This window comes from Siniperca chuatsi, linkage group LG9 (genome assembly GCF_020085105.1).
Source record: "Siniperca chuatsi isolate FFG_IHB_CAS linkage group LG9, ASM2008510v1, whole genome shotgun sequence".
Lineage (NCBI taxonomy): Eukaryota > Metazoa > Chordata > Actinopteri > Centrarchiformes > Sinipercidae > Siniperca > Siniperca chuatsi.
Genome location: NC_058050.1, coordinates 14,435,770 through 14,499,351, shown reverse-complemented (window position 1 = coordinate 14,499,351; position 63,582 = coordinate 14,435,770). Strand labels below are relative to the sequence as shown.

General features: G+C 40.9%; 3 protein-coding genes across 9 annotated transcripts; 1 reads left to right on the top strand and 2 right to left on the bottom strand.

Moving 5' to 3' along the window:
• Positions 1-4,308: 4,308 nt before the first annotated feature.
• ino80c (INO80 complex subunit C) lies at positions 4,309-8,252 on the bottom strand. Its single transcript, XM_044207331.1, has 5 exons — positions 7,952-8,252; positions 6,769-6,885; positions 6,568-6,679; positions 6,052-6,119; positions 4,309-5,942 (listed from the first exon to the last, which is right to left on the bottom strand). The coding sequence occupies exons 1-5, from the start codon at positions 8,129-8,131 to the stop codon at positions 5,811-5,813; spliced, it is 609 nt and encodes a 202-aa protein (XP_044063266.1). The 5' UTR covers positions 8,132-8,252; the 3' UTR covers positions 4,309-5,810.
• A 3,241-nt stretch (positions 8,253-11,493) lies between these two features.
• LOC122881303 (SUN domain-containing protein 1-like) lies at positions 11,494-14,930 on the bottom strand. 3 transcript variants are annotated; one of them, XM_044207327.1, is made up of 9 exons: positions 14,733-14,930; positions 14,099-14,189; positions 13,709-13,965; positions 13,509-13,597; positions 13,224-13,359; positions 13,002-13,117; positions 12,728-12,901; positions 12,516-12,605; positions 11,494-12,311 (listed from the first exon to the last, which is right to left on the bottom strand). In XM_044207327.1, the coding sequence occupies exons 2-9, from the start codon at positions 14,185-14,187 to the stop codon at positions 12,198-12,200; spliced, it is 1,065 nt and encodes a 354-aa protein (XP_044063262.1). In that variant the 5' UTR covers positions 14,188-14,189; positions 14,733-14,930; the 3' UTR covers positions 11,494-12,197. The 3 variants fall into 3 exon arrangements, with proteins under 3 accessions (XP_044063262.1, XP_044063264.1, XP_044063263.1); XM_044207329.1 differs by lacking the exon at positions 14,099-14,189 and having other exon boundaries at positions 14,733-14,929; XM_044207328.1 differs by lacking the exon at positions 14,733-14,930 and having other exon boundaries at positions 14,099-14,726.
• Positions 14,931-20,803: 5,873 nt separating this feature from the next.
• Positions 20,804-62,211, top strand: galnt1 (UDP-N-acetyl-alpha-D-galactosamine:polypeptide N-acetylgalactosaminyltransferase 1). 5 transcript variants are annotated; one of them, XM_044207322.1, is made up of 14 exons: positions 20,804-21,247; positions 36,473-36,584; positions 44,013-44,152; positions 44,246-44,414; positions 50,045-50,211; positions 50,916-51,043; positions 51,153-51,232; positions 51,602-51,772; positions 53,834-53,951; positions 54,302-54,482; positions 56,125-56,264; positions 56,456-56,554; positions 58,582-58,716; positions 59,529-62,211. In XM_044207322.1, exons 3-14 carry the CDS (start codon positions 44,014-44,016, stop codon positions 59,673-59,675), a joined length of 1,674 nt encoding a protein of 557 aa, XP_044063257.1. In that variant the 5' UTR covers positions 20,804-21,247; positions 36,473-36,584; position 44,013; the 3' UTR covers positions 59,676-62,211. The 5 variants fall into 5 exon arrangements, with proteins under 5 accessions (XP_044063257.1, XP_044063254.1, XP_044063253.1 ...); XM_044207319.1 differs by having other exon boundaries at positions 20,805-21,247; positions 36,476-36,584; positions 44,243-44,414; XM_044207318.1 differs by having other exon boundaries at positions 20,805-21,247; positions 44,243-44,414.
• Positions 62,212-63,582: the final 1,371 nt, after the last annotated feature.

Sequence of the window (63,582 nt, the reverse complement as noted above, 5' to 3'; positions counted from 1 at the left end):
AATAAAACAACTGTAAAACCATAAAAATTGTGAAAATGGCTATCCACTGCATGCACTACATTTTGAGTAGACTGTCAACTTAAACTTTAACTCTATTATCCCTGAGGGGTTAGCTTAGTCTTACAGCCAAGTAAAACACACAACACACACAGACCTGAACACAAAATACACAAAATATAATGAAATACATAAAAGATGTGATATAAATGAGTTAAAAAATATATGCTAAAACCCACCACACAAAATACGATGTATGAAAAATGATAGCATATTATAGTACATAGTATAGTATTAGAGTACATCAAGCCATCACCATCATCATACAGCCCCATCATTACCCACTAGTTGTTACATGGAAGACTCATTATCAGCTGATAAATGTGCATTTAACATTATGATGGCATGAGAGATTAAGAAATTGTTCACCTGTTAGAACAGCCTTTAGTATTCTAAATCTCCGTCCAGAGATTTGCTGTCTTTGCTGCGTGAAACATAGGGTCTACAATATAATAATAAAGTAGATATAGCCTGAACAAGTTCAAACAAAGTGACTACAAAAATTTAAATATTGCATTTATAGGTATAGTCCACTGGTAGCCAGATTTCCTGGTGTGTGTTGAATACCAGCTGTGCCACTGTGGTTCAAAAACATGGAGAGTCCATCTGTCACGGCTGTTGTTCAGAACTTGATTTAGATTTCAGCTGCACTCCTCCCATCTCTAACACAGAGGTTATGTGAGGATTGTGGAGACTAGAATTTGAGAGCACTCACATCTACCTGCACATTGCCATTCGCTGCAAAAAGTGAATGTGACAGTTGGTTTCAGGAAGTTACAAAGACGTTGTGAGAAGGTTCTTTATTCCGCTTTCTAAATGACCAAACAGCATTTCAGTGGAAGTATTCTGCTTTAGTTCTACTAGATGTCTTTAACTGGACATCAACTTCTGTGAGCTTGGTCCTTGTTTGTATACAGCCATGGGGAAGATTATTGTCAAATAAAGTTAAAAATCTGATCATGTGTCTATAGATGACAGCTGTCTTCGCCTAGGTGTTCAGTGTCATGTTGAAGCTACTGCAGAACTGAAGTCCACCATAAACACTGTGCCTCAATTGCTGTAGCAAAATAATTTATATGGTGAAGTAGCATCTAACACATTCAGACTGGTATGGCTTTGTTAACAGGGAGTAAAGAAGTTCACTATGCTACTTCTGCTGTTCCAATAGGTCAAACACATAAATATGAAAGTTCCCCTGCTGGCTCAGCAGGCACTGGAGTTGGTCTATCGATCAGCTTACCAGAGCGGTGCAGTCCATTTATCTGACTCTGACATTTGAGGATAGTTCTCATGAATTCTTCTCATATATTTTAAGAAATAAAACGTGTCAGATGAGTAATGCAATATAGCTTCTATCAACAGCTTTTTCCCCAACTTGTTGTGAAAGGCTTGTCCTTATGTCCATACGGTCGTGACAGCTTCTCCTAGGATGTGACGGCATACTGAGCCATGTTGGACAATGAAGTCATGGATCTGATCTGGTCATTTAACAATAACCAGCTAAATAAGATGTGCTTATTTGTCCACCAAATACCCCTGAAGTTAAATTTGTCAAATGATGATTGTTTCTCTATGTGTATAATCAATATGTCCAATGATACAGGTGCAAAAGCAGTCCTGGAAAAACTGCCTGTCCTGGGAAGTCAAAGAAACTATATAATTACTGTCTGTAGTCATTATACAGCACAGATGCCATCTCCATCATCTCTAAAATGTGACCATGGCAAAAACCTGAGGGCAGACAGGACCTAAATGAGCACCGAGATGACATCAGTTCAGAGTGTATCTCCCCAGTGTCGGGGAAACTCACCTGCAGAAGTTCAGCAAAGTATACATTGGAGAACAAAATTGACAGAGGAATGACTCGTTGATTTCAGCTAAATTGGTGTGTGTGTTCTCTGAAAACACATCCTGTGAAATGCAGCAGGTGCCAAATCCTCTATCAAAGGAAGATGAGCCATTTTATGCACACCACAATCAATGTCTTAATGATGGTTATTATATGATTGAACTGTAGTCCTAAATTGCTTACATCCATTTCTGTGCCCTTGATAGAATTAGTAATAATTGTGTGCTATTATACATATAGTATATGTCACTTTTATGAAGGTGTGTTTGATAGCTAAACTATGACAGTAGTATTTATGATATTTATGATGTCAATTATATTCATCATATTATTATTTAGCCTGTTCGCTTCATTTATGGTGCACCTTTCTCCATGGGGGGCTATACCAAACATCCAGCAGCATGTAGGCTAATAAGGTATCACACCAGCGTATTTAAGCAAAGCCTAATCAAGTAGTGTTGGTGCCTAAACCTAACCAAACTGTGACCGTTTCACAACGTTAACCACGTGTTAGAAAGCCTTTGGTTGGGTTTAGGAAAAGATCATTGTTTGGGTTAAAATAATAAAATCAACATTAATTTTTGGTTTCACACAGGACATGAACAGCTGTCTCCTCGGTGAAAGTCCTGTGTTTGACCCATTCAACCCCAACCTGCTCCCTGTGTGGACTTTGTCGCACTTTATATTACATCACCCGACTTCCTAAAGCCTTTCTGGCAGAAAGTCTTAAAGAAAGCCTTTGGATTGTTGTTGAATTATGTCAGGCTGATCACGTCCAGGCTCTTTGACTCTGAGCTTCTGTTGCAATGTTCTTCTCTCAAAAGGCGTTATTTTTATTGACTTAAAGGTGCAATGTGTAAGAATTTAAGAAATTTAAGAGTTTAAAACATTCAAAAATTAACTAAAATTATCAACAGAATGTGAAAAAATAACAGTTTTGACGTTATGTCAAAGACGTCTATGTATTGTGTTGCAGAGATATCTACTGAAGTTAGCATGCTAACCAGCTAGCCCTGGCCCGTCCTGTCTCATAATACCACTTAATACCTCAAGAGGTGATAGTCTTATGGTATAGATAAATAAAACTCACCAAAACCGTCTTGGTTTGTCTTTCCACTGTTCCAACAATCACCAACTCTGGTTTGGTCCGAATAAATCCTTAATTCACCGCATTAGATGTGAAAAATATTCTAGCTCTACACGCTGTCGCCACCTCCCTGATGCCAGACCTTCCTCTCGCTCTTCTCCTGCTTGATGCCTCTCCTGTCCCCGCCTGAACGCGCCATGTATTCGTTGTCCCCAGAGTCAGCAACAGTGTTAGCTCTTGTACTGAAGAGGAGCAAACTGTGCATGTACCAGGCCAGAAATATGTGACCTATCAGGATTTTTTAGACAACGTAGAACATTTTTAATCTACAATTTATTGCAGATTATACATTTTACTCACTAACTATATAATAGTTACATTATTAAAATAAATAATAAAAAAAAAATTAATTAAGTCTTATTCAATGAAGGTCTAGGATGTGGGGAGTGGTAAGGTGGCGTCCTCTATTGGCCAGCTGCCACTGTTTAGGACAACCTTTTACTAGTTGGTAGTATTTATCAATCACCTGCTGATGTGTAAAACTGTGATTGAATAAATCTCCTGCATCAGTACAAGTGGATAAATCCCAAACTTTGCTCAGAAATGGACACATTCATGAGACCTGACTGACTCACTGTGGCACTGAGACACCAAACACTCAGCAAGGATGGATGGCAAAATGAGCAAAGCTCTGGCACACCCAGGTGGTGACAAAGTGGGACTGCAAAGAACAGGTATACCTGCAGCATTTGCTGGCTGCATAATAAGTGAAAAACGGCTCATATACTGCATGTTACTCTATATTTCCACTTATTTTGGAGTAGGTAGACTAAGCAGACATATGTGATAAATATTCATATGTAGACACTCATACAAGGCATGTATACTACAGGTTTATGTCACAATGCTTTTGAGGACTTTTAATAGTAACATTAATCTCTGAAATCCTAACCCTAACCTGTTCCTGACTTTAAACATAGCCCTAAACACAAACAGACAAACTGATACTACCCCTGTATACTTTCTTCAGTGGACACACTGCAAAGATGCCCCAAAACGTAAAAGAGCAGACATACTCTAGTGGGTTGTGTGCTTGGGTAGCAAAAAGCCCTGGCACTGTTCATTAATCACTACGTTGAGGTTTTGATGCCACAGCAGGAATGGAAATGCTGGTCTGACTCTCATAGATATACTATACTGCCTTCATCAGCTTCGCCAGAGTCCAAAGCTGGGAGAAGTTAGGCATGAGCAAGACTCATTTGCAGAAATACTATGTTTGTATTTCTGGAACATGACACCCAGTGCAACATTGTCACTCATTTATGTGTTTTTAATAGTTTGGGCAACAATGGGATCTTATCCTTCAATGGTAACACATTACCTTATTATTCTTTATTGGTAAAACACACAGCTGACTTATTGTGAACAAAGACAACTGTTCAATGTGTATTCACAGGGCCTGTGTAAACAAAGCATCAAGAAAGAATTGCAGAAGCTTAAGAATTATTATTTAAAATCTCCCCATCTCAACAGGTAAGGACGCATACTGTATAGAGGTCGCAGGATTGATTTTTAAACAGGGCTTTTGTAATTTTCACAAGCTCCTGGTCTGTTTTTGCATAATAGGGATCATTACCATGAGAAATATTCTGGTCCTCATTCATCACGTTTGTGAAAAATAGCATAAAATATACCATGGAAATGATCCTGGATGCCTGCCATGTGTGATTAATGAGACATCCTCACTCTACCAGTCAGAGAGCAAATCATACATCAAATGCAGCTGTGGAATTAGAACCATGTGGAACCAATTCTACATTTACATATGACACAAGTGAAATTAGGCCTGCTTGGTGACTCTTGGCCCAGTGACATTTGCATAGCTTACATACATGCAGGCTACTGCATATAAGAAAAGATCCCAGAAACAGCTAAGTACAGTAGCAGGTGTGCATGTTTCAGTTAAGGCCCACATTACCAAAAGGAGTGTTTTATATCAAAATCCAACAAGTGTGATTAAAGGTTGTCATATAAGGAACATTGAGATTGAAACTAATCAGCCAGCAATTATGTCTGTCTCCATTTTCAACTGAGAAAATGTTTATTTATACAAAGCATTTAAAAAAAGCCCATATGAAAAAGAACTTTAACACCAAATAAATTCAAGTTAGCTTTAATGGGCTCCTTATAAAAAAGTAACTGACAGTCAATCTGAAATGGACAAACTCCTTCCAACAGCTTTTCTACAACCTTTCTCTACCCCAACCTGACTGAATTTACACCACTGGAAACAGATGTTCTTCCACAAAGGGGCATACAGCATCCTAGCCAGTAATGCTTGTATTCAGTACTTGAGAAACAACTGTATGTTCCCCAAGGATTAAGCAGGAGCAAATCCATGCCAAGCTCCAAAACTTGCCCCACGGTTTATACAAACACTTAATGGGAAAATATCATCAAAGATAGTGGGAAATGTATTTTAACAAATAAGCAAAAGAATATCTTATTTCTGACTTTTTAATTAACTTGTAAACACTTTCTGATATTATGTCCATGTTTTTCTAAATGGGAAAAAAACCCCAGAAATTTCACATTTGTTGCATTTATTTTGTCACAGATTTATGACTCAGATTGCCTTCTTGAAGACAGCAGTGCAAATATCCAGCAGTAGCCAGCTTGTGAGCTCCAGCAGTTGTCCTTTCAGTGGTGTTCACAACTTCTCTCTCAGAGTCTCCTGGCTGGCCCAACAGCTTCCTACACTAACATAAGTTCAGTTCTGGTTTGAACCTGTTTCAGGTTTCAAGCCTTGTTCAGCTGTCAGGGTACGATGCAAGTTGCCTTTCGAAGGGCCAGGTAGCCAGTAACAACATCAGTAGGGAGCAGGCGGATGTAGGAGAACTCTTCAGAGGATGTGAAGCGTAGCTTCGTCTGAGGGTCTGTGTAGTTTGCCTGAGGAGTGACGAGAGTTTTCACTGTGTGCTTTATACAAGACTTGAAAGCAATTGTATTAAATTTTGTATTATTGTACAATGAGGATTTTAGCAATGTGATTACTCACTGGGAGTCCAGAGATGTCAGAGTATTTCTTGCTTGGCTTCAAGGAGGGAGGGGCATCAATGTTGTAGTCTATGAACAAAACAAAGAAAAAATCTACCATTAAGGACATTTCTTGTAAAAGTGACGCTGACTCATCACTGCAGTCTTATATTTAATGTAATAATATTATACAGCTTTGACATGCAGTATACTGTAAAGAACAGCAAAGAGAAAGATTTAGGATGAGACTGTTAAAGCCTCTTTTTGCCTAAAACATTACACAACATTAACCTAAAAATTAGTTTCTTGACACAACTTGCTATTAGTGAGATTGCGTTTCAAACTGGACATCAGTAGAAAGAAGTCACTTTATGAAATAGTCATGTGTACTTTTGCTTTAAAACTTTAAAAAAACAAAAAACATTTTTTTTGCATTAATATATGCATAAATGTGGTTGAATTTTGAATATAGAAACAGGGCCTAGTAGTTTAGAGGTATACAACATGTACCAGGTAAAAATAAGATTCAAAAACTCACAGTTGGGATCATTGAGCTTCCAGGGTAAAGTCCGCTCCAAAACCAGAATCTGTTTGAGATTCTTCCAGGTCCTGTTCTTTTTACCTGCTGCTGCTCCACCAATCCCAGAGTGCTGCCAGGATTAAGAGAGAAAAATGGGGGGGGTGATGAAAAGGCAACAGAGGCAGATAAACTTAAACCCAGATGGACACAGTCACTCACCATAAATGCAGGGTCTTTGAATGGTGGAGGCTTTGCTGTGGACTCTGTGGTGGGAGTTGGACCGCTGTCAACTGTTGCCCCTGCCTTCACCTCAGCCACCGACTCCACTGCTGTTATCTAATGAAAGATGAAAGACAACGCCTCTTCAGACAAACAGTAGTCACATTTGATTTTAAGCTATTTGTTTTACATGTGTTTCGAATGTACGTCTACAGTTGGCCAAACACAGAGTAACTTAAAGATGCAATTTAATGACTGTCTATGTAGCTGTTAAGACATGCATAATACTTTGAAATCATATGTAGGGGTCCCAACTGGAAAAAAGATTTATTTATATTCAAAAGAGTTACGGTCATCAGTCCCTATTGTCACACCTTGTTTTAGATTTTACTCTGAGCTCATGTGGACTCAATCTGTGAGACAGAATACAAATGAAGAACAATAATACCTTGACGTCAGTGGGGCTCTGGTATTTATGCTTGTTGTCAAATATGGCCTCATGTACAAGACCAGGATGTTAACATTTTGTTTGTTTCTGCGCTAAAAATGCATACTTGTACTACACAGCATATTTATACATATCAGATATTTGTACTTGGTTTTGTATACTGTCTATTTGTGATGAACTGTTTATTCATGCTTTTTGGGTGTCTTTAGATCAGAAACAGTTAGTTAATCGAATAGTAACTGAAATTAATCTGCATCTGTCATTTTAGACAGTTTTCAAGCAACAATGCCAAACATTCTCTGCTTTCAGCTTCTCAAATGTGAGGATTTGCTGATAGTATACTGAATATCTGTGGGATTTTGTGGGACTGGCTAGATAAAACAAGGAATTTGATTTTCCCCATTCCCTGACATTCCTAATTAATCAAGAAAATAATCTGCAGATAGTTCAATAATGAAAACAATATTTGCAATCCTAGTTTTCTTGCATTGCATATCAGCTGCTTTGCATGTTTCTTGCACATTTCTAGTGCCTGTCTAGTACAACTGAACAAACGCAACCCCTGTGGGTATATTTTACTGTCAGCGTTATTCTGAGCTCTGAGTAATGTTCAGTAATTACACTACATTACAGGAACAGCGTAACCAGTAACATTACTGTTCATTGAATAACAATAGCCCATATAATAAAAACGTGTGAATGATCTAGATACTAATGGACAGATAAATCGATTACCTGTGTCTGTGTTGTTGGTGTCGCTGTCAGCTGTCCTTTCTTCTTCTTGCTGCTGGTGCTCCCGGTGACCTGCGGAGCGGCAGAAACCGCCGGACTACCCGGACGTTTCTTCCCCCGGAGAGCGGCAGAGCTGGCGGCTGCCGGCTGGGCCCTGACGGTTATGGGGATCTGAGATGCCATTTGTGGTGAGCAAAGTGGCTGTAATAGGCGATGCAAATGCTGCTTTCTCTCTCGATACTTAGCATTAGCCGTCTACCATCCGTATCGTAAACATCGCTTCACCCGGATATGGAATTGTTTCACTTCCGGTGACAGCCTTGTATGAAATTTTGAAATCGTTCAAATAATATTTATTAATTATGATAACATATTATCTAAATTTAAAAATGCACACATACATGTATATAGATATATACACACACATATATATATATATATATATATATATATATATATATATATATATATATATATATATATATATATATATATATATACACATATACATACATATATATATATATGTGTGTGTATATATATATATATATATATATATATATATATATATATATATATATATATATATATATATATATATATATACACACACCACATACCCAAATCAGAAGGCATGGATGAACAAGGAGGTGCGCCTCCTGTTGAAGGCAGGCAACACTTCCTGCAGATCAGGTGACGCACAAGCCTACAGCACTTCCAGGGCAAATCTGAGGGGGGGGGGCATCAAAAAGGCCAAGCACTGCTAATTGTCCAACTCCGACCCTCAACGCAAGTGGCAGGGCATCCAGGCCATCAGCAAGTACAAACCCAGACACTCCACCCCTATAGTCACAGATGTCTCCTTCCTGAACGAGCTTAACGACTTTTATGCTCGCTTTGAGAGAGACAATAGGGAAACTAAGCTCACACCCTCAGCTCACCACCCGACCATCACACTCACCTCCACAGATGTCTACACTGCACTGAGTCGGATCAACACGCGCAAGGCTGCTGGACCAGACAGCATCCCCGGTCGCATACTCAAGGCATGTGCTGAGCAGCTTGCTGGGGTCTTTACGGATATTTTCAACCTGTCCCTTGCCCAAGCAGCTGTGCCAACATGCTTTAAATTCACCTCCATTGTGCCAGTGCCGAAACACTCTAGTCCAACGTGCCTGAACGACTACCTTATGAAGTGCTTTGAGCGGCTGGTCCTGGCACACCTAAAGGACATCCTCCCATTCACACTGGACCCATACCAGTTTGCCTACCGCGGCAACAGGAGCAGTAGGATGCAGTCTCCATGGCTCTGCACTCTGTACTCACACATTTGGTCAATAAGGACACTTATGCACAAATGCTTCTTTGTTCACTTCAGCTCTGCCTTCAACACTGTCATTCCTTCCAAGTTAATCACCAAACTTGGAAACCTGGGCATTAACACCTCCATTTGCAATTGGATTATGGACTTCCTGACAAACAGCTTGTTAGTCAGACAACAACTGCTCCACCACCATCACACTCAACACTGGCATACCACAGGGCTGGGTGCTGAGCCCCTTCCTCTACTCCCTCTTCACACTCGACTGCAGGCCTAAGCATGGATCTAACGCCATCATCAAGTTTGCAGTCAATACTATGGTGATTGGTCTCATCAGCAACAACGATGAGACTGCCTACAGGGAGGAGGTCCAGCACCTGGCCACATGGTGCTCAGACAATAACTTGCTCCTTAACACCTCCAAGACAAAGGAGCTCATCGTGGACTTCAGGAAGGAGAGAGGAGGCACACATCACCCCATCCACATTAACGGGATGGCTGCGTGTCTCCAGCTTCAAGTTCCTGGAGACCCATATTTCAGAGAGCCTGTCCTGGACCACCAACACCTCCTGCCTGGTCAAGAAGGCTCACCAGCACCAGAGACTGTTTTCTCCCCTGCCTTCCAGCAGGCGCCGCAGCTGCCTCCAGACAAGGACCAGCAGACTGAGAAACAGCTTTTTTCCCCAGAGCTGTCTTTCTACTGAACTCTGCCCCCCGCTGATTCCACTGTCCCCTCATATACCTCAACTTTAAATGCTGCTATATTGTTTTTGCTGCTGCTTTATTGTTTTTGCTACATGTACATGTATGTTCATTTGCACTACCGGACTATTTATTTATACATATACTGCATCATTTGCACTCCAGTACTATGTACTGAATACTGCATAACTCATCTACTGCACTGTTAACTATTTCTGTCCATAATTTGCACTCCTTAATATTCATTGCACTACTGTTCTGCCCAGTCCAATTCATTATTGTACATATCCATCAGTATACTTCTGTTTATAGTAATGCCATTTGCATATAATGTCCATAGTACCACTTGTAAAATATTTTCATTATACTGCTCTATCATACATTTATGAACATACTTTATATCCTGCACTTGCTTATTGCACTTCTGGTTAGATCTAAACTGCATTTCGTTGCCTTGTACTTGTACATGTGTGATGACAATAAAGTTGAATCTAATCAAACAAAATTGTGCACTTGCTTTAGCTTAAAGTGCTTCCATGAATATCACAGAGACTAATCTTTATCACCCAGCATGCATGTTAGAATAGTTTGAATGCCTACAGTTACAGAGGATAATTAGCTAAACAACATACATCTGTGTGAGCTGACAAGTCTTATAAAAGCAGAGAGTTTCAGATCAATCAACATCAGTTATTCAGGACACTGCTTTGGTGAGGGGTGATAGTGGGAGCTAAAGATGTAACGTAGACTCAACCACCTTGTACACCTAATTGTAAAACATTTTTGGTCAAAGTGAACAGTGTGATATGGTAGATTTTTCAAAATTTAAAATGTTTATTGTGACACCGTAAACTGTACCGTCTGTAGCTCCAGTCAACACTGTAAACCACTCTGTGTAAACCTGTCAGCCAGGTTTTAAGAGCAGAAATGCCTTAAAACAACTGAAAATGAAATAATGTCTTTGTTTTGTTTCATCAACAGAGCAGCAGGAGATGAAGATCAGTCCTGCAGTTTTCTTCAATGTCACCCTCGTTTTCACCAAGCAGCAAAATGAATGCCTTCACTTTCGAGATTTTAAGAGACACTTTCATTCAGTAAAGCAGTCACAGTATTTGTTTGCAGCATCTTTGTATGTTTTACTCAAACACAAATGCTGCAATTGTTCAAGTTTGTTACCTCAAATAACTCAGCTTCTTTTCCAAAAAGAAATGTTAAAGTTTTTCCAAAAATGTTGATACAAAATGTATGAAAAATGTTGGACCATGTCTCACTGAGGGTAATTTTCTTCATTAAAGTGAAAAACCATAACCAAAACCTTTAACAAAAACCTCCCTATATTTTTTAATTAAGCATATTACACATACAGTATGTCTTGTGGTTTGATGTGTCAACCACTGGACTTTTTACCTCTGAATCAAAGGTTGAAAGTTATTGGTGACCAGGAAATTTTCAATGAAAAGCATGAGCTCTGAAATCAGAGCTTTTTATCAAATAAATGATGAAACAAGCAGAAACAAATAAATATAGTAAGTAAATAAAGTCTTTATTGTCTTTACAGAGTGGCCAATTGTCCATGTCTTAGCATGTCTTTGGAGTGTGGGAGGAAACCGGAGCACCCGGAGAAAACCCATACAGACACAGAGAGAATAGACTCTACACAGAGAGAGAAGTGGAGCCAGAAAATGAACACCAGTCCTTCCTCTGTGCGGCTACAGTGCTAACCACTGCACCACTGTGCCGCCTACGGTGAAGGTGAATCAGACTAAAAACATCTGGGAACACATAGAAGAGATTATATCTTGTGTTGTTGAATTTGGAGTGACAGAAAATTCCCCACACTGCGGTGTAGACAGCCACGTATCTCCTCCGATCCACATGGAGCCTCCAGCAGCTTCTTTTCACCTGGCAGGGCGGGAGGAAGTGTGGTGTACCGAGGTTCACCACACTCCCCCCCAACTCCCACCCACCCCGTCCTCCTCTGCACAGGTGCCCCACCCAACTAGTAAGAGCGGATATCATACCTCACTGGCTTCCCACCCACTAACCCACTAACACTATATATAATGTATTACTATATTAAAATATCTAAAATATTTTCATGCCTGCAAATTCCAAGATTAAACTCAGTCTATTTATTCACAGATGTTTTGAGTCTGATTCACCTTCACATATACTCACCTCTATATTTACCTATATTTACTTCTGTCTTCTCCTTTATTTCCATCTTCAGTCTGCCAGCTTCCCATGGACCCTGAAGCTGTACAGACAGGAGTAGTCAGGATGGCCCCAGTTGCTCTCGACTTGCAGCTTCACGTAGTTGAAGACACCTTTTTTATGATCCTGAGAGACAAAAGCAAAGAGCAGAGAGAGTTACTTGGGCGGGTCAAAAAATGAGAGGATGGCAAATAACGGGATATAATGAATATAATAAGGACAGATACACAGAGATAGAAGAGAAAGCAAAGTGTAGCACTTATAATATATTAGCTTGTGGATGAAATAAAAGAAATGTGCAGGATTTTAATTACATGGTGTAATACTCACAGGCAGTTTGAAAGTCTGTACTGAGTCCCCGTCCTGATCATAAAGAAAGGTTCCTAAGTGGCTTCCTTCATCGTTTAAAGTCTCCATTCCCTGTGAGAGAGAAAGAGAGACATCCAGTTGAACACCTTGTTTTCACTATGTAGTGTATATACAGTATGTATGAGTGGTACACAGGATGTCTGCAATGTAACAATGTTAAATTTGTGACTTACATAGACAGAAAACTCCTTTGGGGCGCTGGAAATGCTGCCAGTTGGGGACAAGTTCTTTGAAATGTGACCCAGTGTCACATGGCTGATGGTGACTGGGTAGGACAAGGCAATGACTAAATGTCCACGCCCACCTGCAAAGGCCCAGCAGCATCCTGGAACCAGAGGAGAGTGTCCCTGAGGAAAGAATAAAGTGAAAAAAAGAGTTTAGGATGGTATGTTGAATGCATAAAAAGAATAGGTAGTAAAACATCTGTTTTGTGTGTGTAGTTCCTACCTGAATAACAATCCTTGGGGTCACAGGTGGTCGCCAGATACGTATCCCAAAAAACGTCAGTCCTGCCTCTTGTGTCGTGTATGTTTTTGATGACAGCTGGAATAAAACACTGGCCCCTGCACACAAAAACACACACAAAGAAAGTGAGAAATCAATCTCAAAACACACGTGTGAATTACAGTCTGACAGATGAAATTGACAAGGATGATTTAGATGTCTCACCGAGTGATTCCAGAGCAAAGTTGGGCAAAGTGTCCGCGGCCGGAAGCAGGTAGTTTGTCATCTTCTTTAACCTCAGCAGCTCGTCTTGCTGCTCTCTATGGTGCTTCACCATGTCTGTAAATCCTGCATTCAAGTCCTGTAAGTGAGAAGAGATTCATTTAATGCTGATTGTTCACAACTTTAGGATATTAATTTGCTGACATCAATGTTTGTTTCACATGTAGGGGAGAACATCTTTGGGCGATTGTGTTTGTAGGTGCACAGGAAGAATAAAAAGAAGTTTACCATGGTCGCGATGATTGATGAGACTGGTGACTCTGGGGATCCTGAATCCAGAAAGTTGCTGCTCAGAGTTAGACTCAAGTATGCAAATCCTGATGGATGGAGAGAAACAAGGTCATGGATGTTTTACTCAAAAGACAGAAACTCTACAAAACTCACAAGCTGATGTGCTAGATATGATTGTGGAAGGAGAGATCACTTACCGAAACACAGGGGGAGAATGAAGAACAGAAAGCCAAAAATCTTAAGGCTGGACATACTGGGGCCCCTGCTGTTTCTTTTTCTGTTGCTGTCACAGTCGTTTCTGTTGTCGTTTCTGTTGTCATTTCTGTTGTCATTTCTGTTGTCATTTGTGGTGCTGTTTTTGTTTCTGTTGCTGTTTTTATTTCTGTTTCTGTTTTTGTTTCTGGTGGTCTCTCCTCTACCGGACCGAGGATGGGTCCGTCGTGTTCTGAAAATCCTGAATGTAATGAAAATGAGAAAAGAGTGAGAGCTTTGAAGGTGTATAATGAAGAACAGATGACTGTGTTAAACACATACATACCATGTGTACACATACAGCATGACTGTGGCACACACAAACTCCAGCTTACCTGTACAGGGTCTCCCTGTAGGAAATGGACGGTTCTCCCTCACTGTCATAGTATCCTGTGGATTCCAATCGAGAGCTTCTTCGTGACATGACTGCAAATCAAACGAGAGAGCAAAGGAGGGATTCAGTCACTCTCTGACACATGGCATGTCAGACACTTTTAACTGTTACTTTTCTCATTATTAGACTATGTCCAGTCAACTATGTGCTACATTACTGCCTTCAAATTTAAAAGTATAAAGTTCAAACAAGGATTGCCCTTAAGTACAGTTACCCATTTAAATATGGGCTTTCAGTAACTTTCTACTGTGCATGAAAGTAACCAAAATAATTTAAACTAAAATCAAGTCTAAAAATATTGTTTTTGGATTGGATTTTAGGGAATTCATGGCCATGACTGGATTGCATTTTCTTGAAAGGTATTTCTAATATTTTGTCAAGCCCCATTTACATACACTGGACAACAATATTAGAAAGACCTTTCTCACACAGTCTGAATATAAATGTCCCAAAGCTGGGATTTATCATATGCATGCATGTATGAATATTATATAAAACAGAAACCATACAGAGTTATTGTTGCTCTGCTTGCTGGGTGTGTTTTCTATAGATCTGTGATAGAAACAATGACTTACCTTCACGGTATAAGGACAGAAATCAGTCTGTAGCGTCGTAGATCAAAAAGTCGATCGATGTGCTCGTTTTAAGTCTTGCTTCTTCAGTAGCTTTAGTAGTTTTGCTTTGAGTTCACTGTGTGATCAGGGAATGAAATGAGAGATGAAAGGCAAACCCCAAAACTCCACACACTAACTGTTGCGTTAACGTTCTGTTTGCGTCATAAAGGTCTACTGCGACAGGCCGAACGTAGCACGCACATACGCTCGCACATGCGCGCGCACACGCACGCATGCACACGCACGCATACACACGCACACACACGCCTGTCTGAATTCAAATTTGCCTGGTTTATTGCACTGGGTTATGTAGTTGGTCAGATAATGTGTTTAGGCAAATTCAAAGAGCTTTACATAAGGCAGACATGCATTAAAGCAAAAACTCAATGAAAAAGAATACAAAATCAAGTAGCCTAGAGTAGGAAATTAGATTTAGTATTACGAAAACCAGTACTAATATAGATATTACAGTAACCTGGAGGCTCAGCAGCTGACTCCTATTAGTGGAGTGCTGCTGCCACCATGTGATTTATGAGTGGTTCTGCATGCAGAAAGCTGGAGGTGATCTGTGCTATTAGACTCTCACTGATAGAAACAGGAGGATCACAAAATGGATGAACACTCACTGTGAAGACAAGTACCTCTGTAGCTCCTTAATGCACCCAAATGATAAAGTTGCTAACCTTTCTGTGAAGGTTCACAGTGATACTCAGCAGTGAGTTTTTAGTGACCTGGTTGCATTTTTACTTTGCAGTCTTTTATTGATCTCCTATCTGACTTATCATCTTAAAGAAATAACCAAAGAGCCAATTTTCTTCTACACTCTCTTTTAATATACTTTTCCTTCTTCTTCGGTCCAATTTTGATTGTAAATATATAGTAAAATATAGCAATAACAAGCCCTTAGCTGCATCTGCAACCTTATTGGATTGATGGTATTTTTGTAGGTGGTGACCCATAAAAACAGGCTAAAGTTATGGCCCTCTGTCGTACTGACCTACAAGGGCTTCCACCCAGTTCCAGCCGTGCATTGAGCTTTATACATATTCCAACATTCAACAATATTTCCCATTATCTCAATTAAACAACTTGTAACTAATTGCTTGTCACTAACCACAACCATGTACACAAAAATTAGTGTATTTTCAGAAATACACGTTTCTTTGTTCTGCTTGTATGATAAACTTTTCCTACCTGCAAATATTTCTGTCAAATAAAAGATGCATAATCTAGACTATGTTTCCCCTGTTGCTGAAGTCACAGTAGAAAAATAACATAAAAACGAAAAAATCTAAAGCAAACACACAGGTATAATACTGACCTGTCTATATGCACAGGGCATTTGTCTTCACTGCCAACTGTGTTTCAGCGTGATCGTCTTTGACAAATGATGAGTGATCCTGACAATAGTCAGGAAGGTTCAAACTATTCACTCACTAATGTAAGAAACTGACAAGCCTGTTAAGTTGACTTGCATTTTGACTCAGGAGCAGGTCAGTTATTGTAAATAATGAATGTAATCTCCATTCAGAGTACAATGAAAAAGACCAATAGTTTGCAACCTGTTGTCCTGAGATTATCAGTCCTGTGCTGCTATTTGCTCTCACAATAAAAACTGTACACTAGTTTTTTATGCTGTAATGTTCTTGGTTAAATAGGATGAATGTGACTTAAGCTGATGTAATTAATGTTTTTGACCAACTGCCATTGTCCCAACCTTATTGGCTGAAAATCCCTAAAATGAAACAGTATCTGCTTGTTACCCCTCTTCACAGGTTAAATGTGTCCATGAGTTGTGAGCAGTTTTAACCAAAGACTAATTTTCCCCTTTTAACCTCTTAGATTGTAAAACTATCCAGTATTTCACAAGAAAAAAGCAAGGATCAGAGAAATGTCAGGAAAAAAAAGGAATCTAAAATTGAGTTCATTCTTTTTCTTCTTTCCTGTACCATTAATCATTTTGTGACCCCTCACATTCATCTTGCAACAACTTGCAGGAGTGCTGACCCCCGTCAGCAGGAGTGCTGATTGGGAAGCGCTGCAGTAGAACACTTTTGCCTATATGTAAGCAGTCCTATTTGAATAAAGCTATAACAGCAACCAAATACACTTCCTTTGACCTGACCTGCCAAAGAGTGGAAGTGAGAAAAACTTTCCCTCCCTACCTGTCAGGATAACTCTGCAAGCTGAGGTGGCCTCTGGTAATTTACTGGTTGATTAGAGCACGATGCTATGCCTTGGGAGGTACACGGTTATTCTCTTGTCGTTCAGTCACAGTGTTTGAGGAGAAAATGCCTCTAGCATATCCATCAGTCTGTGCTGGCCCACCAGGGAAGGACCTGTCAGCATCCAGACATCTCCACACAACAAAGATCTACCGCATCCAAATTCAACACAGTACCGTGAGCTGCTGCAGAGACCTTGATGAACTGAGGGATGCTGGTATAGTACTGTATATGTGGGGGTATATTTGGGACACACACACAGAAGCCTTTGCTATCCTTGTCCGGTCTTACGGAGACTAGAGGACCACACTCGCAGGGGAAATGTTGATTCAGAGTAAGGTCTTTCCAAATGTCTCATTCATTTTTCAGCACTGGCACATGGCTGCTGCCAGCTACATGAATAAAGTATATCTAGAGACTCTGCTCGAGCTCACTTGCAAACAGATATGAATGTTTCATGGGTGAAGTTAAACTATGAGCTGTAACTGTGGGGCATTAGACCCACACACCTTTTTCCTTATAAATACATCATCTACTGTATGAGGCAGACCGTAGGCTGGAGCAGCATGCTGGAACCAGTGACATCAAAGTCAAAGATTTTGCACCAGCTGTACTCAAGTTTACAGTCTAAACACACCTGGGTGCCACACAGAGCTCTTCTGTCAAACAAGGGAAGCTGTTTTGTGTTGTTCTAAGTTGTCTGCGATCCTCTCGAAACTGTCCTGTTGCTACAAAAAGCCATAGAAAAAGCAGTGAAGTTGATTTTCAAGTTAACACACACACGCATATATATACATGCTGCTAGGGATGTAATTTAAACGCAGATTATGTAAGTGTGTTGGTGGAGTTTTCTGCTCTAGTGACTCTGGATGGTATGCAACCCAAACATGTAAGCCACAGCCTGAAGCACAACTTATTGATCTGTGTCAGCAGGCCATTGACTGGTGCTGGATATGTGTATATGTTTGTAATGGGGATGGATAGCTCTCACGTGTGTGTGTTTCATGTTCTTATATCCCAGTGGGGACTTTAACCTGAATGCACACTAACCCATGGGGACTTGTGTCACTGTGGGGACAACAATTGAGGTCCCCAAGGGTAGAAACTTCTTTTTGAGGGCTAAGACTTGGTTTTAGGGTACAGGTTACAATTAGGTTAAGGTTAGGGTTAGGGTTAGGGTTAGGGTTAAGGTTAGGGTAAGGTGCTAGGGAAAGCACTATGTCAATGACTGTCTCCCACTGGGATAGTGAAACAAACATGTGTGTGTCCTTATTTCCTACCTGGTCTGTGTTTGAACTTTTCAATCCCAAGGCTGCTCCTTTAACCTATTCACCTGCTGTACAAAGGATGTGTGAATATTTATTTCTAAAGAATAACAGAAATTAAATTGCTTTATCAAATTAAAGCCTTCGCATCTTTAAAGTGGATTTGGTGCATCCCAAAAGCCACCGACAGTAGGTTTTCTCTTCCAAATGTAAGATTATAAATATAGACGACAACAAAAAACCCAAGGATGTGAGAACCTTTTGCAGATGTATAATGACTAATACAAGATGGCAAGCTTGTCAGGAGAGAATGCAAATAGGCTGTGTGTAGCACATATTTAATCATTTACTGTGCTGAATCTCGCTTCCTGAATACATTCTGCATGACCTGACCTAGAAGTGCAGCAGTTTTGCGATTCGCATCTCATCAAGTCCGGGCAGAGTGTTTTCTGTCTGTGCAGGTAGAGCGTTGAGTCATAAAATGAGACACAGCTCCTCACTGACTTCATTATGTGCAACAGGAGTTTGGCAGTGTTTGCATGTGTAAAAAAAGTGGGCTTACCTTACACATCATATGTTGGCCACCTTGAATCTTTCACAGAATTACACAACGCGAATGTATTGCCAATCAGACAACAGAGTTTACCATCCATTTGAATGAGTGGTCAATAAAATGGTATCAACTGAAGGAAACCGACTCACTGAGTCAGGCAGCTAGCTCTGCCTGGCACTGGAAACGGTCTGAGCACTCCCATGTGCTTCTCTTATTCTGGTAATAAATTGTGACGAAAAAAAGGTTATGCCTGCAGTCAAGACGTTTAAACACTCCCCTGATGGAACAGGTAATAGTAAGCAATACGGCTGACATCTTATTTATAGCTTCTTGTAACTGAGCGTATCCCATTTGCCATAAACAGACCTCCTCTTTCTTGTGGTTGAAAAGAGGAGACAATTTTTTCCCCACTCTATTTTCTCTACTTTTTCAGTCCAATTTTTATCCTCAATATATAGCAATATATGACAATCCCTTAGCTGCATCTGAGGCCTTATTGGATTGATGGTATGTTTGTAAGTATTGGCCAAAAAAACAGGCTAAAGTTATGGCCCTCTGTCATACTGGCCTGTTAGAGCTTCCAGTTCCAGCAGTGCTTCAAGGGTTTATGTGTACAAATTCCACCACACAGGTATATTTCATACAAATTAAAACAAAAAGACATGTGTGCATCTTCCTGCTGGAAGTTTTTTGAATCAGTGTTGAAGTTTCCCCAATTAATTCAGATATGAAACTTCCCTGCACCATCAAGATCTAATAAGACTTTGGGAACATGAAGCAACTTTGATTAATACAGACTGATAAGAGAGAAAAAGATGGATGGATCACTAAGAATAGAACAAATACGGCAAGGATGTCAGATACATGAGCCACCTTCATATCCTGTGTTTTTGCAGGCAGTGAAATATTCCCACAATGTCTACAAAACTCTAGTTTAAAAAAGGAGGGATAGAGAAAGCTTCAGATGTATTTCTTGTTTGATTTGGTTTGAATGTGTGTTTTCAGTGCCTTCAAGTTAAAAAAAAAACTTAATTTGCATGGCTTGTTAAAAAAAAACATTTAACACATACAGGAGAAGATTGAGGTACTTGTACCTCACACAATTTGGTGTGCTACCACTTGATAAAAGCTAGAACGCTGTCAGAAGGCCTGTTTTAATGATGTTTAGTCTTAATAGTCTGTCTTTTTCCTCTTCTGAAACAAACAGCATTTTGGAGAGTGTGTGTTGGATATTCCTGCTTTCTGCATGAAAAGCAGCAGCTTCCCTGAGGGTCAAAGTGTTGCTGTTTAAGATTCTTTTTCTTAGGATAAACTAAGCCTTTTAGCCAGTGATATACAAATACTTACTGCCTATTCATGCAAAAAAAAGTGGATTATGTGGATCTGTATTTTTACTTGGATGTAGATATGATTTACTGAATGATTGGTCTTAAATTATTTCATTAAGAGGTTACCCATGTGCTTCATCTTACTCTTTAACATCACTCTCATTTTAAATAGTTATCATATCTAGGTTTTCTTTCTTTTTTCTCATATAAAACAATCGGTTATAGAGGGGTGCCAGTTGAAATTCCTGTCTCGTAAATGTGCTTCAAACAAGATTTGTCTGCAAGGTTTACCCTCTAGTGATTTATAATGTGTGCCTTACAATGATAATGCAAATACTATCTGTCTGTTTGCTGTTTGACTTTTAAATTCTGACTTCATTGGTATGAGTTTGTTACTCATGCAGTTAAGCTTACTTTTAAACAATGCTCAGGCAACATCTTTCAAATTTTGTATAGCTTTTTTGTCACATAGGTTTTAATGAACCAAACATTGCATAAATGAGTATATTTGTTGTTGAATCCAAATTAATCTAGCCAATATCACTGGCAAAGACTAGGTCCACTTTGATGGACAGCACAGCATTTTGGATGCAGTTGTAACAATTTTGGACAATCTAAAAGAGGATGGGATCAGTTATAGTATTTCTTCCGGGTTGAGGTAATGAAGGGAGGGATGAGCAATGATGCTGACTCTGTTTGCGCCGCACATCAGCAGCCAAGCTCCTCTCTCTCTCCGTCTCTCAGTCAGACAGACCCAGGCCAGGCAGTGGCAGCGCGTCCGCCCGGAGAGAGAGACCGCACCGCATAGCGCTACTGCCGACTGAACCGTAATCATATTCACGGTCTTTTCAAATTGACGTCTCCTCTGACACCGCATTCACAGCAAGAAACACCTCACCCCGGGCTTGGTTTTTTTTTTTAGGTAACTGGTTTGTCTCGACGACACAGAGAGGACCACACTCCCCCCATCGTTAGCTCGCTAAGCTAGCTAGCCCGCTAACTTAGCTGTGATACTTTGTACCGTATCGGCGTCTGTTTTCTGCCTCGTCGCTGGCCTGCGGTCTGTTGTGCCACAGCGGTGGATTGAGGTGCCCTGTCACTCTAGGTAAGCGAACAATTATGTGAAAAACACTGCATTATAACTATTTTTTTTCAGCCACACTGTCAACCGCGGGCTTGTTTCTGAGCAGTGAGCCAGTAACGTTATCTAGTAGCAGCAGACTGGCGATATGGCAGGCAGAGGGGTTCTTGTTGACAGAAGCAGCCAAGCAACGGGGATGTGATGGGACTCACACACAATTGTCAATGCCAAGTTAACAATATCTCACACTTGCCGCATTTGACTGCAGCGAATTTGCCTAACGGTCTGTTCACATAACTATTGAGACAGTTAGCAAATATTCTGCCTAAACGACCAGGAAAATATTCATACAAAGCAGCCCATGAGCATAATGGTTAATAAATGTATATGTACTCTTCCTGGTAGACGTTTTCTTATTTATCGCTGAACATTTTAGAGCTTCAGTGTTGCATCACAACCTGGAAAGATGAGCTGTTCACTCGGAATTTAACCCCTAGTTGGTGCTTGTTGTGTCTCCTGTATCCTGATAGAGGTCAGATGATTTAGCTTAGCTTGATGCATATAAGAGGAAAATAACTAGTGGCTAATTGAACCTCTTTCCTTCCCTGTTGGGCTGCAGATATTGAGGGCCCTCCCCCTCTGTTGAACAGCGGTAAATTGCATTTCGTGTAATTCAATCAGTAAGTTACCTTTTATAAGGTTTGGTTAAAGTATGTGGGGTCTGACCTGTGTGTGTGCGTGTGTGTGAGAAAGGGACTCATTGAGTGAGTGTGCATGAGTGAGCAATGCTGTAATTATCTCAAGAGATAAGAAAATGGATTCACTATCAATCCTGCAAGAGTCTGCAGTTGCGCAGCAGAGCAGATGAAGATGTAGGATTGACGGGGAACCAATTCAATTAATCTGTCATGTTCCTTAAAGGGAGAGAAAAGAGGAGCATGTATTATTTATCCCCTGTGTGTGTGTGTGTGTGCGTGTGTGTGTTTGGCATTGCCTGTATGTGTGCAGTAGGAGAATATGCTGTGTAGCTGGAGGGAAGCTGCTGTACATGTACTTGTGCTACCTGTAGCGTGGGTCACATGGTGCCTGAACATGAGCTGATGGCTTTGATCATGTTTTGAACAGTTCTGTGGTACAGAACTACATAAAAGAAGCACTGACTTGACCGTGCAGGTCAGTATTGTAAAAATATAGTTGTTGTTGCCTTGAAATGTATACAGTACATGTGACTTATGGGTTGTATGTGTGTCAAGTTCAGGACCTTGCCTCAGAGCTGTAATATCTTAACTCAGCCCTGTGGTAAGGCATGACTGCCCAGCATTGAAAGGAAATGAATCATGTTCCTCATTTCAAGGCCGTGGAGTCGGCATGATGCGTTTCCTGCTCTGTGTGTGTTAACTGTGTGTTCAGGCGTCAGCAGATGTGCCTGCTTTTGTGTATGTGTCCTACTGCTCCCATGTTTCTGAGGGCTGATTTGAGATTTTTGCAAATTGGCCGCTCTTTTGTAGATTTAGTTAGAGGCAAGTATTTGGATTATGATGAAATACGGTTCTGTGTCTACGAAGTGAATGACATCAATGAGAGTCACTGTGGTTTTAGCTCATATATGTGTAAGTAATAGGTTGTGTGTGTTTCCACTGTGTAATGGTAATACAGGTGGTAATAATCATGATAATAGCATGCTTTGGAATGTAATTTGTTTAATCTTTACAAAACTCCAAATTAAAAAGCATGTGCGCAAATGCAACCAAGATGTTTTATCTTTTTCTGTGTTTTTAATTATGGTCAGAAATTAGTAAACTTTAGTTTTTTCAAGATGTAAAGGTGAAAATCTCTGATACCCACTCTGTTAGTGTGTATTGGTATTTGTGAGTGTATGTGTTTGTCATAGAGGGTGGCTGTGGTGCATTTATTGCTCCGAGCTGGTCTGGAACAATAGCTCTATTCTGGCCCATGTCTCCGGAGGGAGGCAGCAGCATTCGGCGTTCCCGGCACTCTGTGTGCCAGCAAGGCTCGGTTTGGGATTGGGTTTCCACAGCCACCTGGAGCTCAGAGCACAGGAATGCCATTGTTCCTCCTTCCAGACTATGGCCGGATCAGACGCACATGCAAACACACACATACACATAAACAGACACATGTATATACACACACTTAGTACATAGTATGCAAGAGGAGCTTGTACCAGCTTGCCTGTCCCCCAAAACTTAGGTCACCCCGATTTGTTACGTTGTCACTGCTTACATAAATAGACCGTGAAACATCAAGCCTCTGCCTGCACAGCCACTGAAACCTGACATTAGCAGCAGAGCAATATGCTTGTCTGTTAGTATTTTTAGCTGTAAAGCAAATCTGTGTATATCTGTAAGCTGAACCTGCTTAAGACTTATGACAGGCATGTGAAGAGAATGAGAAGTGCTGAAATAATTGCTCAATCAATCAACAGCAAAGTTGAGAAGCAGTTAATTGTTTTAGTCATTTATCAAGCAAAAATGGCAAACTATGGTGCCAGTTTCTCCAATGTGAGGAATTTTCTGCCTTTCAGGACATCACTCTGGGCTAAGGGGAAATTATAATGAGAAGTTTTCACTATTGTCAGTCATTTTCTAAACCAAACAATTAATCGATGAATCAAAAAAAATAACTGATACATTAATTGATCATGAAAATAATACTTGCAGACCAAAATGTAACCAAACTTGAAAAACCTAAAATTTAATTTCAATAAAATTCATTAATATGTATAGCTACGTATTGTCATAGAGAGACTAGAGCAAGTGTAGCGACACCTCTTCTGTTATCTGTTCTAGCTGGCGAAATGTCAGTTTGACTTTGTTTACTTGAAAGATGTCTTTTTAATCAAATCCTCTCACAAGGAAGCATTGCACAAACGTCAGCTGTCGGTAAGACATCTGATTGCTGACTACTTTTCAGCCAGCTACTTCTCTAAAGTGGCTTTTCTTTTTAATAATGTTGTCTGATCACATCACACATCAGACAGACTTATGGCAGTGTAGCAGAAAGCAGATTTGCTTCTCACAGATCCACCTATTTTTTGTGTAGCATGGCATCATTTAAAAGTATTTTTGGAGCATTTTTTAGCTTTTATTAGAGAGGAGATAGTTGAGAGTAACAGGAAATGTGGGGAGAGATCAGGGATGACATGTAAGAAAGGTCCCTGGTCAAACTCAAACCGAGGGTGCTGTGATTAGGCCTACTTACATTCGTAGGCCCCATTCATCATCATTTCTTTACTGAAAAACTGAGGTTGGATGTGTTTATCCCGCCTTTAGTATTATTAGATTGACTTTTCTACTTGAAACTGACAGCCTAGAGTGTAGTGTAGAGCTCACAAAAACTCACTGCAGATGTTGATAGTTTAGCTAGATCAGATAGCAGAGACTTAATTGGTTGATCTTCAGACAAAGTAAGAGAAACAGAAAACGGAGAGAGATGAGACGGAGAGAGATAGCCTTCTGCAGCATTTAGGGTGTGTGTGTTTGCCTATGCGTGTGTGTCCTCTGGCTTTCCAGCAGGTCACATTAGGGATAGAGTTGCATAGAAGTGGGTCAGCCAGTGCCACCAGGGAGTCTTGCCAGCTCCCTGCTCCCTATCAGGCTGGAACCAACGGCCAACACCAGCACATAAACCTTAGTTGTGTGCATGTGTGTTCAGTATACATGTATGCATTGTTGACAATTGTTGGTGTGCATGTTTATGCGTAGACACAGAGTGTGTGATCTTTGAGGTTTGTCATTCATTAAGAAGATAACATGGCCCTGCGTTGTTCACTGTACTTTGACTTTTCATAAACAGCTTTGCTGGAAACTGAAATACTGTAAAGGCAAAAAGAGCAGCAAGCATTAACTATGGCGCAGTATGCTTGGACTGCATATAGGGCCTCTACAGATGATTCAGAGCTTGTCAAACTCAGTGTGTCTCAGCTGGATGGACACACTGTTTCTGCTGCCTTAATGATAAGGAAATAGGATTTAGCCCAGTATTCAGCAGAGGTTTATTTCGTCTCCTAGCTGCAGTCTCTTGTTTTCTGCATTGGTTCTCCTCTGAGAAGGAATTAATGGTCTATTTCTGTTCTCAGTTTTCTTGCCTAAGTCCCTGCATTGTTGAATTGAGATGACATCATGAGGTAAGTAGACAGTAATATAAGTATAGTACACGACTGAATTATAGCACAATATGGCAGAGATCACACTTCCATCCAATACAAATAAAATCTGCTGCTCCAAATGAAGTGATTCTCTGACTGTCGGATAATGTCAGAAAGCACTTTTCTAAGAATGAGGAGGTCTTGTAGGCATAGTCTACTTTATTAGGGCTGCACGATATGGTAAAAAAATCATATTGCGATTATTTTGACAGATATTATGATTTGATATTATTTCACTCTGTTCAGGTGTTCAAGGTGACGTGGTTGACATAAACAGATCCTGTGCTTGGATAGTATGAAGCTTTAGGAGTCACCTTGAACACCTGAATAGAGTGAAATAATATCCAATCATAATATCTGTCAAAATAATCGCAATATGATTATTTTACCATATCGTGCAGCCCTAGAGAAGTAGATATACTAATAGTAGATATGAAGATATAAAGTAGATATAATAATAGGTACTGCAACAGCTGAGCCTGGTAGCATTGAGTAACCCTATACACTGTGTTCAGCTTAGCTCCAACAATTCCCTTCTTTGTAAGAGTGTGCTGTTCATGCGTCCGTATGTTGCTCACAGCATCTGTTTCAGTCTGAGATATGACCCGACAGGAAAAGACATAGTTTCCATGGCGACAGCCCTGCTCCTTGCCCGACCCCCTCCCCACACCCGCCATAGGAGGAAGTGGAGTATGTCCAATTTCTGCTGACTGGTGGAGAAACAATTGTGTGACACACACAGATGTCTCTCCTCACGCTGGCCTGGAATGATTGTTTGTGTGCCTTTCTAATGTGTATGACACTGTTTGTTTGAGAGTGTATGTTGGCTTCTCCATCCAGCTCGTCGGCCTGTTTGTTTTGTAAGACTTGAATGTCATGGAAATTTAAATCTCAAACAGAATAGTACTTTATGTAGTAACTGTCAATTCAAGGAAGGATATTTCGTGTGTGCATGGTGGCCTTGCTAAGTTACACATTATTGATCTGGGGATATTTGTCCTGCATTTGACCCAACCTTATTGTTTTACTGTTTAGGAGCGGCAGGTAGCCACAGTGCAGTGGAAGGTGGAATAACTCCAGTTCTGAGGCCAGTGCCTTGGTCAAGGACGGTGGCAGGAGTACTACCGACTATAGCATGCCTGTCACTGCCAGTCAGCCCTAGTAGTAGGGTTCAAACCCAGGACCTTCTTGCTGTGAGGCGATACTGCTAAACACTGAGCTACTGTACCACCATATCCACTAGGGGTGTAAGCGGTACGTGTATTCATCCCGAACCATTTGGTACAGTGCGTTCAGTTCGGTATGCGACTTCCACGGATCGGTACGCCCTGTGACCCAAACTATTACTGTCAAAATAGTCTCTTTATGTCTACTACTCGCACTCGCGGAACAGAAATTCTAGAGCACGGGTTTTACACAGAATGTTTTGGCAAGGCACTAGTAGCTGTCTATCAGCTGTAGCATGCTAGTCGGCTTAGCCCGGTTAGCCAGGTTAGTCAAGCTCCTGTAGTGTCGCTGCCTCTGAATGGTAAACACAAATGACAGACCAGAGATGGAGGACCCTCCCGTGACATTTAGATCCACTGTATGGGAGCATTATGGTTTCCCGGTTAATTACGATGGGAAACTATGAGTGTGAAACTGTATGCCGACATTGTTCAACTGAAGTTGGGTATGTCTGGAAACACTTCAAACATGTCATTTTCAACGGCATCACCTGAATGTGTTGATTAGTGGAACAAGATAAAAACAGAAGGCGAGTCCTTCTCCTCACAGTGTTCAGGCAGCCTGTCACTGCAGATTCGGACTGTGCTAAATCAATAACTAATGCTATAAGAGAATTTATCGCTGTAGATATGCGACCATACTCTATATATACAGTCTATGGGTCGTAGAGAATACAGAATTTAAGCATATGTTCGAAGTGCTTGACCCCCGCTACAATGTGCCTTCACGTGTGCATTTCAGTCAGTCCGTTGTGCCTGCCCTGTATAAACCAGCGCAAGCTGCAGTTGTTCAGGAATTATCAACAGTCTTACGATGGAGCATTACTGACATTTGTGTTGTTTATTTTTTATTATTGACAATATGACAGTATTTGAGTGCAATAACGGTTACAGTAAGAATCAGGGCCAATGAGCCACTGTTGAATGTTTACATTTTTCAAATTAATTACAAAATACATTTTTTTTGTTTTCCCTGCTTTGCTGAAAACGTACCAAACCGTGACCCTAAAACCGAGGTACATAGTGTGAAAGTGAGGCTTTCCCTCTACGTTACTACGTTGCTCCAGACTGTTAATACCTAGCTACTTAGCAGCTTCGAATCAGGCTAACTAAAAATTAAAATAGCCTAAAACTGGAGGTCTTCCAAATACATTTTGGAGCTGCGGTGCTGGAACCGTGGGTAGAGTAATCAGAGCGATCAGAGGATTGATCGCATTTTCTCCCACAGTGAAAAAAAATCACTCATAAAGTTAGCTGCTAACTAGCTAGCTGTTCACAGTCTGGATCAACTACTGCGAAGAGCAGAAGACGCCGTAGTAACGTTACATAAAGAGGGACTTTTATTTATTTTTTGTGCTAGCAAACACAACACACAGCCTTTCACTAACCATTATATTGCAACCTGATCCCACGTGATCTCATGGGCAAGGAGATGAAAACAAAACAGTGACTGACGTGGTGCAACAACTTGCTGTAGTAATGCTTTGCAGTGAAAAAAAAAAACAAAAGCAGAAGGCACAAGTCTTGATGAGAAAATGAGACACAGTCAACATGGGTTGTCTATTCTTCACCGAGAACTGGAGGTGAGATTTTAAGTTTTAATATCTTTCAACAGTAGTGTACTAGCTAATGTTAACCTCAAGGGCTAGAATGTTTACCATTGCTTGGCAACACCGTCAGCTGCTCCGACTTGTCTCTCTCATTGGCTATTGTGGTCCTGCTCCTGTACTAAATACTTACGTCATCATCCAGATTTTAAATCCTAAATATCAAACATGTTTGATATTATGGGTCCTGCGAACAGTTCGGGAGGTTCAAGACTGGATCTGTAAACCCCTCACATTACCAGATAATCTGGGCCAAACATTGGTACCGACCACAGTCCCAGACCAGATTTTCTGTGGGAGTGGTGAATCGGGGATGGATTCGCCTTATACTCCTGTATTGTGTGTGAATGTGTCTGTGTCTGTGTGAGGGAAAGTTTGAAAATCAAAAATAAACTTTATCCGCTCAGCTCATCTGTCCTATGCGGCTGGGGGCCGATGTAGCAATTTGTGCTGGTTTTTTGACATGGTGTCAATTAGTTTGGAGCCGAGTAAATGTTCAGTAAGTTATTAACAGTCTCCATTAGGCTGGGCAAGTTCAAAGTTGTTGAATTTCTGTCTTACTCTGTCTCACTCTCAACACAGTCAAGAATTTAAGTGGTTCAGAAATGTAATGGGCATTGTAAATAATTTGTAATGCAGCACAGTAGGGTTTTTTTTATGGATTTCAAATCAAAGAGTTGATAAGCCTTGTGTTTGAGTCATCCAAGCATCACAGCTGATCAGTCAGATACAGCTCCCTTCTTTTCAGCTATATTTAAATAGCATAACCAAACTAACCAAAGGCAACATGGGAGTGGGATGAAAAAACCTGTAAAAAGTCAAGTCACACTGGTGTTCATATTCTTCTCTTGATCTCACCTTACCGAAACTCTGTTCCATAGACTATCAATGAGTGAGTTCGTGTAGCTTTTGTTTACTTGTGCAGGGTTGCTGCTAATTAGGCATTGTTATCCAAACGAATGCAATGGTGTAAAATGTTTCCACAAAGAGAAGAAATCAGTGTGACTACACTGTCAAAGGTGTGACTGCACTCTCAAGGTTGTTTAGATCCTTAAATGTTTCAAACACGACCGTAGCCAAAATGTGTATCCCAATAGAAAAGTATGTGTCTGCAACTGTTGGATACAAAGGGAAGAGAACTAGAGAAGGGCAGAAAGGACAGATACCTGCTGTGGAAGCTCTGTACTCTGTCTAGGTTTGGTGACAAAGTGAGCTATCTGCCCCAGGCTCACCCTGACCAAGGTACAGTTCTCCCCTCTGAACCCGCATTGACACAACCATCCATCCCTAGCTCTTATCTGGTACCAGGCCGCTACTCTGAGTGTCTGTGTGTATGTGTGTGGGTCTGTGTTTGTGTGTCTGAGGACTCTTTGAGTGGAGTTGTTCTGGCCTGGTCACACTGATAGCCATATCAACAGATACTCCTGGCTGATGGACTGCAGAACAACAGGCCCATTGTTTTTCTGAGTGTGTGCGTGGGTGTGTATGCTAAGCCATCAGAAATTGCATTTCTACGAGCCACAGACGCACTGTGCTCATGTATCTTGGAAATGTGTGTGTGCGTAGTATGTGCTGCAGTGTAATCTGATAGAGGCTGGGATGTGGGTTAGTGTGGCTGCAGTTCTGCAGGGAGAGACAGCAGCAGGATACTGCCTCTGTACTTACTGTCGGGGCACTAGCCTGGCAAAAAAAAATGTTTCACAAAAATGCAAAGGCCAACCTGCACTTGAGATTTGACTTTTTTAATTTGTGTTTGTTCACATACCCTGAAACACAGTGCTTTGGCTGTTTTAGTCATTCTAGCCTTTTTTTTCTGTGTGCTTAGATAGTGTTCATAATATTCAAACATGGCATCTAAACTGTGTGTGGAGCTAGCCTTATTAGAATAGAGTCTACCGATGCATAGTGATAGAAATAGAGATGAACATCTGTTTAACTTCTTAATAAGGCTAGATTGAAAAGAGGATGGCCAGATTAGTCATGCCTGGGGCTCATAGTGGATTTTACCTGCAGTCATTAAGCCAAAGTTATTACTGAACATTTGGAACTCACAATGAAAGCTTATGGACGTTATGCAGTGTGACTAGGAGTGTGTGTATGTAGGGGCTATTGACCTCATGACAGGACTGCTCAAATGAAATATTGATAACGCTAGCTTGGGTAGGAAATGTGTGTGTGTGTGTGTATGTGGAGTTGTATGTGTATATTTAGAATTTTGCCTGGTGATTGATTGTGCATTTTGCAGCAGCCAGTAGGCTATTGAGTGTCCATTTTTTTTGAAATATTGTCCCATAGATCAAACCACTTGCACTGGCCCAGTAGTGTTAAAGCAGAATTAATGAGGACCGAGTCTGCAAACAGACTGGGAGGTTACATGATGCAGCTGCCAATTACAGTGGATCATAGAGGACATCTTTATTTGTTGATCAGGCTTTTAATGGCACTGTTTGAACAGTGAGATGAAAAATGTCATTCTCTCCTGTGAAAGAACTACAGATTTGCTTTTTGTTGAAGGCTAATGCTGTAGATGTTATTCACACTTGCAGTGACTCAGCATACTTCGCTTGCCAGGTCTATTATATGGGGTCTCCAGATGTCTGCTGCACATGTATCATGTCATCCTAACTTTGGGTCTACTGAAGTTGTGTTACATTAAAAAAATACTTACTCTGTTACATGTAAAATAAAGTTTAGGATCATTCATGTTATTGCAGTGTTTGCAGCTAAAAACTTCTGTTGTGCAGAAAATGCGTTAAACCCACACTTTGCCGCTACACCCCAAGAGGAGGAGATTGCATGCTGCGCAGAATTACTAGGAAGCCTGTCCTGGATTGGGAATGTTGCCGAGAGCGTTTGCGCACACAGCTGGGGGCATGCACGCACTTAAGCTTCATCTTGTTAACACGGTTGCTGGCCAGAGCAGGGACAGCAGGGAGATATGGAACCGAGAATGAATCACAAACCTCCAGATGTCACCAAGACACACAGAGATAGATGGGACAGTTTTGGGCTAAATCTGTTCTGTGTAATCACTCAGGACACAGACGAGGGAAGTGTGTGTGTGTGTGTGTGTGTGTGTGTGTGTGTGTGTGTGTGTTCTACGTAAACAGGAAGCAGATCTGTCTTTCTCTCTCCTTTCATCTGTCGCTCCCTTGGTCCCTCTTTCGTCCTACCCTTCCTCTCTCTGTGAGTGTGTATGTAAAATAAATAAATAAATATATATATATATATATATATATATATATATATTATATATATATATATATATATAATAAAAATTGTGTGTGTGTATCTAGAAAGTGACTGGCTCCCAGAGCACGTCCTTATTATGGAAAGCAAAGCAGGCTGTTGTGTGAACTGTTTCATCCAGGATAAGTGACATAGTGGTGTGTCCAGGGAGGTTGAACCAGCTGCTTCTTACCTATTTTCTCCATGCGCTATTCCTGGCATTCCTGTTTTTCCTCCCTGGGCTTCCCCTGGAAAGCTGTCAGAAATGGGAAGTTACAGCTACAGTTACCTGTGATACTGTTGTTGTCATCTTTTGTTGCCTTTCCTCTAGTCCCTATTTAGCATGGATTTGGCATTTGTGCGTGCATGAGGTGCTGCAGGCCCCTCAGGGCCTTCCTTTCCCACACCACTGGAGACATGAGGTGTTTGACAGGGCAGGAGGTCAAAGGGAGGGCTGGAAGGAGGTGGAGGGGAGGTGCAGTTGGCACAGGATTGGCACTGTTTGTTGTTGCTAAGGCCAAAGATGGCATCTTTGGACTCCCTCTGTTACATCATACGCTACAAACAGTCACATAACACACCAAATACACACACACATCCTTGTACTTACTGTAAGACCTTGTGAGGGCCATCATTGACATAATGCATTCCCTAGCCCCTTAACCATCACAACTAAAAGCCTAACCCTAACCTTAACCTAATTCTACCCTAACTCTTAAAACCAAGTTTTAACTTTCAAACAGCCCTCTGAAGTTGTGAGGACCGGCCAAAATGTCCACACTCTGTAAGTAAAAAAAAACATGTTCCAGTCCTCACTATGTAGCAAGTACAAGTACACACACACTTCATGCTTATAACAAGCTATCACAGGGTCTTAAGAAAAGAGACCTTTCTTCCTGTCTTACCCAGTTTCTGCTCTCTCCTCTGTGTCTTTCTGCAGCAGTCTTTGAGACAGAGAGCGAAACAGTTAGGTTTAATGCTTCGCCATGGCTGGTTGGTCACAGAGTGTTCATCCTGAGCTTGGGGAATTGTGAAGGACTGATTGGACTATCTGTTAGTTTTAGCTCAGCCCACACTACCCTCTCAATTGTCCACAGCAAAGGTTGTTTCAGAGCTCCTCAACCTTGTTTGGCTCCAGTCCTGCAGGGCCCTCAAGCTTTAGCATGCTAGCTTTAGCTTGTAAGGTGATATGTGGGTGCAGACATACATAAACGTGATGTGTGTTAAGTGATTTCTGCTTGCTGAAAGAGAACTTGTGCTTACTAGCAGAGGTTTCATCATTAGTCCACCCATGAGCTCCTCCTCACCTCTGCATTTGTTAGTCTGCCTCAGTTATTGGTCTTTTGGATTTATGAATTATGTTGACCCAGACTGAATGGAAATAGGCCTGCATGGAAGAAGAGACATACTTTGTGGATTAATAACAGGGAGTGTTCTGTAGGGACCAAGATACAGTCAAGAGTAGGGTGAAATCATGAGGACCCAGCCTTTTGGCTGCCAAGCTGCATTCTTTGCGTTGGTTGTCAGCTGGTCACAGCTGGAATGGAGAGAAGTAAGGAGGTGTACAAAAGAGAAGGATGGTGAAGACTGTAAGAAGCAGAGAATTAGGGATGCACTGATCCAACTCGTCTTTCCCCAAAACCAATTCTGACACCTAATCTCAGGATATCTACCAATACAGAATATGGTACCTGTGGTCTCTTTTCCAAAATTTAAAATCAATATTATGCTGCCTCACTGCACAGAACTGTAAGTGTCTTAACTGAAAGTGTACACTATCATTCTTTTTTGTGCATGTTTTAACTATATTCTGCTAGACAGTTTATGAGATTTACAATAGAACAACATCAGTTAAATATTTACCATATCCTGACTAGAGGGCTCAGTGCATCAAAATAAGCTCACTGCAGCAAATGAATGGAGCAGAACAGAAAACTATATTTAATGTGGATCGAATCATTCACATCTGGCCAATACCTGATCTGTTTAATAAGGTCAGTATTGGCACTAATACCAATCCAACAGATTGCCTCAGGGCATTCTGACAGAGAATGGGTGTTTTGGGATTGAAGAGACAACTGTTATAATAATCAGAGCTCAACACTAACTATTAGAAGTGGTTGCCAGGCTGACAACCAGGCATCAGCTTTTAGTTGCCAAAACTGAAAATATGGTTGCCATTTTTAGTAACCTTATATTTTGAGTAATTAATATACAATGCAGTTATACGTCAGCCTAATAATGAAAATGTGACATAAAAGAATGTTTAAAAGCTTTATTACAGTAACTGAACAAAATTCTTTGTAGTTTGTTTTATCTGATACTACAGAATTTGAATCATAAATGTTATCAGTTAACGTGTCCACCTTCAATTCCTGTTATACAAAGTACCAGCATTCATTTGTGATGTTGACTGGTTAGTCGAACTTTTCCCCCCCACAGTCAAACACCTTTATTTGCTTTGCCATTGTCTCTAAAACAGATGCCTGTGCACATGCGAGTAAATATGGTAAAAAGTGGTTGCCACTAGAGATGATTGATAGATTTGATTGATACCAACTGTTATATTATCTCTAAGTCTGAACACAGTGTAGAAACCGTCATCATTATTAGCTTAAGTCTATGGCATTTTACATTGCATAAATTAGCCTAGCAGCTAGCGGACTTTTCCCCTACTCATAGCTTAACAACATATTATTTATACTTTTTCTTACTCACCGTCTGTGTGCTCATCCCCGCCCTCGGTGAAACACAGGAAGCAGACAGAGGAAAGGGGAGAGACTAGCGCGGCCGGCATGCCGGCATCGATAAAAGGAATTGACAAGCTCCGAGGCATATGATTCTGATGGATAGGACAATTTAGAACCGATTCTGAATTGGAACTGGTTCTCGATTCCCATCCCTAGTTGCCACTGATGGCAACCAAAGGCCAAGAATTGGTTGCCAATTTCTCAAAATGGTTGCCAATGGCAACCTGGCAACCGTTACTGTCAAGCCCTGAGTAAGAATGGTGATCATGTCAAAGGACAGATTCTGGTGTTTTCATAATAGAAGCTTAAGAGTTACTGGGCCTTACAACAACACCAATCATCTTAACCTGCAACGAAGTGTATACAGTATATTTCTGTCTTTGTTTTCTGGAGGCTTGTGTCATGCAGTGTTGGCCTACATAATGTCATGTTCCACTGTTTGGACAGGTCCATCTCTGCTCACTTGCTCTGCATTACACATCTAAGTGTCCATCTGTTAGCCTAACTACTGAGGCATCACATCTTGATGTACTAAGTGTGTGCTTCTGTGTTCTGCGCCAGCATATTTGTGTGTGTTTGAAATCAGGTCTGTCTTGCAGCAGCAATATCTATTACAACTACTTTTTGAGGTTTTAAAGGACTGAGGTCAGTCTTTTACATTTAACAACAATTAATACCCAGGCGGAGGAAAAGCTGAGGTAGCTGTATATGTCGGAAAACCTCTCAACTTTGATGCACTGCTGTAGAAGAGCCCAGTAAAACATACAGACATGGAGTATCGCTCTCATTCAAATTTTCTAATTCAGATGTGGTTTATTAGCATGACAATAAATAATAATTATTATTAGTATTGCCAAACCATGATGTGCAAGGTTTACTCCCTCAATTTCTGTCTCAATGCTTCATTGTCTGTCTCTCTTGCTCTTTGTGGTTGCTCGCTTGGTCGTTACAACATACAGTATAGCACTCATGCAATGTCTGAAGCATTAGAAGAATGAAGAGAGGAAGAGGTTTGCTCTGCACATAGAGGCAGACATTGGTTGCTATTTGCACACACAACAGTGTGTGATTCTGTAGGGTTTTTTTGTGATTGTCAGGGGAATCTAATGAGTATTTATAGAAGCTCTTGCCTGTCCTGCTTCCAATTTGCAGATGGATTACATTCCACTCAAACTTTGTGGTGGTGTGTGTAAGATAAAGGGAGAAAAAAGAGGGATAGATGAGACAGTTTGTGACATGTGTGGGTATGACAGAGAGAAAGAGAAAAGGAGGGAAGAGATGAGGAATGATGACTCACCCAGGAGTAGACACCTTTTGTGGCCAGGACCCTATACATACTGAAGCATACCTGCACTGCAGTACAGCCTCCTCACACTCACTAACGCAGGAGTGTGTGGGCTGGCAGGAAGAGATTTATGGTATGGCTCTTCTTGTAATACAAACTCTTAATACACATACACAGGCTGGCAATATGAAGTCCCAGTCGACCAGAATGATGACTTGGCTTTAAAGTAGGCCAAGGGCCAGATTGAAGGACATATACACACACACACACACACGCACACACACACACACACAAGCCCACACTGAGTCATATTCACTCTCATCTTCATTCTCTGCGGATTTTTCAAAAATAGCAGATTAATCCAGTGAAATGAGCAGTTCTGAGAATCTGTCAGTTGTCCATCCCTATATCCTTCTACCCCTTCATCCCTTTGTCTTCTCCCTCTCTTTTTATCCTGCTTCAAGGCTGGTAGAAAGGCTTTGGTTATGTTTGACCTTTGGTGGGAGGGGCATGGGAGGAGGGAGGATGATGGATTTCAAACAAAATACAAAGAGATACAGAGCTAGGCTGACAGTTTGTAAATGACTGACAACTGGCAACATGCCTGGGGAAATTGTGACTCTGACTCTGTGTGATTTTGTGAGAGAGATGTTAGTATTGTGCGTGCACAGCCAGGAAGTGTGTTTGAGGCCGTTGAGTGACAGCTTCTCTCAGGTCTTCCTGTGGTTGCTTTGCGGTTTTGCGTCCCTGAGGTGCTATTGGAACGTCTCTTTTCCAACCCATTTGGAAAAACCACAGTCCCCAATCCACGAACTGTAAATGGAATGTTAAACAGATAAATGAAACGGGAGACAAAGCTCCTTTTAGAGTATTTCCCAACTTAGATTTTCAGTTTCAAGATCATCAACTGCTTAGCATGCAGGCTGCTTTTTCACAACTGTAGCAAAACAATGTTTTTAGTCTGTCTGTTTCTCTCTTGTTCAAGGAGCATGTTTGAGTGACAAGAGAAGGAGGAAGTGGGATCTCTGACGCTCCGCCCTCTCTGCTGGTGGAGCACCCTGCACATCTGACCAGAGACCCTTTAGTCACTTGAACAGGTATGAGTGTAGGAATGATGGGGCTGTATGAAATGGAACATCAGGTTAGTTCAGCACCATATTAACTTCAGCCAAACTTCACAACGCACAGACCAAGGACCAAAATACCAAAATAAATACATACAGAGAAGACAATAAACCGGAAACACTATTAATATAATACAGCAGACATGCCAGAAGTTTATCATTCAAGAATCAAATATATCCTGACAGTCCTTACCAGTATTATTCTACTGGTATCCTCATGGCAAAAAAATTGTATTTAACCTATTATACCTATTTAAAGTGTATTAGGATTTAGACGTACTTTGATTCCCAAAGGTTAATTGCATGGGAGATAGACTTGTTCTAGTTATTGTTAATGCTGTAGCTGTATATGTCAGATGATTAATATGTGATATACAAACCAAATCAGTAGTTAGTGATTAATTGTCTTGCTTTGGGGTCTTTGATGCATTGCAGATGCTTGAACCTGTCGTTTAAGAGAAAGAGAGGCTTTGTTTTGATCATTGGTCAGAGTAGATTACATAGAAGTTCAATGGTTAGGGGTTGCCAATGCAAAACATGCTTCCTGATTCCTTAGTTTGGTTTGCTTTCATATGTTTGTATTGAGACAGATTTGCATAAAATCCGATGTCAGTGGGTGTATTGATAAATAAACTTGTCGTTCTATTATGATTCATTATAGTATAATGATGCAAATTAACAACAGTATAGCAATACTTGGCTGCTAAACAGAGCCTTTTTAATGCAAGGAGCTGTCAAAAACACATTATCCTTTTAGCAATGTTCATGTTTAATTATTGTGTGTTTCTTGGATTGTTCATTGAAGTGTTCAAGTGCCATGCGTAACATTAACAAAAAAGTAACATGATATATTTACTGTAATGGATTACCAAGCTCAATCAAGTTTCAAGTCTCTGCTAGTTGATTTTTGTACTGTGTTGAAATTAATATTAAGCAATAGCTGCCTGCAAGGTAGAAAAAAACATCTCAACCATTTGTAGGTCTAAAACATGCAAAAACATCATGTTCAGTCTTTTCGGAAAAGCAAAGCAAAAGTTATCAGTAGGCAATAGCCGTTCTCTCCTCAAAGGCTTTCTAGTACAATTAATACTTATACAAATATTTGTATAAAATTACATTATTTGTGGTTTTACAGATACTGGATTCAGATTCAGGACCTTTGCTCTTATTTGCTCATGGCACTGTAAGAAGATTTAGATAGCCACAAAACAGTATAGTTGCATTATAACAAATTCCTGTTTAGAAAGTAAAAGCAAAGTATAATGTCTGTCACATTTTTATGTTCAGAAAAAAATCGAGGTGGCTAGTGGCTAGTAAGCAGGGAAACCCTGCTGTGATGCCAAAGCCTCGTAAATCCTGCCTGGTTGTCATGAGTAGTTGTAGGAGTAGCAGCACTGAGAGCAGCTGACATATAGCAGAGGCCAGACACACAAACCTGCCAGGTCATACAGCTCAGACTCTAAGTATTGTGATTTGGTGTGTGTGTGTGTGTGTGTGTGTGTTAAAAAGTTTGAACAGTCTGTGATGGTGTGTTAATTGTGTAAATAGTTGTATTATTATGCTTATTTTTTTCCTTCAACTGTGTCAACTGGTGCCAGCAAAGCCTCCGCTCCGTACCTTCCCATGTTTGTGAGGTGAAAGCATGTCTGCTCGAGAGTGAGAAATAAATATCAATGGAGAGAAAATCTGGGATTGTGATTTGTTAAAAGACCAATTACAGCACACTGGCGTCACACAGACCGAGAGTCATGATACTGTGGTTTGTGTGTGTTCGTATGTCTGTCTATTTATTTTTATTCATGTGCTGTGTGTCTGTGGTTTGCTGGTACTGTATAGCTAAGCAGCTCTCTCCAACCATCAAGGGAACACCCCCGTGACAACAATGTGTATTGATTTTGGCCGAAAATGCCTGACTGATTGGAGATTGAAGTGTTTAATTCCACTTTGCCCCTGTGCCAAGCTTTGCATTGGTAATCAATTTCAGCTTGGACTTTTACGCTGCCATGGGCAGTTCTGTGTTTTACTCTTTTTTACACTGAGTTTTTAAACTTTGTTTTCTGTCTCTCTCTATCTCTTTCTCTCTCTCTTTCTAACAAAAAATGGCATTAGCCATTAGCCAATAGCAAAAAAGAGTACCGGTGTATTAAAGTCCGACCAATACTTAATTTTTGGACTGATGATTCAAATCATTGTTTTAGTGACGAGCGAAGGAGGAACGTTTAGGGGGCAGCCCTAATATTTAATGTCAGTATAATGAGTCAAATGAAAAAATATAAGTTCCTGGCCCATTTCGTCTTCATCAATTTTAGTTATAGATTACAGCCTAAACAATAGCCACACTCATGAAAACCCTGTTTATGGTGTTGCTATGTGAAATAATGCCTCTGTACTTTTTCACCAAGGGTTAATGTTTTATTTCATAAAAGAGTATTAACTTTTATGATGTTAGCGGAGGTGGTGTAAAGTGATCTGCTATAAAACACTGCGGGAAACCCTGTAATTGCATGTTCCAGTCCTTGTCTCGCTCTCCTTCCTCAATGGGACCAGGCTGTGTTCTGCAGTCAAGGTTATGACCTGGAAATGAAGTGACCCCAGCCTTTTTGCCAGGAGTGGCTGTGTACTTCGGCTACTCCTTAGAGAGCAATGGAGATTGGGCCTCAGGCCACCTTGTTCTGTTTCACTTCCCTAATATTAGACTGTGCCTTGTTCTGCTCCAGTTGAGAACCATTACAACTGTTCAGAAACTCACCACGCCCATCAGCATTGTCTTGGGAACTGTTGACAGCTCGCACACTTGAATAGCACCATCTCTGTTTTTTTCATTGAAAAAGCTTCAAACGGCAACATGCATATTTACACACTTGTTTATGACGGAGAAAGTGGTTAGAATCAAAGGCAACTGGTTTCATAAAGAATAAACTAGGCTTTACAGAGAGCAAGCAAATAAACAATGTTAGTCGTTTATTATATGAATTAGCAGAACAAACTTTGTGTTGATTAGTAATACACAAATCCTCCTCTCTCATTGGCACACTCTCATATAAATTCTATCCCCCTCCCTCCCTCTTAATTTTACACATATAAACATAAAAACCCCAGAAGGGAGGCTCCTCACTTCCAGTCATAAATTGTGAAGTGAGTGAAGCTCTGGATCCTCTCGCTCCAGAATTTTTCCAAGTGGCTGTGAGAAACACTGGTTGTGCAATCTCTAAAGGGGGATTAAGCCTGTGGAGAATAGGAGAGGAGGGGATATGAAGAGAGACACAGAGACGGATGTGAAGGGGGAAATTGTGTTCTTGTAGAGAAGTAGTGATGGCAACCACTTCTGAAAGGAGACGACATCACTAAGAGACGAACAGGGGAGTGGGGGTGGGGTGGCTGACAGAGAGAGAGAGAGAGAGAGAGAGAGAGAGAGAGAGAGCGAGATGCCCAGGATGGAGATATAAAAGAAAGATGGAGGGAACGTGATATGTTAATTGATTAGGAAGAGAGCGCGGTGATGGAGAATTGTGTGTATGTTTAATATCATAGGGTGCCAGGCTGTTTAAAAGAGACTTCAAAGAGACTAGCGCCCAACATAAACTTAACTGACGCACATGAAACATACACAGAGAAGCAGGGCCTGGGGCTGCCGTGAGCGCAGAAGGAGACCTGAGGTGTCCGCTGCCATGCCTGATTAAAAATAGTGTGTGTGTGTGTGTGTGTGTACATGCATATAAATCTTCTCTGCTGCTGCTTGGAGCGCTGCTGTCTACTTCTTTTACATTCGTTGTGATCAAACAGCATTCAGGGAAACCATTTGACATCTCTCTGACAACATTTTGACACGACTTTGTGAGCAAGAATATGTGTGTGTGTGTGTTTCTGTGACGGATTGCTTCCATGTGGGTGTCTGTCTCTGCCTGAGTGCGCTGTTGTGTGTTGATGTGTTTGGCATATGTGCCTGCCTAGCACTGCCTGTGTGCCAGGAAAGGTGGAAAAAGGAGCTATATCCAAGTTTCTGCTGTGATATCAGGTTGTGTCATGTTTCTGCCTGGAGATCAAGCGAGCCCAGTACAATCCAGCAGAGATCAGAGAAACGATGCAAACAGGAGAAAAAGGAGAGATATTGTAGAACAGGGACTGACTTTCAGGCTTCCCACTGATCCTGGAATTTCAAGAATTTTGAGAGGCGTGATCCATACAGTGAGACAAGCAATTTTATGAATTCTTTGAGGATATCAGGGAGAATCTGTGAACTTTCCAAACAGTTACTTTACAGAGTGGGTTTTATAACTTCTACCACGTTCATTTTGTTTTATGTTAGTTTTCAGCTATTTTCCCCTCAACAGTCCTAACTGTAGTGTAAAACCAAACTGTCTTTGAGTTTTAAGTGTATCAGGGATGTGGTGGGAACCCTGAAAAAAATTGAGAAAACCTGGGTCTTACAGAGGTTATATATCAAAGAAAGTAGCTGTATAAAACAGCGTGACAAGGGTGAAAGCTATAATAATATAAAGTAACATACCATATAGCATGGCAGTTAGTTATAGCGCTCAGCTGTCATCCATGCATCTCCACACTGTGAACATGCTGATACTGTAACTCTCAAGACAGTGACAACACTACAGAAACTAGTGAGCTATTTTCCCCTCCTCCACACGCACACGCACACACACACGCACGCACACACACACACACACACACACACACAGGATGCCAAATGTGAAAATCATCACCTACTGTATATGAGTTTCTTGTGAAACTATAATTAAATGTGTATATTAGGTTTTCAGGACTGCAACTAACCTTTATTGAATTGATTCATCTTTAGATTATTTTATCTATTAATTAAAGAACTATTTTATGAGGAAAAATTTACAATTGAGGATTTTAAATTTTGTTAACATTTGTCTTAAAAAAGTTTTTGAATAAATTATTATAACTCAACTAGATTTCAGCAACTCAAAGTGCCTTGCAAATATGATATGAATAAAGTAATAATATAGTACAGTAAATACAATAAACACTAGGGTTGCAACTAACAAATATTTTCATTTCATCAATTGTTTTATCTATAAAATCTTAGAAAATTGTGAAAATTGCTCAGCACAATTTCCCAAAGCCCAGCATGAGGTCCTAAAATGTCTTGTTTTGTCAGACCAACAGTCCAAAACCCAAAGATATTCAGTTTACTATAACATAAGACATAGAAAAGCAACAAATCATCACAAGTAAGAAGTTGGAGCCAGTGAATGTTTGATGTTTTTGCTTGAAAAATGACTGTGGCTGATTCATTTTCTGTCAATCAAATTGCTTAATCGACTAATTGTGTCAGCGTGAATAAACACAAAAAGTATATTTGTAAAGTTGTATACATTAAACTGTGCAGTATGTATTAGAACATCTGAATCAAATTAAAATGTAATTTTCTATTTAAACCATCTCGTGTTTCAGTGTGTCTGCGTCTGTCTAAGCAGGAGCTCCAGAGGTGAGGTGCAGGAAAGCTAAATGGTCATAAAGTTAAAAAGGCCGCTGTCAAATGATCTGACATGAATGGCTTTTCATATAGATGCCAGGCCACAAAGGACTTGTAAACCAAGGGCCAAATTTTAAATTTGATTTAATCTGCAGCTGACCGAGTGCCAGTTTAAACAGATGTGACATGATGCACTTTGATGTAACCTTGTCAAAACCCTTGTTGCTGTAGTTGAATTGATTTGATTGAATTATTTTCTTCTCTGTAGACTAGCGATCAGAGCACTGCATTTATCTACTGGTGGTCTCTGCACCAGTTTCTCCTTGTCATCCTGAGAGATAAAATCTTGCAAGGTTACAAAACTCCTGTGAATCGCATGACAAGCTTGACAAGAGCTATGGCATTTAAATCTCCAATCGGGGTCAGCTTTGCATCTGAGAACAGTAATTGGGTTTTTATCAAACTGCAGCAGTTGGCATGACCTTGTGCTCATTGTTACTGACTGTTTGTTGCAGCCGTCACCTCTCATTGCAAGTAGTTATTACAGTTAGCATGATTATAGTCGGTATTCGTGGTGGGGCCCTATTCGTATTATGTTGTATGTTATCCTATTTTGTGTGATATTTCTGCCAGAGATAACTTATAATTCTGTATTTATTTATGCCCTGCTAGAACATACATGTCGGTGTGGATTTTATGCTCTGCTGCAGACTACATACACACATACATACAGTATTTTAACCTGGTAGTTTAACCTGGTAGAACTGGTCACACTACCACATCGTCAGGACATTGAAACTATTTGGCTCCACAGGCATAAAAGTCTGAGAAAAGACAAACTTTGAGATAATGGACAGATCTTCGCTGTTGTTTTCTGCTGTGCACGGCACTTTGTGCTACCAGAATCCTATCAGGTGGAATTTAGAAATGCTGCTCTGCAGTTCTCCATCCTCCGTGGCTGCTAAGCAAAGCTAAACTAAACTAAGCTAAGCTAGCTATGCACAAACATAACATTTTTTTTTCCTCCCAGGGGCATGAGAGAAATCACTGTGGCCAAATTTATTTTCTCTCTTCTGCTTGTGCTGCTGCAACCTGAGGGATCAGTGAGGCAGAGAATCAGCCAAAGAGAGGAGAGATGGTGCTGGAGGAAAGAAGGAAAGGGGAGCAGAGGAATTTTAATGTGGCTGTTTCTGTCTCTCACTGCCTGCCAAAGAAAAGCAATTACTATCACAGCTCCTCTTTCTCTCTATGCTCTGCTCCATGCGTGCGTGCACGCGCTTACCTGTGAGTGTGTGTTTGACTGCACACTGGGATTTGGTATGTTAAATATATAAAGGGTAGATTGGCTTGTACACTGCAGGGTGTTTGGGAACTCTGATACAGTAGATGTCTGTTGAAGCTAAAGCATTGCTTACATACCATGAAACATCCTCTCCAAAACACAAATGTTAATGTTCACTGTGCTTATAATGGTGCCAGACACTAACCTAACCGATAAATTTAACAAATGCCCTCATAGATTTACTATTTTTCTTCTGGAGTGATGCAAGACCGAAGTCCAACAATGCACGGCGCTCATTTTGAGGCTTTCTCTGAGTGTGAAGGTGACCATTTGGAGAGGCGCTGATAAACAGCCGACAGATAAGAACTGAGACTCAGTCAGACAGACAGACAGGCGAAGGACAAATAGAGGCATTGAGAAGATACTCAGGCACAGAGCTGTGAGAAGGCTGGAGGTTGAGGGGAGTGAGGAGAAAGCCTGGGAGATATGAGAAGAAATAAAGAGTGATCTCCTCTGCAGAGCTTTGGAAAAGCCTGTGATTGTGTGTGCAGCTCAGGACTTACCATCACGCTTCACCTTAGCCAGAGCTTTAATAGTTCTCTCTTCCTCTCCTGTCTTTGTTGCTTTCTTTTTCTCTCTCTTTCTCTCATTACATTTTTAGGATGAGAAGGTTTGCCTACTGTAAGGTGGTTTTGGCCACCTCTCTGGTGTGGGTGATGCTGGACATGTTCATTCTGCTCTACTTCAGCGAGTGCAACAAGTGTGACGACAAAAAGGAGAGAGGACTGCCTGGGAGAAACGGTGAGTGTATATTGCCACGCATATACATGTGATCACAGAGACACACTCTTGCATCCTCTGTGTGTTTTTTATGTGTGTGCGTATCTACAGCAGATGCCCTGGTCAGGCCGCGGGACGGGCCCGGTGAAGGGGGGAAGCCTGTGGTGATCCCTAAGGAGAACCAGGAGAAGATGAAGGAGATGTTTAAGATCAACCAGTTCAACCTCATGGCCTCTGAGATGATTGCTCTCAATCGGTCACTGCCTGACGTCCGGCTGGAAGGGTGAGCAGCCTCACTGCAGCTAATCATCTGTCCTGTCACTTACTCTTACTCCACTCATTAAGTTCCCCTTAAAATGGCTATCACTGGCATCCACTGTTGGGATAGTCCACACTGGTGATAAACTATAAACCGCAAGCCAGACGTCTGGCCTGAAACCTGCACAATCAGTCACACAGCGTGCCACTGCTGTTCTGTACAGGTTAGTTATGACGAACGACATAGAGGGAGACAGATGTATAGAAGCATAAGTCAGAGTAGAGAGGATGACCTCAACAACAGCAATTATTATTACGTTTTGGTATTACATTAATCTGTAAGTGTTTTACTAAAGGACATAATGTGAATACAATATATAGAAATAGAATATTGAAACATTCAGACAGAATGATGACAAAGGATTGATGGTATTAGAAACAGTGCAAATCATTGATAATCAGAAAGACTATGTAAAACAGTAATACTCAGATAGAGAATGAATCGGACAGGGTGTAGTCACCTGAAAGAATCCATGGTCAGTGTGTCCCAATTCCATACCATATACTGACTGCACACAGTATGTACTAGATACTTCATATATTGTCCTGTAGTTAGTAAACAAAAAAATCAACATATGTTAATGTTTTATGCTAACAGGCAATTATACAGTACATGCACTAGGCGATTTGTTAATTTTTAACAAAGAGCTCAAGTGTTAATTTTTAGGAGCATTTACTGAAATTTGAAATAATGTATTATTATTATGTTGTCAAATAAGCACTTTGCGTCACAAAGATTTGTGTTATTTGAAAAATAAGTGAAAACAGCAAAAAAAAAAGTTTATGAGCATTCAAGGGTACTTTTGGTCCAAGCTCTGTTAATTTCAGGCTCTGCCTCTGTCATGCTGCTCTCGCACTTTCTCTTTCCCCCCTTCTAGTGTAGAGAATATCGATACATTGTGACGGAGCATTTCTGTTTAAACCGGCGCAGCTTTTCTAGCCTTTACGGCACTGGTTTAGTGGCCCGTGAGTTGAGTCAGTGAGCGAGGTAGGCTACACACACACAGGGAGAGTAAAGAGGAGTCGAGTCAGAGAAATAATTTCACACGGTGTGCTCTAAAAAGAGAAAAGTAGACAGTGTAAAAAACAGAGCTTTTAATCAAGAATGGACAGACTTGCATGTTAAATTTTCCCACAGGCAGTTCAAAACCAGTATGTCTCATATGTTTTCCGAGACTGTGGCAATCATTAAAAGCAGCAATGTGAAGCGCCACTACGAGACAAAGCACAGAGCATCTTTTGAGCAGGTTAACAAGGGGGGACGGATTTTGGTCCTTTTGCTAACAAGGGGGATGGCATCCCCCCTCAAATCGCCTACTGAGTACATGTACCCATGTATTTCACTCAAGCTGTGATTTTGAAATACTACTGCCAATTACACTTCACACATAGACATTAGAATATTTCATAGAAAGTTTAATAATTGTTTTTAGTTTTGTGTGTGTAAATATGTATATATTGATATATACAATGTATATATTTATGTAAATCATTTGTTAACCATTGTAACATTAATTCGTGTCAGCGTGAGTGCAGGAATTTTTCCTGATCAATCAGACAGTCAAAAGCAGTTGTGGTGTGTTGTGCTTGTGTCCTATGTGTACTTTGACAGTTCATTAAGTCCAGTAAAACGTTTGTGACATAGCAATTCCATAGTGATCCCCCTCTGTAATATTGCTGAACAAGACGCTGTTCATAACATTCAGTCGATTTGCAGTCTATTAATACTAATAAGGTTCATAGTCAGTTATTTCTTTGTGAGCTCTTTGTGACACCAGACAACATAGATAAACACATCAGAAGCATTAAAGTGCAGCATGACCTGCTGTCAGTCACTGAATTTACACTTTATTTCCCCATGAGCCTCAATTTAGCACTGGTGATGCAGGAAGACAGTGACAAAAACTGAAAACTCTGTCAGTCTGTATAACTTGCTTACGGCTCTTGGTTAGTTTTTAATTAAGCCAGTGTGAACATGAACCGGACCAGAACTAAAAAGCAGCAATGTATAAATGTATTTTTCCCTTGGTCCGGACCAAATTAACCAAACTACAGGTGGGAAAGTGTCATTAGTATGCACAGTGACTGTATCTTTTTTATGTCGCGTTTCTGGTGTGAACACACTACAGACTCAAAACCTGCTTAGAATTAGTATGGAGAATGGAATTGGGGAAACAGCTAGCCAGTAATTTTATGTTATGTAAACATTGACCCCTCACTGTCCTGTTAAAACAGGAAATACATCACATTAAGGAAGTAATGATACTATTTTTTCTGAGACCTTGAAGGTAACAGCACATTAAACTCTGGTGTACCACACCTTAAGCTCACTACCTTGTAGTTTTACTAAAATGTAAAGAAAAGTAGACCAAACTAAAACAAACAGCACAGTCAATTTTAAGGATAATGATTAGAAAGTAGACCGTTTTTTGTTTACCCTTTTTTGTTTTGCTTCAGTAATACTAGGTTATATGTGCAATTCAAAAGTCCTTTTTTCTTTATAATGAGGAGTTTAGTGTTACTTAAGTGTCTGTCAGTGCCAGCGGCTGCAGGTTGTTCAGTATTCAGAAAGGCAGAGAGAGGCAGTCAGAACAGCAGACAGGCGTGCGCCCGGCAAGCAGCCTGGAAAATATGTCAAGGTTAGTTCAAGCAGGTGGAAACCAGCTCGGCCTCCCATCCCCCTTTGCCCCTTTTTGTGCTTCAGTAGAGGAACATGCATAGATCAGTAATGAAGGTTTCAGAGAGATAGACAAGAGAGAAGACTGACTGACAGACACAAGACTGACAGGCAGGGGCACATGCACAGTAGACAGGCAGGAAAGAAAGAGGACATTGATCCGTGAAATGGGTTTTAGTCTTTGAGCGAGAGTTGATTACTAGGTGTGTTTTCACTCAGCCTTCACTCCGTCTATCTGCTTTTCCAATTAGGAGATAAGAGAGAGTCAATATCGAGCAAGGCAATGCGTCTCTGTGTGTGTGTAGGCACGCGTACGTTTGTGTTTATTTTGTGTGTGTGTGGAACGGCAGGTTTAGGGAAACTCTGTGAATGAATTCATCATAGCCAAGCAGGTCACCATTAGCTGAAACTTTGAAGCTGAAACTCACTCATGGTTTATTTTCATTATTGTCAACACTGCAGTTGTTGAGTGTATAAAAAAAAAAAGACAAACACAGAGGACAGGTCATTCTGACATTACAGTCAAGCCTGTGTGTGTGTGTTTATATGTGCACATGTAGTTGGGTGGATCTGCAGTATATGAAAACACTTTCCATGACCACACCTTTCAGAAAACTTGACATTTTCTCCTTCTTTTTTTTTTTTAGATCCTGACTGCAACGTTTTTATGAGAATGCATATATAGATGTTTGTGTGCATGTGAGTTTAATGTTGCAAGAGTGATGCCGTTTAATCAGAACCAGTCTGCCCGCCCATCCCAACTATCCCCACAATCCACTGGCTAAAGAAACAGCCTGTAACTCATTACCCTGCTTTGCTGTTGCCAAATGTTGCTCCAGTACCATGAATGTTTGGATACACAGGACTCACAACCACTCAAGTTTTTAAAATCCACATCATGTGACACATAGACATGCGCTTGCCATCGCATGTCAACGCATGTCAGTTTGGTGGACACACAGAGTTCTTGCTTCCATCAGCTGCACAGTAAAGATCATGTCTGAAAAGTGGAAGGTCTTGGTGGTTCTCTTTGTGAAACAGAGAAGAGAGAAATAATGAACTATGTACAATAATTGAAAGACTCCAAGGGTGTCTCTGTTTTTACAGTGAATCATCTTGTGTGCTCATAAACCTCCCTTCCTTGCAGAGTATGAGCATGCACACATGCACAAATAATCACTGTGCGTTTTATTTAACATGCTCCAGAGGCAGCTGCAGGATGGAGTATATTCTTGACCTCCTCTCCGTCGCTGTTACGTTCCTTCTGTCAGAATCAGCAGCAGAGAGAGGAAGCATTCCAGCACTCTGGATGATCACAAGGACAGACGGAGTTATGAAGATGGAGGGAGGGAGATTAAATTCCATTTGGTTTTTGTGAGAGTTGAATCTGTCAGAGGAAGGAAGTCACAATCTGGTCTCAGTTTTGTCGTCAATAGATGACAGTTTGAGCAGCTCACTGAGCGTCTTTTGAGAAAAACACTTTGACTTAAGATGGTGGATATGATGTGAGAAGCCTTGGTAAAATGGCAACATACTTTGTTTGTGACACTGATTATTTAGGGATATCTTTTATACATAAATATTGCAGTCTAGTGTGTGATTGTGTGGTATTCTGTGCAGCATCTACTGTAGTCTGCATACTGTAACAATGAAATAAAACTGCCTAAAATGTCATTAATCACTCTTTCTTGCAACCCCAAAACTGATTTTGTTGGCCAAATTGATAAAAGTGTTTACAAGCTGCAAGCTAGAGATGGGCGATATGGATACAATCTTCTGTTAGGGTATATGATGTATTATAAAAGGGATAGATATCATAAAATACAGCAGCAGATTTTCTGGAAATTCACTTGAGAATCAATTTATAGACAAAATAACCAGATGGGAATGTGTACTGCATTACCAGAAGACAGTGCTAGAACTTTTTTTGAACAAATAAAGGCAACTGCTACGTCAAGCAAGTTTCAAATCTCTGCGAGCTGATTTTCATACTAAAATCAGATAAACCTTAATTAATGGCTGCCTGGAAGGTGGAAAATCAACCTTAAAACCCTAAGTGTGCTTCGGAAAGTGCTCAAGTGTTATTTAAACCACACAAACTTTGTACTTAATGGCCTAAACAATGCAAACCAGAGAGAACTATTTAAGTCTGTGACATAGTCTTCACTTCACTAATATCCATCTTCTCTTGTCTCCGCTTTACTCCGTTAGACATTTACATCACTCTCTGTCTCTCAGTAAGAGAGTGTGATGGGTGTGCTCTTCACTGCTATGATAATGACTCACACTCTAATTAGCACCACTAATCAACTCTCATGCTGAACCAATATTTCTGTGTCTCTGTCTAAATTTGGGGATATACGCTTGGTTGCTCACTCATCATTCACCCTCACTTTTCTTAGTTTAAAGTCGATAAAAATATGATTTTTCACAAGGCCATAATTGCTTATCTGATTGATGCAGCGATTCCATGACTGACTAATGCAGTTTAGTTGATGTTTAAGTCCCAGCTCTCTCTTCTGTAGACTCACTTTAGCTGCATCTCTCTCTCTGTAGCAGTCTCTTACAATCAGACAGAGGCTGGATTGTGATGTCTCTACTAGAGTGTTTTTCTCTTTTCTCGCTCTGTCTCTGTCAGTTCAGTTTTGTCTGTATTGAAAGCCTTCAACTTCAGTTATTGCACATGTGGTTGTCTTTGTGTAACCATATCTGTGGTTGTTTTTTCAAATGTGATTCTCGCACTTCCTCTTCCTGTACTGTGTGATTTTTTATTTTTTTTTGTCATTTTGACAGTATGTTGTCTGTTCAGTGTTGGAATGATTTGAAATTAGCTTTGTATCCATATGCGTAGTTGTATCATTGAAATCAATTTTTGCCATAAAAGATTGTATTCTAATTGTTATGTTTTCTCTCTGTAGGTGCAAGAACAAGTTATACCCTGATAATCTTCCTCGTACCAGCGTTGTGATTGTATTTCACAATGAGGCGTGGAGCACACTGCTGCGAACCGTCCACTCTGTCATCGACCGCTCTCCACACACACTGCTGGAGGAGATCGTCCTGGTGGATGATGCCAGCGAGAGAGGTATACACACACACACACTGCAAATAATTCCTTCAGTGCTTGTGCCTCTTGTTTGAGGCTTAGCCTTTTTTTTTTTTTTTTTAGAGCGACTGTATGATTTCGCCGGGTTTGTGTGTGTGTGTGTGTCTGTGTGTGTGTGTGTGTGTCTGTGTGTCTGTGTGTCTGTGTGTGTGTGTGTGTGTCTGTGTGTAGCTGTGTTTGTGTATGAGTGTGTCTGTGCTGGTGCCCAACAGCCAGTCAGCATATATGGGCTGTGTGTGCCACTCCACCCTGTGCAATGCTGCTAATCCCTGTTTGGGGGAGATTAGGTCTTTAATTCGCCAGCCGCGGGGATTACACTCTGTTATTACCCTCAATCCCCCCCAGCCGCCACCACACAGCACCATTTCACCCTATGGGACCTCAGGTTGGATGGTGCTAGTCAGAGGGTGTATGTATGTATGTATGTATGTATGTGTGTGTGTGTGTGTGTGTCGGGTGGGGAGCTCTCTGCAGGTAGAAGGGATGTCGTCAGGCATGCTAAGGCACATTGCCAAGCAAAAACACAAGCAAACACTTGCCTTTGATTTCTGTTGTTACAAAAGGAATAGTTTGGACGTGTAGCTCGTAATCCATCTTCCTCTGTGTGTGTGTCTTGTGTGTGGGCTTATGTGTGTTTATTGGAATGTTTGATTGCATACACATGTTTATTTGTATGTTTTTAGATTTCCTAAAGCGGCCGCTGGAGCAGTATGTCAGAAGGCTGGAAGTCCCTGTCAGAGTGGTGAGGATGGAGCAGCGGTCTGGGCTTATTCGTGCTCGCCTCAAGGGAGCGTCCATCTCCACTGGCCAGGTGTGTGTGCATGCGTGTGTGCACACATGTACATACGAGACATCCACTATCCAGTGACCTGCTGTCCATATGGTGTGTTTGTCTAATGTTTTTCTCTCCATGTTTCTAGGTCATAACCTTTCTGGATGCTCATTGTGAATGCACAACAGGGTGGCTAGAGCCTCTGCTCGCCCGCATCAAAAATGATAAGTAAGACACACACACTATTGGCAAGCATAAAAAAAATCTATAAACTATTGTTGAGCCTGCAGGGGGCTTGCCCTTGTGTTTATTTGATGCTTAATTACTCATTCTCTGTTAAGTGCTTCCTGCAAGCAGGTACTCACATATACACACACACACAAAATACATAGGCTTTAAAAAGGTGTGATGAGTGATGGCTGATGCGAAGTCGCAGCATGGTCCATTGTTTAAATGCATTTGGTTCTGGTGGTGCCACACCTTTCACATGAGCACTTAGTCGTGATTGATGACCGCCCGAGATTATGAACAGCAGGCTGAATGTGTGTGTGGTGGTGTGTTTGTATGTCTGCGCTGATGCATTTCTGTCTGCTGTAGGAGAACGGTGGTGTGCCCCATCATCGACGTGATCAGTGACGATACATTTGAGTACATGGCAGGATCTGACATGACGTACGGTGGATTCAACTGGAAGCTCAACTTCCGCTGGTACCCTGTACCCCAGAGAGAGATGGACCGCCGCAAAGGGGACCGCACACTGCCTGTCAGGTGGGTGATGCAGCAGGAAGAACCTTCAAATCTGACGAACAGCGTTATCTTTCGGCTAATTGTTTAATCCCCACCATCTCCGGGGCTGCTGTTGTGCAGGTAACCCTAACCTCTGACCTCTCTCTGTTGGGTCAAGTGAAAAGAGAATTCGACTACAGGGACAAAATTGAATTGTTAGTAAAATACCACATGAATCATACACACTAACTCTGTCAGTCAGCTGTTTAAAATACCTTATATCCTGTGAGCTTTAGCATTGCTGATAGGCATTCACATTTGATGTGCGCAGAGTAATCGCTCTTCACCACTTAATTTACCACAGTTTATAATCAGAAAATGTTTCTAAGGCAGAAATACTGAAATAAAAGACTGAACTTTCCTCAGGAGCTAAAGCGAGATGTTGATGAAAGATTCTGTGTGATTTTGTCCTTGTTTCATTTCTCATGGCCCAGGCCTTGGAACTAAGATCAAGAGCTTATTTCTGCCTGTCTATCATCTCTTCTTCTTGCTCTTGTTTCTAAGCATGCTTGACGCCATCATTCAAGGTCACACACATAATATATCTTATGTAACGCTCTGTGCCCCTGTTTTTGGTTGTTTTTCACAGCTCTGCGTTACAAAATTTTCCTAATTGTCTTGTAAGTAGCCTAAAAAACAAAAATGGCTTGTAGTGTCAGGGCAGGAAATTAAGAAGTACTTTACATTGATGACATCCTTTACATAAACCCTGTGCTGTCACGAAGTAGTGCTACATTACTAATAAGACTTGAAAGGCTTTTGCACATAAGCAAGTTTTCAGAATGAGCGTATTAAATTTCAGTCGAGCACCAATATAGCTCATATCGTGTAGAATTTGCCAGTGGGAAATAAGTAGTTACAGTAGAATCAGCCAGCAAAGAGTTAACACCTTGACCAATGCATATCAAGCTACAGGCCTGTTGCTGTCGCTCTCTGAGGAGCCTCATAAAGTGACGGTACAGAAGGAAACCTCAACAGCTAACCTGGTTGTTATGGGGTAATTTACAGTACTGTGCAAAAGTCTGAGGTCACTCTGGAAAGTTTCTCTTTACAGCTATTGGACAGAAAAAAAGTATCCAAGGTCTAAAGAAGACTTATAGAAAATCCTCTGAACATATTAAATGAACTTGTTTCAATTAGATGCTGTAATTCCTCCAGACTGAGGAGCACCTGTATCTGCCACAGAGAAATACAAAAGTTTTCCATTCTCTGTATAAAAAAAAATACAGACCTGTATTTGCCGTTTTTGCTGCTTTTTATTATAGCAGTATTTGTGTTTATTTCAATTTCACAGTGTGGTTTGGGCAATAAACACTGTTTTTATGTAACTCTTTGTAAGTGATACGCACTCACTGTTTAGATAAATGTCTTTTAATTAGAAATTGTTTTGCGCTGCAATGTGCATCTCCAGAATTCCTGCAAATTAGTAGGTTTTGTTTGTTTTACTGTGATGTTTTTGTCTTTGTCTTGCAAAAATAGTGATTTAATTGTAAGCTGAAGAGTTAAGAGAGCTTTGATATATTTACAGTAAAAAGAAAAGCACACATACATCTATTATTATGTATGTTACCATAATTCAGCACTTCACATCTGTGTGTTGTTCAACAAGCTAGTATTTGTGTTGCTTATTATTTCCCACTTTTAGCCAAGTGCTGCAAGGAAGCCATTACCCTGTGTGCTCTCAGGATATATTTCATCTCTGTTTATCCGTTTGTATGCAAGGTATTGTGTGTGAACTTGGATGTCAAATGAAAGCAAAAACAGGCAGTAAGGAAAATAAGCCTGATCTACTAAGGAGGAAATCATTCTGTGAGGGGGAGAAATAGTGGGAGAGGCTTTGAGGCAATTAAACAGAGAAGTAAGCAGAAAAACAGAGAATGAAAAAACAGGAAAACCGCAAAGAACGGGGTCAGAGCGGTGAAATATAAAACTCTGATGGGATCTGTAGATACTGTGTGACCTTTAGAAAGCAGGCTTTCAGTGAATTAAGTGGCACTAACCCACCTCGCTCTTAATTTACCCTGCGCTCCTGTCTCTCTCCAGGACTCCCACCATGGCAGGCGGCTTGTTCTCCATAGACAGAGATTATTTCCAGGAGATCGGCACGTATGACGCAGGCATGGACATCTGGGGTGGAGAGAACCTGGAAATCTCTTTCAGAGTGAGTGAACACACCCGCAGCCAAGTGACATGACTGTATTCTTCCATGCACTGGCAGGCATTCAGGACTGTCTGCTCGGGTTCAGAAACATACACATGCACGTTACACTTGTGAGTTTGACTTCTCTGACTAAATTGCTGAATTGACTAATACTTTGTCAGGCGTCATCCTGACTGGTGTTCAATCAAACTTATTCAGACTGTCACAACACAGACAGGACCAATCTGCGTCATCCATCTCCCAGCAGAGTTCACCAGTCAGCCTTTGCTCATTCAGCAATTGGGCCATACAGTATGTCTATTCTACACAATATACTGTATATGTGTGCTGATGAGGCTTGTGTTTCACAGATTTGGCAGTGCGGTGGGACTCTAGAGATTGTCACATGCTCTCACGTGGGTCACGTGTTCAGAAAGGCAACGCCCTACACGTTTCCTGGAGGAACGGGACAGATCATCAACAAAAACAACCGCCGCCTGGCAGAAGTCTGGATGGATGAATTTAAAAACTTCTTCTATATCATCTCTCCTGGTGAGTTGGGCCGTGTGTGTGTGTGTGTGTGTGTGTGTGTGTGTGTACTTGCTCATGCAAGTATGCATGTATGTGCTCATGTGTGGAGGTTAATCTCTGTGGTAGGTTTGATCGATTCATTAACTCGGTGACAGTGTGATATTGCAGTAGTGACCCAACAGTGCGGGACGGGGGGCAGCGAGTAATTTCACACTACTAAGCATCTATTGACTCACACAAACATACACACACACACACTCACGCAAGCTGGCAAAGTAGAGAACCAAAAGTCCCTGTTAGCCCTTTTCGGTTTGGGAAGGGTATTATTTTTCTATGACCAACTAACTGATGTGTCCGTCACAGAAGACCTTAGTGGTAGCGGTTGCTTGAAGCAGTTAACATAACGTTGTCGATCGAGGAAATAGGCTGGTTTAAGGATTATTTCTTTGGCAATTTTTCTGTAACTATTTTTCTGGCTATGGTGATGTCGTGTCCATTCTTAATGCTGCCCACAAAGCTCTGATTGGCTCTGATGTTTTTCGACCTGGGGAATCACAACACTAGACAGTTTTGAATCACTAAAACAAGACAGCACTTCAGAGGTCTGGAGGCGATACAACACGTTAAAGTGTCTGTTTCCTGCTCTTCCATGAGTCAGGAGAACACTCACTCAACTACTCTGACCCTGCACATCCTATACAAAATGGAGCATGGGATTGCTCATGCTCATCAGAGAGTGGTTCTGACCAGTGGAGGAGTTGGAGGCAGGTACTCCAACATGGGCAAACCAACACACACACTTTCTGCTGAGTGTATAGAACAGTGGTTCTCAAACAGGTGGGCGGCCCCTCTGGGGGGGTCATAGAGCCAGGGGAGGGCATGGATGACCAGGGGAAAAATATGGAGTGGAACTAAATTGAATGAACATGATTTATGTAGGTAAATTTAAAAAAAAACAAAACAAGTTTGCTGATTCTATAGTGCTGACCTGAATCATTCCTTTTTATTTCAATCACATTCAACTTGGCGCCTTTTGTATTTGTTGCTCCCCCAATATTGTTAATGATTGATAAGAATTCAGTTTGTTTACGTGTGGTGAGGGGGCATGAACTTTTTTCGGCTTCTGAAGGGGGGCATGACAGAAAACTGGTATAGAGCATATTAAGCAAACACATACAGTCAACACTTAATATGTACTATCATTACTGACAACAAAGAAGTGGATTATCCTGCAAGGTCGGTTTGAAATGTTTGTATGGACTTTTGTTCCCCTGAAACTAGAGCTTTATGGGAATCTTTTGTACTAGTTATGAATTCGAGCTTACTACAGCTGCTGCCCTCTGCAAAGGAGCAAGCTCCACCAATCTATAGAGGTTTATTTTCACCAAATAGATTTTTGTCAAAGTGTCACTTCAACATTAGGCTTTTTTAGGTACTTTACCATCAGACAAGTGAGCTCTGCAATTCATTGATATTGGGTCTGGATTTGGGTGCTTCAAATCAGTGTGTGTTCTCATTCTACTTTACCAATGACACCCTTGAAATAAAATGGGAAAATGAGTTTAACAGCCATTCAACAAATGCTGGACTGTATGAATGTAGTTTGGTGCCATAGTTACTGACCTTCATGTTAATGTGTGTGTGTGTGTGTGTGTGTGTCCAGGTGTGACCAAAGTGGACTACGGTGACATCACGTCTCGCTCGGCTCTGAGACAAAAGCTTCAATGTAAACCCTTCAGTTGGTACTTGGAGAACGTCTACCCTGACTCCCAGATCCCCAGGCACTATTACTCCCTGGGAGAGGTACGCTCATTCACACACACACACACACACACACGTACACTATCTGACTCACAAAAGTTTAGATCCACAGATGCATCTGTGATTCACTGCCTCAAGCCTGAACAACAATGAAGCTGTTTGAATCAAAGGGTGTGGTTTTATGTTCAGGTAATGGTTTTGCTTTATGTGGTTCCTGTGTGTATTCTGCTCAGATCCGTAATGTGGAGACCAACCAGTGCCTGGACAACATGGCCCGCAAGGAGAATGAGAAAGTCGGCATTTTCAACTGCCACGGCATGGGAGGCAACCAGGTATCTGAGGACTGAGACAGAGAAAAACACAATATAAAGAAACAAATTCTGACCCAAAATAACAAAAAACTGTAAATAGTAAACACTGTTAGCCACAGTGATATTGCGCTCATTCCTGGCAGCAGAACCATCAGATGGGCCGTGCGAAGTGTGCGACCGCACATGGCCTCATGCCTCTAGGGCCTCGTGTCTGACCTGAAATCCTGCAGTGTTTTTTTTTTTTTCTTGTTAATGTATAATTTTTTTATGACTGTTCTTGACCCAACATGCTTCTAAAAGGAAATTCCTATGTGTCAGTTCCGTTATGCATAGTCATGGTCACATGAAAAAAATCTGACGTTATTGAGGTTTTTTCATTTTCGATATTGCGTTGTTATGTTAGTGTGTGCTCCATCTCGCTGCTCACTGCGAGGAAGAAGGACAAGGGGAAACAATGTCGGCTGCACAAGAGCGCAACCTATTTCGTAAACATGAGTCAGGTACTGAGAAAAGGAAAAAAATTTAAAAGAAGGAAGAATTTCATAAGTCACTGCAAGGATCGCTGGATACATTTGTCAACACTTCCAGAGATGTGGTAGCTGAGCAGGTGTCCAAAGCTAGCAGGTGTGATGAAAATGCTAATATGGCGATAACTAGCACCACTCACACTGGCACTGTGGCTAGTAAGCCTACCGGGCCGCAACAACAGCAGGACGGGAACATGGACACTGAGAATGACGACAAAGTCCAATGTGAGGGGCGAGGATAATAAGTGGCTGTGGCTGACAAATATTTATAATCAGGATTGTGCATTTTATAGTGGATCCAATTCAGTATAAGTTGGACCACACGATCACTTCCCCTCTTTTTCTGACTTCTATGTAAGAAAGTTGCCCAATGGTAAAAAGGCTCGAAGAGAATGGCTTGTCTATTTGAAGAAAACAGATTCTGTATTTTGCTTTTGTTGTAAACTGTTTGACAACTGTACAAGTCCCAAACTAATGGCCCAAAAGGCCAAGGCCCAAACTAATGAGGGCAATAATGGATGGCAAAAATTGGAGACACGAAAAAAAAGTCACACTGGCGGATGTTTTAATGCGCACTCTAGCAGCCATACAATTTTTGACATCAAGGAACAAATTCAAAGCTTTATGAAGAGAACAATGGTAACTTTTTGGGGTTAATAGAAATGCTCACCAAATTTGATTCCACTATGCAAGCACATGTCAGATGCATAAGAAATAAGGAGACACACATTATCTAGGGCCTCAGATTCAAAATGAGATAATTTCTCTTATGGCCACAAACGTCAAAAACTCTGACACAAAGAAAGCTAAATATTTTTCTATAATAACGGGCCAAACAGGAAAGGACAAAATCAGGGAGTCCAAGGCCATATTCTACTTCATCCCATGCGGTTGCCACAACCTGAATTTAACACTGGGAGATATGTAAAAAATGTTGTCCAAAAGCAATATAATAAACATTCTTTGGTATTATACAACGACTTTATACAATATTCGCAGTCTCTCCTAAATGGTAGGAAATACTCAAAGCGTAAGTTCCATCTCTCTGTTAAATCTCTTTCTTTCACTTTCACTTAATCCATTTATGTGTATGTTGAGTCGGACTGAGTCCATCTCATTTGTTTGAGTTACAGTACAGTACACACTACAGTAGGCTAGACCATGTATCACCTGAGCAGTATGGAAAAATAATCCTACATCGTAATGAAATGTATACCTGAAATATCAAATTGAAACATTCCAGCTTTTGTTAACCTAATTTCTCCATAGAAATGTCATGTCAAAATAGTGACAGATGAGATGACTGTCATCAGTGGGTGTAAAGCCAATAGGCTTTTTCCTTTGAAAGACTGTAGCAACAAGTGTGATTCATGCGCATGCATGTCAATGAGCAGGGCCTCACACACACCCCTGCAACGGCCCTGCCTGGCAGTAATCATAAAAGACAGAAGTACAAGTAAGAATGTTTAGGAGAACAAAAGATTTGCTTTAAAATCTGGAATCTGTTTGTGTGACATGCAGGTTTTCTCCTACACTGCCAATAAGGAGATCAGGACAGACGACTTGTGTCTGGACGTGTCCAAGCTAAACGGACCCGTCATGATGCTCAAGTGCCATCACCTCAAAGGCAACCAGCTCTGGGAGTACGACCCTGTGGTGAGTGGAAAAAATTATGAAAATGTACATGTGAGGAAATAATAAATGCACAGATTTACTGGTACAGTAAATGCACACATACTAACATACACAGAGGGTTCTCATGCAGGTCTCGAAAGGTACAGAAAAAAAGCCTAGAAAGTTGTATATTCCAGAGGCTCATTATTTTTGTTTTTCTATTTGATATTAGTATAAATTAAAAAAACAACAATAACACTGGTGAAATAAAAACAATGAAGCAGATACAATGCAAAACAAACTATAAAACAAATCAAAAAGGAATTAAGTTTTTGTCTGTTTTCAACAACAAATACCCAGTTTTGTCAAAAAGAGCAGATCAGTCTGAACAGATTTTCAACTCAATTTTATGTCCCCACACATCTAAAAGAGTGTTAGCTGTTGCAAAATGACGCTGATCACTGCAGTAAACAAGGTCCTCTTGCAATGAGCACAGATGAGAAAATGCATCCCATAATAGATTCCATAATAAAAGATCAATGTATTCCCAATACACATACAGTATGACAACACATTTAAGACCAGCTGTCATTTCAGTTAGTGGGATATTTATTGTCTTCAGTTTTAGGGTGATATATCCTCGTTGACACATTAATTCAACCACAGCATGCCTCACACTGAGAGCTCAGCCAAAACTAAACTGAGTCTGAAAAAAAAAAACACAAGGAACTATGTCTACAGATATACTATTTGAATAGATATTTATTACATACCCTTATGAATTCAAATGAACCAGTCAAAACCCTGATTTGCATCCCCTCACACACATCTCTCTGTGTTTCCCTGCTGTGCAGAAGCTGACCCTGATCCACGTCAACAGTAACCAGTGTCTGGACAAGGCCAGCGAGGAGGACAGCCAGGTGCCCAGTGTCAGAGACTGCACACATACACGCTCCCAACAGTGGCTACTCCGTAACGTCACACTACCAGAGGTCTTCTGACCACACTCTGCACACTCACAAACACACACACTCACACACACACAGTGGCCCAGAGTAAGCAATCATGGGAACAGACTGTTTATGAAAATTGGGCACCAGGAAAGGAAAGACTTCCCATGAAGGGGATTCGGGAAGAGAGGAGGACGGATTGGACGGTACTACCTCTGCCACAGATCAGAGGGAGGAGTGTATTTGACCCTCATCAGCGCGAGCAGAGAGAAAAGACTCCATCTAGGAGACCATGGCTGTTGTTCGTTTGTTTTGTTGTTTTTAAAGAGATTTTAACTGCGGAGAGTGACTCGCTGCTGGGCGTGAATATGAGACTGGCTGGCGGGGCCGAGGTTCTGCACTCACAGCTTCCCTGGACAAAGCAGTCCACCCCTCAACTCATCACTTAACGTTTACTGACTGCCTCTTATGAGAGTGTGTGCCCTTATTTGTGTGCGAATGTGTATTCTGAGATGAATGTATGCTTTGAGAAGGGGGCTGAATTCCTTGTTGTTTTCTTTTTTTGTTTTTGTTTTTTTAATTTAATTTTGTAATGGATTTTGAAACTCTGGTGAACTCCTATGAAGAAGGGTGCATGTGTAAGTGTGTGTGTGTGTGTGTGTGTGTGTGTGTGTGTGTGTGTGTGTGAGACTCATGTATGCCTGGCCTGTGTCAGAGCCCCTCCTACAGTCTTGCAGAAGTGTATGTCTCCCTCTCGTGTTACTCCCCGGCATTTCATCCTACAGACTGAAGCGTCCTCGCTGAGGAATTTCCAAGGGGCCGCGCATAAATAAACGAGAGGACCAACCACAAGGACCTGACGTCTGCCATTGGCAGAGATCTAGAGATAGAGAAATATGATGTTTGTGATATCTTAAAAATTTCCAGTTTTTACATGGTTTTGTCTGTTTCTACAGTCCTGTGAGAGTGCTACAGAGCCGTAACCCTAGTCTGTCTGTCCGTCTCTGTTGTCTTAAAAGATGTTTAACATAGAGCTAACACACACACAAAGAGGACTCTGCATATGTAACTGATGTTCACTGCCTAATGTAGTGTTAAACCATAGGGACACGCACACACAGCCTGTATACATATAGGGAAAAGGCTGCACTAGCCTGATACTTTAATCCATTTTCTCATATCTTCTTCTCAATGACCTCTTAAAAAATACACTCCCAAGGGCTTCTTTCCTCCAGTGGAGTGTATGGATGGATGTGTCTGTGTGTGTGTGTGTGTGTGTGTGTGTTTGTGTATGGGTGGGTGTGTCTTCAGTACTAATCCCAGTCCATCAGCTCCCTGTTTACTAGAACAAACAGCTCTCAGATTCCTTAGCTGTTGGACAACCAGAGCCTGTAGCGTAGTAGACTGACGGCAGATCAGCATATCCCTGCGTACGTTGTACAAAAGAGCAAAAGCTGCTTTTATTTTCTAAACAGAGCCGTGTCTCTGCACTCTCATGAGGACACATCTACAGCAGGAAGGGAAGCCTGGAAAGATAGAATATCAAAACGATGTCGCTGAGGTGTGTTAGGAGACCTATAGTTGATTATAATTGAAGAAAGCAGAAGGGAGTGAAGGGTTGAACTGTGGATCACAGAGCGCAGCAGCAGCAGACATATCTTAATCCATAACTACATATCTTATTTTGCAAGCGCACCTGCAGCATTTCACTATTCATATCTAAGTGAGTCGGACAGCTGAACAGTTACATCAGTGTGTCATTCTCATTTCAACCATCATACTTTCTTTATTCTTTTTTTTTGCATCACTCCTGCGGCTGCGAGTCAGGGCAGGAGAGGTGACGTCATAAAGGTTTTAACCATTTCAGCTTCCTCCAGTGGAGGAGGGGTTTACACATAGGACACTCGGTTCATCTTTGTTGTGGGCAAGGTAGTGAGAGGAGGCCGTCGACTGATTACATGTCTGAGCGAGTGTCTGTGCGGTGAAGATGTGAACGTTTTTTTTTTTTTTGTTTTTTTTTATCGTAAGACAGAGGGAGTGTAACGATTGTTCTGATTGTTCTGGTTTGAAGTTAACTTACATCTCCAGGCTTCCACACTAAGCTGATCCAAATGTAGAAAATAAAGGCGAAAACGTTTACAGAACAATACGAGGGAAAATGTTGATTTCTGCCTCTTTTTGTCTGCACACACACTCATAAAACACACTTTCTCTTCAGTCAGAAGAAACGGTGACAATTCACAAACATGTGGGTTCAGTTTTATTTTTAACATGGTGATTAATTAAATAGCCAACTGATACTGAATTTATGAGGCCAGTATCCATATTTGTCAATACAGCATATCTGCCAATATTCTTTTTTTTCCATAAACAAATAGTATAAACAAATAAGGATTGTTAAATTTGAGTTTGACATTCATTCTTGACCTTGGAAAACAGCAGTTGACAAAGCAATCTTCACTGAGACTTCACTTCACTGTGCCCAGTTGAGTTTTATTGTAAACAAAAGCTATATTTATGTGTATCCTCGAGACCTGATAAATGTCTTGAATGCATTTCCTTCCTCATAAATCATTTGAAAATCAGATTTTTAAAATATATGTGTTGTTTACATCTGCGCTTACTAGCTTGCACTCTTCTTCACTGCTCCAGAAGAATTCAGTTTTTAGCAGAAAGATGAAAGTTTGGGCTCGGTGGCAACCACACGGTCATGGGGTGTGAAATGTGATCACTGCTGCAGGAGGCACGCATGGGTGTTAAAATATCATAATCTCTCTTATTGCTCCTCAATGAGATGCACCTTGCTGTAGTAGAAGTGAGTCAGGGCAGAGGCAAGATAATTCTCATGGGGAAATGGGACTCTTGTGTCTTTTTAATAAACATGGCAGTGCAGTATGAAGGTAATAGAGTCAGGAAGCAGACACACTACATGTTTTGCGTTGAGTGGATTATTCAAACTCCTTCACTTGATCTGTTGAATTATTCATTTGTCTGGATTAGACCCACCGAGAGCCATCAGGAAGACATAGACAACAGTGTTTTGCTTACGCATCTTTAATAAATTATGCTGATTCTCTGCTTTTGTTTTCTGAAAACATCTCCTGTATAGTAAATTAGATATTGGGATGTTTTCATGCTACTACAGCTCCTCATTGCAGATTCTAGTTGAAATCTTGTCTCCAGTAAGGCCAAAAAAAAAAAGATGTACCAGGCTCTCCAAGTTGCATTGCTTTCACGTCATCAGTGGTCAGAAAGGCAGAGAACTCAGATGTCAAAAAGTCAATCAGAGTTTCCTCTGCTTCCTCCTGCTCCTCAATGAACATTAACCTGCCCTGTAGATCCAAGAAGAGTCTTCAAGGAGACAGCTCACTCTCTGTTCACTCTGTGTGAATGAAATGAGTGATTCTGCCTTGAAGGAGGTTTAGAGCTGCGAGAGCTCAGGAAGACTCCGCTCTGGTTTCTGTGCTGCAGACTTCAGAGGGACTATGTGGAGTCTTTGATCTGAAGAAATGGATCAAAGCCGAATCAGACTGCGGCCCGGAGGGAAGCGAAAAGAGAGAATATCAAAGCGTGTTCAGAGGAACAGAGTGAATTTAGAAACTTGGGGGTGCATCTATCTAATTTAGTGGTTTTATTGTTTTATTGATCCTTGTTTGTGAAATCAGCTTTATATTTTATTATTAAGACACTGCACTAACTCTCATTAATTTAGACTTATCTTTGGTTTAGTGGAACTGATCGTATGTTGCATTTTGGACAGAGTGGATGAAAGTTTTAAATTGTTGGTAATAGCAGATTATTACAATAATCAGCAGTTATTACTTCATAAAATGAGTAGGTTTTATCTCAATGTAAAGTAATATGACAATATTGAGTACTAATGCAATATTTTGTAAGAATAAGAAGAAAGAAAATTGTTTTTTGATTGTTTCTGAATTTATTTGGGAATTTCTTCCTT

What these genes read in the sequence shown, in the direction of transcription:
- galnt1 (XM_044207321.1), top strand. Translation starts at nt 44,014, where the DNA reads ATGAGAAGGTTTGCCTACTGTAAGGTGGTTTTGGCCACCTCTCTGGTG. An exon ending in GACCGCACACTGCCTGTCAG is followed by an intron (nt 51,773 to 53,833) that starts GTGGGTGATGCA and finishes GTCTCTCTCCAG; the next exon opens with GACTCCCACCATGGCAGGCG. An exon ending in ACCTGGAAATCTCTTTCAGA is followed by an intron (nt 53,952 to 54,301) that starts GTGAGTGAACAC and finishes TGTGTTTCACAG; the next exon opens with ATTTGGCAGTGCGGTGGGAC.
- LOC122881303 (XM_044207327.1), bottom strand. Translation starts at nt 14,187, where the DNA reads ATGTCACGAAGAAGCTCTCGATTGGAATCCACAGGATACTATGACAGT. An exon ending in CAAAGGAGTTTTCTGTCTAT is followed by an intron (nt 12,606 to 12,727) that starts GTAAGTCACAAA and finishes TCTCTCTCACAG; the next exon opens with GGAATGGAGACTTTAAACGA. An exon ending in TACAGACTTTCAAACTGCCT is followed by an intron (nt 12,312 to 12,515) that starts GTGAGTATTACA and finishes TTTGTCTCTCAG; the next exon opens with GATCATAAAAAAGGTGTCTT.
- ino80c (XM_044207331.1), bottom strand. Translation starts at nt 8,131, where the DNA reads ATGGCATCTCAGATCCCCATAACCGTCAGGGCCCAGCCGGCAGCCGCC. An exon ending in CACCAACAACACAGACACAG is followed by an intron (nt 6,886 to 7,951) that starts GTAATCGATTTA and finishes ATCTTTCATTAG; the next exon opens with ATAACAGCAGTGGAGTCGGT. An exon ending in CTGACATCTCTGGACTCCCA is followed by an intron (nt 5,943 to 6,051) that starts GTGAGTAATCAC and finishes GTCACTCCTCAG; the next exon opens with GCAAACTACACAGACCCTCA.